This window comes from Panicum virgatum, chromosome 6K, assembly GCF_016808335.1.
Source record: "Panicum virgatum strain AP13 chromosome 6K, P.virgatum_v5, whole genome shotgun sequence".
NCBI classification, from domain to species: Eukaryota; Viridiplantae; Streptophyta; class Magnoliopsida; order Poales; family Poaceae; genus Panicum; species Panicum virgatum.
This window is the reverse complement of record NC_053141.1, coordinates 43,552,849-43,623,145: the sequence shown is the minus strand read 5'-3', so window position 1 is coordinate 43,623,145 and position 70,297 is coordinate 43,552,849. Positions and strand designations below refer to the sequence as shown.

The 70,297-nt window shown below is 49.7% G+C and overlaps 6 protein-coding genes and 3 long non-coding RNA genes across 9 annotated transcripts; 6 read left to right on the top strand and 3 right to left on the bottom strand.

Annotated features, from left to right (window-relative positions):
* Positions 1–7,472: 7,472 nt before the first annotated feature.
* LOC120712816 lies at positions 7,473–8,202 on the bottom strand. The gene is made up of 2 exons (XR_005691023.1): positions 7,891–8,202; positions 7,473–7,781 (listed from the first exon to the last, which is right to left on the bottom strand). It is a non-coding gene; the product is annotated as an uncharacterized LOC120712816 (long non-coding RNA).
* A 5,127-nt stretch (positions 8,203–13,329) lies between these two features.
* Positions 13,330–13,767, top strand: LOC120713525. Its single transcript, XM_039999464.1, has one exon. The coding sequence runs from the start codon at positions 13,330–13,332 to the stop codon at positions 13,765–13,767; it is 438 nt and encodes a 145-aa protein (XP_039855398.1).
* A 475-nt stretch (positions 13,768–14,242) lies between these two features.
* LOC120639253 lies at positions 14,243–15,249 on the top strand. Its single transcript, XM_039915232.1, has 2 exons — positions 14,243–14,451; positions 14,516–15,249. Exons 1-2 carry the CDS (start codon positions 14,400–14,402, stop codon positions 15,061–15,063), a joined length of 600 nt encoding a protein of 199 aa, XP_039771166.1. The 5' UTR covers positions 14,243–14,399; the 3' UTR covers positions 15,064–15,249.
* Positions 15,250–25,841: 10,592 nt separating this feature from the next.
* LOC120712815 lies at positions 25,842–26,569 on the bottom strand. Its single transcript, XR_005691022.1, has 2 exons — positions 26,258–26,569; positions 25,842–26,148 (listed from the first exon to the last, which is right to left on the bottom strand). It is a non-coding gene; the product is annotated as an uncharacterized LOC120712815 (long non-coding RNA).
* A 5,129-nt stretch (positions 26,570–31,698) lies between these two features.
* Positions 31,699–32,279, top strand: LOC120713524. The gene has a single exon (XM_039999463.1). The coding sequence runs from the start codon at positions 31,699–31,701 to the stop codon at positions 32,134–32,136; it is 438 nt and encodes a 145-aa protein (XP_039855397.1). The 3' UTR covers positions 32,137–32,279.
* Positions 32,280–32,634: 355 nt separating this feature from the next.
* On the top strand, positions 32,635–33,641 carry LOC120639252. The gene is made up of 2 exons (XM_039915231.1): positions 32,635–32,843; positions 32,908–33,641. The coding sequence occupies exons 1-2, from the start codon at positions 32,792–32,794 to the stop codon at positions 33,453–33,455; spliced, it is 600 nt and encodes a 199-aa protein (XP_039771165.1). The 5' UTR covers positions 32,635–32,791; the 3' UTR covers positions 33,456–33,641.
* A 10,544-nt stretch (positions 33,642–44,185) lies between these two features.
* Positions 44,186–46,323, bottom strand: LOC120712814. The gene is made up of 2 exons (XR_005691021.1): positions 46,026–46,323; positions 44,186–44,479 (listed from the first exon to the last, which is right to left on the bottom strand). It is a non-coding gene; the product is annotated as an uncharacterized LOC120712814 (long non-coding RNA).
* A 17,050-nt stretch (positions 46,324–63,373) lies between these two features.
* On the top strand, positions 63,374–64,045 carry LOC120639251. Its single transcript, XM_039915230.1, has one exon. The coding sequence runs from the start codon at positions 63,428–63,430 to the stop codon at positions 63,866–63,868; it is 441 nt and encodes a 146-aa protein (XP_039771164.1). The 5' UTR covers positions 63,374–63,427; the 3' UTR covers positions 63,869–64,045.
* A 2,048-nt stretch (positions 64,046–66,093) lies between these two features.
* Positions 66,094–67,031, top strand: LOC120712813. Its single transcript, XM_039998705.1, has one exon. It carries the CDS (start codon positions 66,284–66,286, stop codon positions 66,767–66,769), a length of 486 nt encoding a protein of 161 aa, XP_039854639.1. The 5' UTR covers positions 66,094–66,283; the 3' UTR covers positions 66,770–67,031.
* The last annotated feature ends 3,266 nt before the right edge of the window (positions 67,032–70,297 follow it).

Sequence of the window (70,297 nt, the reverse complement as noted above, 5' to 3'; positions counted from 1 at the left end):
TGGCGACCACGCTGCGCCGACCTCCACGGCTCCACCGCGGGCGTTCGCAGCTTCCGCGCAGGACATGGAGGTCCTAGGAGCCGCTGAGCTGATGCCTGCAGCTGGCCGTCCGGGCGTTGCCCACGCGCGCCGGCGAGGCCGCCGCGGCACGACCGTCGCCGTCCTCGTGCTCCTGGAGACCTGGACGCGCTCGCGGCTCGCCCGGCGTGGCTGCCGCTGACACACCCGAGATCCGCCTGCTTCCTTGGCTGCTCAGATGTGCACACACATCGGGCATGGAGCGGCGCGGCGCTCATCTGTTGCGCGAACGTCCACGGCTGGAGAGCCGCGCGTGCGCCTGGAGCGCAACGCCGTCGATCATCTTCGCAGGCAAGTTGGACACATACGGCAGTCACCGCGGCGCGCGCCGACGCGGGCGCCGGCCGCCGGCCCCGAGGCGTTTGCAGGCTCGGAAGTGCATCGCTTGCCAGTGGGGCTGCTGCTTGCCCAGATGGAAGGGTTGGACGGCAACGCGGGGACGAACCTGCGGCGCTGGACCGCATGGTCGAGCTCCCGCTACTGGGCGGTAAGCAGATGCAGTCATGCGGCCGGCGTCCAGGCGTCCGGAGGAGCGGCAAGCGGACGAACCCGAGAGGAAGGCGGAAGGGCCTCGCTAGCTTGCAGGCGACCTAGGCCATACGATTCTGATCCAACGGACACGAGAGGCCCAGAGGGTGGACGGTATTTCATTTACCGTCCACCCCGGACTGTAGACGAAATGCCGTCCACCCCCTCCGCAGTAAGGCTCGGGCGTTCTTCGCCACCGCCGACCTCAAACGCAAGCTCCTCGAGCCTTCTCCGAGCACGCGCTCGTCGGCATGCCGTGCGCCGTCGGGGACGCGGGCCGGCAGGCTGCGGGCCTTTTCATATGGAAGCAGACAAGTCGGAGGTGGACATCCGCCCGCTGGCACGCGCCGAGCGAGTCCCGTCTGCTTCGTTGGCTCTAAAATTCCATTGATGCCGAGGTGGGATCCTGAGCCAACGCGGCTAGGTATGGGGGCATGGGGCGCGGCTTGGTCGACGCCGCTGCCTCCGTCTCCTCCGGTCCTCCCTGAGACCGTGAGGCCTGACACGAGCACCGACACGACACTGGAGGGTGCGCCGCGCCGGGCCGGAGCAGGTGGCCGGAGAGGTGGCGCTACATGATTCAGCCCGCGATTTTGAAACATTGGTTGCAGATTGCAGTGTTGTTCCCTGGCGTGTTGCAGAGACCCTGCTCTCTGATGTTGTAGATTTATTTGCTCCTCATTGTTGTAGAAGGATATGATGAAGCATAATGTTTGTAGATAGCTCCCATGTTAATAGGTCTGACATTGTTCTTGATATTTCTTCTTCTTTTGATTTTCTCTCCTCCTCATTTCTTTCCTTCTTCCTCCCCTCTGCTGTGTATTTTTATTTACCTTGTTCAAGATTGGGTTTCGGGTGATCAGAAGGCGATAATAAGGCGTTTGTGCAAATTAAACTGACATAAACTGAATGAAAACCGCAGCCATGTTGCATTGTGCAGAAATCAGAATGCCAGTGCCTGACCTTACGGGGTTGAAGCTGGAAATCAAAATTCAAAAAAAATGAAAAAAAAATAAGGGGCACATCAATGAGCATAGTGCTTTCGAAGTTTGGGCAAATGCTCCTCCTAGTTTCCTTTTGCAAGTTTTGCAAGATGATTGTAATCATTTCGATGAATGAATGAAGAAGCTAATTCCCAAAAAAAAAAGTGCACACGGACCCACCCGATCAAGCAACCGGCAAACCAATCACCACACCTGATCATGTTCTCGCTTTCGTCCAGGAGGCAGCAGCCACTGCTCATGACTATACCCTGATGGCTACGTCCCCATGGCGAAGGGGACATCGGAATGAAGCTTGCAAGCCTTGCCTTTGCAAATCCAGCTACTGCCCACCGATGCATCCCATAATAACTCCGCCCCCTCCATGGCGAGGAGAGGATGAGGATGGGGAAGCCTCCTTCGCGCATGGCGACGCCGACGCTACAGCATCATGCGTTGCGTGATGGAGATTGGAGAGCATTAACGCATCGTCACCTTCGGAATAATTTTCAGATTCGATCGTGTTCCATGCTCCAACTGATCTGATCTCATCTTGCCACTGCATTGGAGAGTTGGATGGCAGACTGGCAGTGGGCCCCTCTTTATTCAGTGGCTAGCATCTGAAATCCTGACAGAGCTTGTGGTATAAGCAAGGTCTCATCCTGAAGAGTGACAATCATCCATCCTTGATTTCCTTTTTTTTTAAAAACAATCATCCTGGATATGTCAGTCACAAATTCATGCTTGAAAAGTAGTTAAACCATTCATCATCTGAGGGAATCCAAAGAAGCTCTAGTATATGTAGGCACCTGTCAGGAAGGGAATAACGTGTCGATCGTTGAGAGGCCGACTGGCTAAAATCGGACAATGTCTGTTGTTGTGGGCGCCAGCATGTCTGATATCTGTCTCAGAATTCGGCTCCAAAGTAACTGGGCTGGGCCATCGGAGTTTGGCTGCGCGCGAGAAAAGAACTGAAGCTCCTTTATTATTAAGCAGTATGTGATAGTGGTCTCTGCAGCGTCGTTGATGGATGACGCAGTAGGCGCATTTCAGATTAGTAGCATAAATAATAAGAAGTCACAGTTCTAAATCTTTTGGGAAGGCAACTATAGGTTGAGTAAGACTATCAGAAGGGACAAAGGCTGCATCTTTGAGCAGACAACATAAGAATACAACCCAACAGAAGCTCCCTAAATGCAAAAAGAATCTGGGCCAAATGGAGCCAACCTTTCTTCATCAGGAACCTGTTTCTATTCCTGGACATTCTCCTGACCCTATTGTCTCGAGCGGTGGTTGCAGGCACAAGAGGGCAGAAATAACCCCCTAAATATAAGGATTACAGGAATCACACATACGCGACGGGATGATAGGTAAGAAAAAATGCAGGCCCTAGATGTGAACTCACTGAGAACTCTGTAACGTGTTTGCGCAACAGGGACATGGGCAGAAGGGAAAGAAGGAGCCGCCATCCCAGGCAAATGAATTCAGGGCAGAAGCAATCGCGGCCGTGCATTCCTAACAGAAGTAGGGCCGACACGAACAGCGGAAGTAGCTACGGCAGCCTCCTCGCGGCGCCGGCACCGAGAGGCAACCAAACCCGGTATAGGACCCTTAGGGCGTATGTTTCTTGCATTGCAAGGGACAGCTTCCCTGCAACGGCGCCGAGAAGGACCAGGGACATCCATCTAAACTATGAAAGGAAAACGGCATGCCATGTAAAAGGCACATGAACAGGAATTGCAAAAGGAAAGACACAAGAACACCAATGAACACACAACAGTAAGCATAAATAGCACACCAAAAGTTCCCAGATTTGTATACTGGGAAAGTCAAGGACATGCTCAGCAAGCTCAAACACAGACAACACTATAGTGTCAACTACAGCTGTTGCATATGCACAGATATTAGCACACCAAAAGCTCCCAGATTTGTATACTGGGAACGTCAAGGACATGCTCATCAAGTTGAAACACAGACAACACTACAATATGCACAGATATTAGCAGCCACAACGCATCAAACATGAAAGAGCTACATAATGTAAAAGGGAGTACACACCTGACGAACTGCAGGAGGAGATGCCCAAGCACAATGCGTCCAACAGGCACAACACCTATCACAGATAGAATGCACAATATCAGCACCAAACAGAGATGTAGAGGTACAAACGAAGGATGGAACAGGCAAACCAACAGCACGAATCCGATGCAGGCAGCGCAGGCAAGCGACGAAGAAGAAACTAACCAACGGAGACAGTAGGACACACCGGCTTGACAGACCGCAGAGAACGGACCAGTGAACAGAGCAATCGACACAACGAGCACATGAACCAGGAATGCAAGCATCAGCAAGGAACGGAAGAACAAACTCCCAACCCGATGAATTGGGAACTCACAGGACAGTACAGATCTAGAGCTTACCTCAGGAGCGAAGAACACAGGGGCAATGGAGGAGGCACTCCATGCTTGTATGGGAGGGCGGCGGGAGGAGGGAAGCGCCGGTCCGGCCCGGCCGGCCGCCGGTCTGCCGGCGCGTTCGCCGGCGGCGAGGTCCCCCTCCGCTGACGGCGGCGCCGGCCCCTTTCGGAACCCTACACCGCCTCCGACAAATGGAGACGAAAATGAAAAGGAGCGCAGCAAGAGACCGCGTCGTCCTTGGAGACGGTTTCAGGGGGTCTCGCTTGGGCCCACAGGAGGGAGAGGTGGTGCGCTGTATTTTTTTTGGAGCATGGCGGGCCCGAGCCGCAGAGACCGAGGAAGGCGGTGCTGGAGAAACCAGGGCCCGCGTCGGGCGTCCCTCCCTACCGGCGGGCCGAGGATCTGGCGAGGCAAGCGATGTGTCGACCCGTGAGTGGAACGAAGCGCTCCCAGGAGCACTCCGAAGCCTCCGTTTTCAGGGTGTATAGAAGATAGAGTATTTCGCGAAGCTAGGCTGGTGTTCAGTGATCCGGAACAGCTTGTTCCTTGTTCATTGCACCTGTGTCGGTCTGATCAGATTCTGTTTGTAGCTGTTGCCGAATTGAATTCTGACATCTGAATATGACCTTGCTAAGGCCTACGAGTAAGAGGAATAGTTCATCCAATGTATGCCTGCCTTGTAGTGTTTGCTTTTCTGCATGATGACACCTGTTCCAGCTTTGGTTTCTCAATTGGAGGAAAGAAATGGGCCTTGGTTTTTTAAATCTCGTAGTGCTGCTCCATCACTTGAATCTGGACTGAGGCCATGGCCATGCCTCCGCAAGCCTGCAGCTTGTAATCAACGCTCATTCACTCCAAAAAAGGTAAAGGTGGTCCTTGCAAATTCTTCAGACACGGCTCGCAAGAAAGAAAAAAAAAGAAGAAGATACGAGTGCGTGTGTGACGCGTGTAGACAGACGACAACATGGGTCGCGAAACTGGCGGCTCACTAATTTTGCCCCAGTAAGGGAGATCATGGCAACTTTGTTGTTTCTGTCAGGCCAGATTTCTGTGTTGGGATTTCGGCCCACTACCTTATTCAGCCTGGCCCAAACGTCAAAGACGTACTCTGTTTCTGTTGGTTTTTTTTTCCTTTGCCCTTTCCTTCCTTTTCCCCTCGGTGGGCTAGTGATGTGCGACCATGACATGTCATCTGGTAAGTCGAACACTTTGCACAAACTTAAGCAGTTGTCTCCCCTCCTGCAAACGAACGTGGTGTGCCGTGTGTAGATCCCAAAGTCTTCGATTTTTTGTACTTAGTTTAACTCACCCCCAACCCAAAGCAAGGCTGAATCATGTGTGCCTTTTTTTTTTGGAAAAAAGAAATTTTAATAATTTCAAGCACAATACATCAAAGTGATACATCGTCTTGAAATTTTCCCGACCTCTGCCTAAAACGACACACAGCCTAAAAAAAAGTTTGATATAGATCCTTCCACACTAATGACTATCAATTCTAAGACTAGACCGCCACCCATGTACCCGAGCGAAAAAATCCTTGGCCACTTGTGCCAAGAAATGAGAAGCCGCTACAAGTTTGTCCTGCGAAGTAAGCTTCTGAAGAATAGTCCATGTACAGAGCCAGTGCGTAGTTGAGTAGATAACCTGAAAAAATGAAGATTTTTTGTTATCAAACACCACAATATTTCTGCATAGCCAAACAGACCAACACAAAGCTGCCGCGCCCAGAAGTACTAGTGGCTTATATTCTTTAGGAATTCCAATGAGCCAGCTCCCAAACATACTAGGCATATTATGAGGTTTTGGTATGTCCCAGGCCGCATAGACCGAAGCCAGTCAAAAAACAGATGTTGTATCATTTCATTTTCACGACAAAAACAACAATGTTGGTTCCTCTGCCAATTTTGTTTTGCAAAATTATCCTTTGTAAGAATAACACATCGTCTAAGATACCAGAGGAATATTTTTATTTTGAGTGGGGCTTTTAATTTCCACATTCTCTTTATTTAGGTTAGGAATGTTCTGATTGATTAATCCCAGATAATGTGTACCGAAAAAACACCTGTCTGGTCTAAGTTTCATTTGAAGTCATCCCTATCTTAGCTGAGAACGACAGTTGAATGATGTGAGACAAGATTGTTTCACATCACTAACTTATTACCAATTAGATCTCTATGCCAGGAGAGATTCGGGATCTGTGTACTTAGTACATCAGCCACCGTATCCTGCTTCTTCCTGACTATATTATAAAGTTGTGGGTATTGATCCCGTAAAGAATTATTTCCCAACCAAGTGTCTTTCCAAAATCTTACTTGAGACCATCTTTTATCATGAAAATTTCGAATTTTAAAAAATCTAGTTATACCTTCATCAGACTCGCCCAGAAATGTAAATCCTGTGTGCCTGTATTAATTTCACCTGGTTCCTTCAATTCTTCGTTTAAAAGACTAAAAGTGATAGATTTAGTATATAGCTTTTGTTTAAGAGGGGAGCACGATGATAGGTTTTAGCAGAAGACAATGAACTACTATGTTCTCATTCTGTCACTCCTGCCTCTTTTTGGGCGCTATTCCCGGTTACACCTAGACTGGGAGAAGAAACCTCATAAAAGCTCCACCACCATGAGCTGTCGTGGGCCGACGCCGCTCCTTCACCTCTCATCTTCTTTCTCTCTCGTCCACAACTCCGGCCGACAGCTACTGCCGCCGCGCCGCCCGCCCACCCACCTATCGTTGTGTCGTCAGCCCACCCACCGCCAAATTGTCGGCCTTCAAACCCATGCTTCTTCTTGCCCCCGTCGCTAGCCACCGGCCACGGGGGTTCCAGCTCCGGCCATCCAGCACCGGCGGACCGCAGCCGCCTCGACTTTCCACTCTAGGCTTAGTTTGGAAGTAAAGGGCTATTAACCCAGGGAATTTAACCCCCGAGGGGGATTTTTGTGGATTTTTAATTCCCTGTGGTTCCCTGGGTGCCGCTCCCCACCTCCCCCGTCACTGTTTGGCAGTGTGCTTCCTGCGTGCCGCTCCCCACCGAGGGGTGACCTCCCCCGTCACTGTTTGGCAGTGTGCTTCCTGCGTGCCGCTCCCCACCGAGGGGTGGTAACGGGCCATAGCTCTAGTAGTCTCTTCACAGCCCAACAAGATCCTTAAATTATTTAGTTTAAAATTATATAAAATTAAAGCCCGGCCCTTTTAGAACCCGGCCTTTAGATTTTCTAATTCAAAATCTTGGACCCTTTACCACCCCTATCCCCACCTCCCGTTCGGACGTGCCATCTCCCCCATTGTTTTGCATCATTCAAACACCATTTGCTATATAATATAATATATATTTGCTCTTAATTAGCACATTTTTTGCTATATAATTCCAGAACAAAAACCATTTGCTTGCAGCTCACCATTTTCTAAACAATTTCATGTGTAGGAACATAAGAAAGATTCATAAAATTAAAAAAATCAGGGGATAAACAGAGCAACAATATGATCATGTGGCCTTCACAATAGCAAGATATACTGCCAACTGAAATGAATGGCTTACATATGGTCATGTCCATGCAAATATCCAGATAGATAATACAAAATAAAATGAGACCAGAAATTTATTTGCCCATTTTCAATCTGGAACAAAAAAAAAAAAGACACTAGGAAGAACTCTAGCACCAATATCTGTGATCCCAAAGTCACCAGCAACACCATAATCTACTTTCGCCAATCTACATTTGTGCCACTCCTGTCACGAAATAACTTCTACCTTCTATGCACTGTTTGCAGCAAATGCTCTACAAAGTAACACAGAGAAAGTTCACATTAGTTAAATAATTACCAAAGCACCGCTGAAAGAAGTAATGACACAATGCTTCAAACCACCAGCATGCATTTCAATATTACTTTTCTAAACAATGAAGACAAGAACAGGTACAATCTGCTCCAAAGAACAGGGACAGCAGAAAAGCTAAACCTCAACATGGTCGTCTTTTCCTTTCTAAGCCAATCAACATGGTACAGCTCATGTGGTCAGTTTATCTGCTCAACAAGTCAACAACCAAGTAACATGCATGGACCTCAAGCTCATCAAAATTAAAGCTGCCTTACTCCTTGTATACTGTACGGGCCAATATAGAATAGTACCTCTCGCTCCCATGTTCCAAAAGCAACTTAACAAGCTAAAAATCCTTAATCTCTTAGAGCAAAAGGCATGGCTGCTTGCATACTCTTACCTTACTAACACAGAGACAACATAAAAAATAGCACAAACATAACTGAATTTGCCATTGACTATCCAAGATCAATAACTCAGGATCCTATGAAAGAGAAGACTTAAAGCAATACCAGCAAGTTCAACGGTGCCTAGATTTTTTTTCTCTGAACATCACCGTCGGCAGTCATGAACATGTTCAAAACTAACCGATGCAGCAATGTGTCCAAAATAAAAAGGGAGAGAGTTGAACCATGGTTTTTATAGATATTTAGGCTGTAATTGAACTTCACAATCGACAGGGATTAACTAGCCTAGCAGAAACACATTCCATGGAGCTTATTTTGGATTGTATTTATTTCCCAAGATGATGCATTGTTGCCTTCTCCTGTAATATCTATATATTACACAATCTGAAACCAGGAGAGACCTGGTCTCCACCAACCTGAGCCTTCTCCTATAATATCTATATTTATATATAAACCTTGACTGATCACTTGTTTGTATATATTTTAATTAATTACTTGATAAAGTTTTAAACTACACAGCCTGCAAAAAGCTAGTAAAGTTTGCTACAGAGAGAAGTGGCCCTATAAAAATCATGATCTGAATCAATACCGTGCTCCAGGGTACTAAATCAATACCATGCTCCAGGGTACTGATGAAACTCTGAATCAATTTCCATGGCAGTAGCTCTCAAAGTTTTTTTTTTTGAGCAAGTAGCTCTCAAATACTTGGGACCAAACGTTTGCCGAGTCTTCGCAACGACTTCCGCACACCGCACTGTACCCCATGACCCGCTTCTCCATCAATTTCCAAAAAAAAAAATCCATTTGGTCTGGTGGGAGAAGGGGCTAGCTCATCTGTCAAAGAAGGAAAGAAGGTTAAAGGCGGCTCTCATGATCTATGCTGCGTGGAATATATATATGGAAGACGAGAAACAGAAAGATCTTTGAACAAAGAGTGATGACGCCAGAGGAGGTCATGCATGCACGAGATAAAAGCTGGAATGAATTGCAGGTTCTTGGCCTGCGGAAGACCGGAGCTACCTTCTTTTTATGTTTAATTTACCTTTTCTAGAGTTCGAGTGTCTTTTTTTTTTGTAATATCTCCAGTGTAAGAACTTTGAACATCTTGCTTTTCCCCTATCTTAAATGATAAAGCGGCGCCCCCACAATTTATTCAAAAAAAATCCATTTTACTCTTCCTACTTAATTACTTTGTCTGTTTTCACCCTATAATATTTGTGTATTTTTATGAAATTGCTTTTTAAGACAAATCTAGTCATATGGCTTTCACCTTTTCAAACTTAATGACTTAAAAGTTATTCATAATTTATATTTCCAATGTTTGATCCAAATCTTGTCCAAAACAATATTCTTTTCCTATATGGAAGGAGTATATTTTTATAATAAATTTATATGAAGATATAAGCACTTAATATTAGTTAATATAAATTTGGTCGAACTTAAACTAGTTTGATGGGCACGAATCCCATAATTGTACTCTTTTATGGATGGAGGAAGTAACTCCCTGGTCAAAAGCTCTTTGGGCTCTTCCATACACCCTTTCTGAAACAAGCGTCCCTTTGTGGAGAATACTATATCCCATGACATGTTTAATCAGTTCATCAGAAATAAAGGGTTGTAGCCTTTTGGGATATACTATATCCCATGACACGTCCACGCCTACGGCATACGCGGCGTTCACCGGCGTCGTCGAACACCCCTATAGACTATAGTATCCAAGTGTGCCGGCCATGACAGAGGCCGGTAACCTTGCCATGGCGTTGGGTGGCACGGCCGCCGGAACAGAGTGATTTAGGTCTTCGTCGGAGGAGCCTCTTTCCCGCTGCCGGACTGCCCGTAGATTAGAAGCAACCAACGTTCGCAGCGAGGATGAGAGAGACGTAAGCCCGTCCTCGAGCATCTGGTGGTAGCGACTGCAAGACAGGCCGAGAGGTGAAGTGCGCCGCGAGCCCAGCGCCGCCGGCGATTCGAGTACCGCGCCGTGCAGAGGCAGGTGGCCGTCGAAGTGCCGCGCGCTGGCCAACCCCGCCGTGGTGACTCGCGCGCCTCGGCCGGCATGGACCAGAGCTCTTCCCTTTCCTCGTCCGCGGCTCAGCGCTAGGGGAGGACGGAAGGGCCGCGTCGCCTCGCGGTCGATCGAGACCGCACAAATCTAATCCGACGGTCAGGAGAGGGACAGGGGGTGGACGGTATTTCATTTACCGTCCACCCCCGGACGGCAAACGAGACGACGTCCACCTCCGAGCACGGGCTGGCCGGCGCCATCGATGGCGACCACGCCACGCTGACCTCCACCGCGGGCGTTCGCAGCTTCCGCGCAGGACATGGAGGTCCTAGGAGCCGTTGAGCTGATGCCTGATCCGCCGCAGCTGGCCGTCCGGGCGTTGCCCACGCGCGCCGGCGAGGCCGCCGCGGCACGACCGTCGCCGTCCTCGTGCTCCTGGAGACCTGGACGCGCTCGCGGCTCGCCCGGCGTGGCTGCCGCTGACACACCCGAGATCCGCCTGCTTCCTTGGCTGCTCAGATGTGCACACACATCGGGCATGGAGCGGCGCGGCGCTCATCTGTTGCGCGAACGTCCACGGCTGGAGAGCCGCGCGTGCGCCTGGTGCGCAACGCCGTCGATCATCTTCGCAGGCAAGTTGGACACATACGGCAGTCACCGCGGCGCACGCCGACGCGGGCGCCGGCCGCCGGCCGCGAGGCGTTTGCAGGCTCGGAAGTGCATCGCTTGCCAGTGGGGCTGCTGCTTGCCCAGATGGAAGGGTTGGACGGCAACGCGGGGACGAACCGGCGGCGCTGGACCGCATGGTCGAGCTCCCGCTACCGGGCGGTAAGCAGATGCAGTCATGCAGCCGGCGTCCAGGCGTCCGGAGGAGCGGCAAGCGAACGAACCCGAGAGGAAGGCGGAAGGGCCTCGCTAGCTTGCAGGCGTCCTAGGCTGTACGATTCTGATCCAACGGACACGAGAGGCCCAGAGGGTGGACGGTATTTCATTTACCGTCCACCCCGGACTGTAGACGAAATGCCGTCCACCCCCTCCGCAGTAAGGCTCGGGCGTTCCTCGCCACCGCCGACCTCAAACGCAAGCTCCCCGAGCCTTCCCCGAGCACGCGCTCGTCGGCATGCCGTGCGCCGTCGGGGACGCGGGCCGGCAGGCTGCGGGCCTTTTCATATGGAAGCAGACAAGTTGGAGGTGGACGTCCGCCCGCTGGCACGCGCCGAGCGAGTCCCGTCTGCTTCGTTGGCTCTAAAATTCCATTGATGCCGAGGTGGGATCCTGAGCCAACGCGGCTAGGTATGGGGGCATGGGGCGCGGCTTGGTCGACGCCGCTGCCTCCGTCTCCTCCCTGAGACCGTGAGGCCTGACACGAGCACCGACACGACACTGGAGGGTGCGCTGCGCCGCGCCGGGCCGGAGCAGGCGGCCGTCGAGGTGGCGCTACATGATTCAGCCCGCGATTTTGAAACATTGGTTGCAGATTGCAGTGTTGTTCCCTGGCGTGTTGCAGAGACCCTGCTCTCTGATGTTGTAGATTTATTTGCTCCTCATTGTTGTAGAAGGATATGATGAAGCATAATGTTTGTAGATAGCTCCCATGTTAATAGGTCTGACATTGTTCTTGATATTTCTTCTTCTTTTGATTTTCTCTCCTCCTCATTTCTTTCCTTCTTCCTCCCCTCTGCTGTGTATTTTTATTTACCTTGTTCAAGATTGGGTTTCGGGTGATCAGAAGGCGATAATAAGGCGTTTGTGCAAATTAAACTGACATAAACTGAATGAAAACCGCAGCCATGTTGCATTGTGCAGAAATCAGAATGCCAGTGCCTGACCTTACGGGGTTGAAGCTGGAAATCAAAATTCAAAAAAAATGAAAAAAAAATAAGGGGCACATCAATGAGCATAGTGCTTTCGAAGTTTGGGCAAATGCTCCTCCTAGTTTCCTTTTGCAAGTTTTGCAAGATGATTGTAATCATTTCGATGAATGAATGAAGAAGCTAATTCCCAAAAAAAAAAAGTGCACACGGACCCACCCGATCAAGCAACCGGCAAACCAATCACCACACCTGATCATGTTCTCGCTTTCGTCCAGGAGGCAGCAGCCACTGCTCATGACTATACCCTGATGGCTACGTCCCCATGGCGAAGGGGACATCGGAATGAAGCTTGCAAGCCTTGCCTTTGCAAATCCAGCTACTGCCCACCGATGCATCCCATAATAACTCCGCCCCCTCCATGGCGAGGAGAGGATGAGGATGGGGAAGCCTCCTTCGCGCATGGCGACGCCGACGCTACAGCATCATGCGTTGCGTGATGGAGATTGGAGAGCATTAACGCATCGTCACCTTCGGAATAATTTTCAGATTCGATCGTGTTCCATGCTCCAACTGATCTGATCTCATCATGCCACTGCATTGGAGAGTTGGATGGCAGACTGGCAGTGGGCCCCTCTTTATTCAGTGGCTAGCATCTGAAATCCTGACAGAGCTTGTGGCATAAGCAAGGTTTCATCCTGAAGAGTGACAATCATCCATCCTTGATTTCCTTTTTTTTTTAAAAAAACAATCATCCTGGATATGTCAGTCACAAATTCATGCTTGAAAAGTAGTTAAACCATTCATCATCTGAATTTCAGCCACTGCAAACTGGCCTCTCATGTTTGTACAAAAAAACAGAGAAAGGAATCGAAGAAGTTTTTCAGATGCAAAAAAAATGGGAGAAATGATTGCCGGAGACAGTTTGTGGTGGTGACGTGGGCCCTGCCGCGCAGAACGGGGGAGGAGGACGGACGGAGATCTGCAGCTGGGGGCCCATCCCGCACCCGCCCGGCCCAAACCATCGTGCGGTAGCGAGGTGCGCGGTCCACCACCCCACCCCAACCCAACCACGCGGAAACCCCAAACTGCCCGTGTGCCTGCACGCGCCCAAACAAAACAGCCCGCCCCCGCCGTTACGAACGCGCCCCGGCTCGGCGCTCACCCACCTGCCATCTCGCGCAGGCCGCGCGCAGGCAGAGCACCCCGCCAAAAACTAGCCGCGCGCAGGCAGAGCACCCCGCCAAAAACTAGCCGCGCGCTGCAGCGCAGGTCTCGTGAATCGTGATGGGAGGAGTAACGTACCAGCGGCTGCTCTCGTCGGGGAGCCAGCGACCGTCCCACGGCGGCGGCGGCGTGCGGGCGCGGGCGCGAGCGTGGGTGCTGCTGCGGTGGGCGGCGGTGCGGCTGGGCTGCGTGGCGCGGCGGCGGTACTGGTGCGGCGGCGCCCGCGCGCGGAGGCTGGCGTGGGCGGGGCTCTGCGGGAGGGCCTCGGCCGCCGCACCGGAGAGGAGGGGAAGGAGGAGCTCGGCGGCGGCGGCGGCCGGGGCCGGGGTGGTGGTGGGGTACGACTCCGCGAGCTACGCGCGCAACTTCGACGACGGGGCGTGGAAGGCCGAGGAGGGCGTGTCCTGGGCCGGCCCCGGCGGTGCGTTCCCGCCCCGCGCCAGCGACGGCGACGCTGCCGCCGCCGCCGGTGATTCACTTCCGAGCTCTACTTGCTAACCGATTCATTGTTAGCGTCTCAGAATTCTAGCCGTGTTCATCGGACTCCAAGTTTACATTCTTCAGCTATGCAAATATTCTGGGCTTACTTGCCCAGGCAAAAAATAAATAAATAAATAAATAAATAAATAAATCAATTCTTTTACCCCTTTCCAATTTCAATCTGTCGTTTAGTACTAGCAGTAAAACTTCTTCAGAAAATTGACGGCCGGTTACTAGTAACCGTGCACTAGCATTCGGACAAATGCCGATGCATGGAGAAGACTCAAGTCCAGGGAATCTAAATAGAACTAGGAAAATTGCGTGCTGCGCCGCGCGCGGATTGAACTGTGGATTACATGGGCTTCAGGTTTGGCCAGCGCTTGTGGGTCGTGGTTTGCTATTATGGGCTGCTGTATGCCATGTGGGTTTGATCAGCATTTGTGGGACGTTAGGAGGTCTGTTTCCTGCTCTGGATACAGCAGAGGTGGTTCAACGGAGGTCGTTTTTTTCCAGGCATTTTCGTTACAGCCAAGGCACGTGCTGTTATTTAGCAGAGGCAGTTGCTGTGTCGGTAGGACATAGGAGAAGCTGGCGTCCTTTCCAGCCTGGTAGCGGTGGAAGCTTGGGTTTGTGAAGAGCCTGCTTAGGTGATGGCCGCCATTCCTGCTGCAGAAAGCGTACTCATGGGTCTGAAATCTGAAGGTAAAATGATATTATGCTGTTGCTAGATTTGTTCAGCAATTGATCTCGTTTTGTATCTGTGTAGAAGGACTTGCTGTTGCTTTTGTTTCTGCTCGCACGATTTTGAACGATGTGGTTAAGGCTTTGGAGGGCTCCATGCCTTCCTATTCGTTTAGCAGCGTTGATGGCCTTTATGTGGCGATTGGTTTTTTGGTTGTCCTCTTAAGAGATGAGATATATGATTTTACTCTTCTTGAGGCAATCGGAGATGCAGCGCCGACGAAGGACAAAGCAGAGGAGGCCGCAGCGAAAGCACTCATTTCTGCAGCAAAGCGCGAGTTCGGTGTTGTGGTGAGTGATTTCAGCTTCAAAGAGGAAGAAGCTCTCCGGAAGGAGAACGAAATCCTTCGCAAGAACAACCTGATGCTTAGATCTGGTTGGGTTCAGTCAGTTGATCATCTGGAGATGCTTCAGAAAACCTTGGAATCCATCACGGTGGACGTTCTTGGCAGCTGCCCAAGGATTTCCATTGGTCAACTCACTCATAAGGCTGCTGTCTGGGCTGAGGAGAATGTTTCGGGTGCTACAACTGCGGTGCAAGAGATGGCCTGCGAGTCCATGGCTGAGAACTGATGAGCTTGCTGCAGTTTGGTTACATTGCCTGTAGTTTGTGTAGTTGTTTGCTTGTTAGAAACACAAGCTGCAACAATGTTTTTGTGCCTGAAAACGGCTTGTTGAATTGATCAGAATTTGTACAGAATGTTTCTGCTACTACTATGTAAGAGTATATGTATGTGTATGTATGTGTTTGCCTATAACAATCGTTGTTTAGGTCATCGTTTCCATTGTGGTCGATATGAGGATTGGAAAATCTATCTGATGATCTCACAGAGCACAACATGTACATTGGCATTTGAAAATGACAGCCCATGGTAAGTAGCACAGAATAGGAAACAACAAAGCTTATAAACAGCATAAATTAGTTTTTTTGATAGTTCATGTCCAATCCAAAAGATGACAAGCTGGATAGAATACAGAGTTTTTCCTGCGATACAGGTTCACTTGGAAATTCCTAGGTGCATCGAACACCAATAGTTGTGCTGATGAGGTAGCACAGACAATGTTGGCTCTAAATCGCAGTTGTAGCAGCATGTTCTGTAAACTAACGACACACAAAGGAGAAACCAGCTTTGAAAAGTGAGCGGTTTCATGACCACTGTCATTTTCAGCTGAGAAGGTGTTTGGGATGCTTGGGTGTAGTACTCTGTCATTACTCTGAAGCTGGTTTCCAAGACTTTGTGTGCAAAGTTGACACAAAAAGACCCTCTGAATCCTACTCTGGATCAGTGTTGTAATTGGTGTGTCATAATGGAACACCCAAAAGAATACGGGTTTAGTTGCTGTGCATCTTTTGTACCAACGACACTCATCTTCTTGGCCTGAAAAAGCAACGGGAATAGATTAGGGAAGATCTTTCCTCTGAAAAATGCCATTCATCTAGTGTGCTGAACAAAACAAAGGAAGGACCAAGAATCTGCATTCCATTTCCGGAATGAATAAAGCAGGTACCTAAGATTGTTGTTCAAAAAGAAAGAAAATCTTTACCTACTCCATGGCAACTGTTCCAGCCATGGTCCACTCCCTGAGCATCCTTTTCTTTGGGTTCACCAGCTGCTGGGGGTCCATGGTCGGTACGTTGGAATAGGGAATCCAAAGAAGCTCTAGTATATGTAGGCGCCTGTCAGGAAGGGAATAACGTGTCGATCGTTGAGAGGCCGACTGGCTAAAATCGGATAATCACCATGTTCGCTTGGCTGCTTCTCCAGTCAGCCAACAGTATTTTTCTCTCACACCACTCCAGCACCAGCATCCAGCCACCAGCCAGCCAACAGTATTTTCCTCTCACACCACTCCAACACCAGCCACCAGCACCAGCGCAGCGAACAGGGTGAATGTCTGTTGTTGTGGGCGCTAGCATGTCTGATATCTGTCTCAGAATTGGGCTCCAAAGTAACTGGGCTGGGCCATCGGAGTTTGGCTGCGCGCGAGAAAAGAACTGAAGCTCCTTTAATATTAAGCAGTATGTGATAGTGGTCTCTGCAGCATCGTTGATGTAGCATAAATAATAAGAAGTCACAGTTCTAAATCTTTTGGGAAGGCAACTATAGGTTGAGTAAGACTATCAGAAGAGACAAAGGCTGCATCTTTGAGCAGACAACATAAGAATACAACCCAACAGAAGCTCCCTAAATGCAAAAACAATCTGGGCCAAATGGAGCCAACCTTTCTTCATCAGGAACCTGTTTCTATTCCTGGACATTCTCTTGACCCTATTGTCTCGAGCGGTGGTTGCAGGCACAAGAGGGCAGAAATGATCCCCTAAATATAAGGATTACAGGAATCACACATACGCGACGGGATGATAGGTAAGAAAAACTGCAGGCCCTAGATGTGAACTCACTGAGAACTCTGTAACGTGTTTGCGCAACAGGGACATGGGCAGAAGGGAAAGAAGGAGCCGCCATCCCAGGCAAATGAATTCGGGGCAGAAGCAATCGCGGCCGTGCATTCCTAACAGAAGCAGGGCCGACACGAACAGCGGAAGTAGCTACGGCAGCCTCCTCGCGGCGCCGACACCGAGAGGCAACCAAACCCGGTATAGGACCCTTAGGGCGTATGTTTCTTGCATTGCAAGGGACAGCTTCCCTGTCACGGCGCCGAGAAGGACCAGGGACATCCATCTAAACTACGAAAGGAAAACGGCATGCCATGTAAAAGGCACATGAACAGGAATTGCAAAAGGAAAGACACAAGAACACCAATGAACACACAACAGTAAGCATAAATAGCACACCAAAAGTTCCCAGATTTGTATACTGGGAAAGTCAAGGACATGCTCAGCAAGCTCAAACACAGACAACACTATAGTGTCAACTACAGCTGTTGCATATGCACAGATATTAGCACACCAAAAGCTCCTAGATTTGTATACTGGAAAAGTCAAGGACATGCTCAGCAAGTTGAAACACAGACAACACTACAATATGCACAGATATTAGCAGCCACAACGCATCAAACATGAAAGAGAAGCATAATGTAAAAGGGAGTACACACCTGACGAACTGCAGGAGGAGATGCCCAAGCACAATGCGTCCAACAGGCACATCACCTATCAGAGATAGAATGCACAATATCAGCACCAAACAGAGATGTAGAGGTACAAACGAAGGATGGAACAGGAAAACCAACAGCACGAATCCGATGCAGGCAGCGCAGGCAAGCGACGAAGAAGAAACTAACCAACGGAGACAGTAGGACACACCGGCTTGACAGACCGCAGAGAACGGCACCAGCGAACAGAACAAGCGACACAACGGGCACATGAACTAGGAATGCAAGCATCAGCATGGAACGGAAGAACAAACTCCCAACGCGATGAATTGGGAACTCACAGGACAGTACAGATCTAGAGCTTACCTCAGGAGCGAAGAACACAGGGGCAATGGAGGAGGCACTCTGTGCTTGTATGTGATGAGGACATAACCAATACGCATATGACCAAGGCCCAAGCGAAGATAGAGTTCAAAGCCCAATCCACATTGAAGTCCGATTTATTCGCGAGTCCGGTTCGGACTGCAGGAGCAGGCCTCACGAAAACGGACGCCCAGGCCACATACGGGCTCTGTTTTGGGCGTTCTATATATCGTTGGAAAGCTAAGGAGATAAGCTTTCCAACCCAACTGATCCCATATCAAAATACGCTCGAAGTCGACGGGAATCGTCGAAACAACATGACGACCAGACTCTGCCTGGATGCAGCGATGCCAATTTTTGGGCCCGAAGGCCTTGTACTCCCTAGGGTTGCCCAGCCACCCCCTTGGCCACCCCCCTAGCCTCTCTCTTCTATATACTCAGCAGCCGCCATTAAGTTATTTGGGTTTTGCTTAGATTCATTCTGTCAAGAACAGTTGTCGCCGTTCATCGGTTTGTGAAACCCCAACTTGTGAGATTAATCATTCATCTGCAGAGTCACTCTATTTGAGCTGCGTTTCTTTCGAGTTCTTGCTTGTGTTCTTCGTTGCGCTTGCAGGGATTAGCCTTCTTGGCGAGGTCAACCGGGTTGTGACACGGTTGATAAACAGAGGAGTTGTGGTGCTAAGATTGCTGGATTCGGGTCTTAGGATCTGAAGCCGGATCGGTGTGTCTCGCTCCGCCTACAACGAGAGTTATCCAGAACCTGACGGAAGATCGGGAACCCACGTCCCCATTATTTGGTATTCAGAGACTCAGGTTTACTGTCAGGTTTCACATCTATCTTTAGTTTCATCAATTTCGCCATTGTCCCACAGTCCACCAAAAAGCCCTAGAAAATTTTGTGTTCGTGCTGTTTTCCCATCCCATTAGCCCTTTTAAGTCATTGCATATTTTGATATCGGAGTCCGCATCATTGAGTTTGTGTCCATAGTCGTGGTCTTGTTGCTGGTTTAGATCGAGTTCTTAGATTGGTTTGAGTTTTGCATCGTGTCACCGTGTCCTTTTCCATCCCGTCATCACGTCCGGTTCGGACTTGTCTCTGTCCAGTTCGGTATTTTGTTGATATCTCTCGCATACGAACTCGGATTTTTGTGTTCTACTACTTTCTGGAAAGCTTGTGAAATTATCTACAACTTTATCAACTGTGAGAATTCCAGAAAAAGTAGTTATCTGCGTCTAATCTGTATTGGAAGTCAATCTGTTGGTGACCCAGAAATTTCTGAGTAGTCTGTATTTCGGGGTCAATATCTTCTACTTCCTTTATCCAAAAGAGACTTTCCATATATTACAAAGAAAGAGAAAAGGGGGATCTACAATTTTCGTGTTGTAAGTTTTTGTGTTTGAGGTCTCCAAATTTGACAAACAGCCCGTATAAGTTTGTGTAGCAAATCTGTAATTTACAGACAATAATTTTGTGATAGTGTGGAGTTGTCTCTTGCTCTTGTGCCACTTTTGAATAGAAAAAGAAAGAAAGAAAAAGGCAAGTGCATAAAAAAGAGCCGCACAAAAAAAAAAGAAAAAAAAATCAGAAGTGCTTGCATCCTTTTGTGTCCTTTGTGCTTGGTATATGTCGCTTGCTTGCTTGAACTAGTTCTAGGAACACGTTTAGGCCAGCAACATTGATAAGTACTTTGGATATTTATTCAATTTTTGCTATCTGATTTTCAATTGTGCTAATCCTTGCTACTAAATAAAGCCTCCCAAAGCTCTACATATTATCTTCAGATCAGTACACCCAGAGGATCTTGCAATCTTGGTACCACTTCCTCACAGGTATCACGAACCAGCCACCGGTTGTACCATCCTCTGCTTTGCATTGGTAAGAACACTTGTAAGAGCTGGGTAAGACATGCGAGATTGTGTTTCCACCATCCACATCCACATATAGTAGTTGATAGGGATAACCTTTTGTGTTTTCTCTTGTCTACTTACTAACAATGTCAGAAAACACTGAGATTGCTCAACGAGTTTTGAGTTCTCAAATGGAGAAAGTGGAGCAAAATCAATTCAACAATTTGTTCCAGACTTTCTTTGCCGTGATGGAACGACGTTGCCGAGTCATCATTGATGGTGAGACTTGCACCAACCTTGCAAGTTTAGAGCTAGTCGAGAAGCTTGGTCTGACCACAAAGCCACATCCACATCCATACTACATGCGATGGGTAAATTCTTACGATAAGATTAAGGTAACTGAAATTGCACATATTGAGTTTAGCATTGGTTTTTACAAGAGTAGTGCTGATTTTGATATAGTACCCATGCAAGTATGTCATTTATTGCTAGGAACGTCATGGATTAATATAAATGATGTGGTACATAAAAGGGTTGCAAATAGATATTCTTTCAACTACAATGGAAGAAAAATTACACTTAAATCTATGACCGCAGCTGAAATTTTAGAAGCCGATCTTGAAAGAGCAGAGAGAAGAAAGAATGAGCCTTTTAGAAAAGAATGGATTATTTCAGATGTTACAGTGTCTTCCTCTAAATCTGATTTTGTACAAATTAAAGATATCGCTTTGTCTTCTGTTGGACCTAATATTTTGCAGCATGTATCTAAAACAGAAGACAAGGTGATAGAGAATGAACAGATAATTGTCTCAGGTAAGAGCTCTCTTGATGTGCTGAAATTGTCCACCACTCATGCTATAATAGAGCAACATTTAGTGGACACCAAATCTGAATTGACTTTGTCACATGATAAATATTCTACTGATTTTTGTGATAAAAAAGAGTTGTGTGATAGTTCTATATTTATCACTGTGCCACAACTTGTGAAGGAAACTGATTCTTTTGTTTTGGAACCAAAGACTTATGCTAAAAATAAACATTTGATTCCAATTGCTACAGAAAAGGATGAAAGGAAATTGTTGTCTTCTTTAAATACTTTGGGTTATATAGAGTTTGATACTTTGTGTGCACTTAGTAGTTTGGAGGAGAAATTTAAATGTGTTGGATTGCCATGGTTATCTCGATGTACATATCACTTTATTGGCAATTATAATTGTAAAGGTGAGTACATGGTGCATCGTGTTTATATGTGTTCAAATCTGAAATCTCCTTTTGCTATGCAACAATTTGATGAAAAAGAGGGCTATTTTAAGACTAATCCTATCACGCAGAGTTCCTCTTGTACTTCTTTGTTTGTTTTATCACAACAGGTTCAATTTCAAGAAGGGGAGCAACGCAGGATCATGTCAAGAATGGGAACAACTACTTCCGCAAGCATCAGCGACTTTGAGTCGAGGACGACTCAAAACCGACTCAAAACCAAGAAGGGGAGAATGATGAGGACATAACCAATACGCATATGACCAAAGTCCAAGCGAAGATAGAGTTCAAAGCCCAATCCACATTGAAGTCCGATTTATTCGCGAGTCCGGTTCGGACTGCAGGAGCAGGCCTCACGAAAACGGACGCCCAGGCCACATACGGGCTCTGTTTTGGGCGTTCTATATATCGTTGGAAAGCTAAGGAGATAAGCTTTCCAACCCAACTGATCCCATATCAAAATACGCTCGAAGTCGACGGGTATCGTCGAAACAACATGACGACCAGACTCTGCCTGGATGCAGCGACGCCAATTTTTGGGCCCGAAGGCCTTGTACTCCCTAGGGTTGCCCGGCCACCCCCTTGGCCACCCCCTAGCCTCTCTCTTCTATATACTCAGCAGCCGCCATTAAGTTACTTGGGTTTTGCTTAGATTCATTCTGTCAAGAACAGTTGTCGCCGTTCATCGGTTTGTGAAACCCCAACTTGTGAGATTAATCATTCATCTGCAGAGTCACTCTATTTGAGCTGCGTTTCTTTCGAGTTCTTGCTTGTGTTCTTCATTGCGCTTGCAGGGATTAGCCTTCTTGGCGAGGTCAACCGGGTTGTGACACGGTTGATAACCAGAGGAGTTGTGGTGCTAAGATTGCTGGATTCGGGTCTTAGGATCTGAAGCCGGATCGGTGTGTCTCGCTCCGCCTACAACGAGAGTTATCCAGAACCTGACGGAAGATCGGGAACCCACGTCCCCATTAGTATGGGAGGGCGGCGGGAGGAGGGAAGCATCGGTGCGGCCCGGTCGGCCGCCGGTCTGCCGGCGCGTTCGCCGGCAGCGAGGTCCCCCTCCGCTGACGGCGGCGCCGGCCCCTTTCGGAACCCTACACCGCCTCCGACAAATGGAGACGAAAACGAAAAGGAGCGCAGCAAGAGACCGCGTCGTCCTTGGAGACGGTTTCAGCAGGTCTCGCTTGGGCCCACAGGAGGGAGAGGCGGTGCGCTGTATTTTTTTCGGAGCATGGCGGGCCCGAGCCGCAGAGACCGAGGAAGGCGGTGCTGGAGAAACCAGGGCCCGCGCGGGCGTCCCTCCCCACCGGCGGGCCGAGGATCTGGCGAGGCAAGCGACGTGTCGACCTGTGAGTGGAACGAAGCGCTCCCAGGAGCACTCCGAAGCCTCCGTTTCCAGGGTGTATAGAAGATTGAGTATTTCGCGAAGCTAGGCTGGTGTTCAGGCTAGCTCCAACGGAGCCCTCTATCCCTCCCCCCACCCCATATCGGGGGAGCTATAGGGGAAATCGTTTCCAATGGTTTCCCTTATAGCTCCCTCTATATGTGGGGAGAGTTCCAACTCCCCCCACATATAGAGTGAGTTCCAACTCCCCATATATTCTAATTACACCATTTCATCGCGATATTAATCCCGTTTGAGCCCCGTAACATGATAATAATATGTATTGTGACAGTACAAATACTGTATGATTTTTTTAAATTCAAAAACGATAAAAAAGTAATTAGTTAATGAGTGATAGTATATAAGGGGAATAGACATGGGGGGAATGGTTGGAGAGAAAGAATTATAGGGGGGAACTTTTTGGAGGGAGGTAATAAAATATAGTAAATAATACGTTTGGGGGGAGTTGGATGGAGGAATGGTTGGAAGTAGCCTCAGTGATCCGGAACAGCTTGTTCCTTGTTCATTGCACCTGTGTCGGTCTGATCAGATTCTGTTTGTAGCTGTTGCTGAATTGAATTCTGACATCTGAATGTGCCCTTGCTAAGGCCTACGAGTAAGAGGAATAGTTCATCCAATGTATGCCTGCCTTGTAGTGTCTGCTTTTCTGCATGATGACACCTGTTCCAGCTTTGGTTTCTCAATTGGAGGACAGAAATGTGCCTTGGTTTTTTAAATCTCGTAGTGCTGCTCCATCACTTGAATCTGGACTGAGGCCATGGCCATGCCTCCGCAAGCCTGCAGCTTGTAATCAACGCTCATTCACTTCAAAAAGGTAAAGGTGGTCCTTGCAAATTCTTCAGACACGGCTCGCAAGAAGAAAAAAAGAAGAAGATACGAGTGCGTGTGTGACGCGTGTAGACAGACGACAACATGGGTCGAGAAACTGGCGGCTCACTAATTTTGCCCCAGTAAGGGAGATCATGGCCCGTGAACTTTGTTGTTTCTGTCAGGCCAGATTTCTGTGTAGGGATTTCGGCCCACTACCTTATTCAGCCTGGCCCAAACGTCAATGACGTACTCTGTTTCTGTTGGTTTTTTTCACCCTTTGCCCTTTCCTTCCTTTTCCCCTCGGTGGGCTAGTGATGTGCAACCATGACATGTCATCTGGTAAGTCGAACACTTTGCACAAACTTAAGCAGTTGTCTCCCCTCCTGCAAACGAACGTGGTGTGCCGTGTGTAGATCCCAAAGTCTTCGATTTTTTGTACTTAGTTTAACTCACCCCCAACCCAAAGCAAGGCTGAATCATGTGTGCCTTTTTTTTGGAAAAAAGAAATTTTAATAATTTCAAGCACAATACATCAAAGTGATACATCGTCTTGAAATTTTCCCGACCTCTGCCTAAAACGACACACAGCCTAAAAAAAAGTTTGATATAGATCCTTCCACACTAATGACTATCAATTCTAAGACTAGACCGCCACCCATGTGCCCGAGCGAAAAAATCCTTGGCCACTTGTGCCAAGAAATGAGAAGCCACAAGTTTGTCTTGCGAAGTAAGCTTCTGAAGAATAGTCCATGTACAGAGCCAGTGCGTAGTTGAGTAGATAACCTGAAAAAATGAAGATTTTTTGTTATCAAACACCACAATATTTCTGCATAGCCAAACAGACCAACACAAAGCTGCCGCGCCCAGAAGTACTAGTGGCTTATATTCTTTAGGAATTCCAATGAGCCAGCTCCCAAACATACTAGGCATATTATGAGGTTTTGGTATGTCCCAGGCCGCATAGACCGAAGCCAGTCAAAAAACAGATGTTGTATCATTTCATTTTCACGACAAAAACAACAATGTTGGTTCCTCTGCCAATTTTGTTTTGCAAAATTATCCTTTGTAAGAATAACACATCGTCTAAGATACCAGAGGAATATTTTTATTTTGAGTGGGGCTTTTAATTTCCACATTCTCTTTATTTAGGTTAGGAATGTTCTGATTGATTAATCCCAGATAATGTGTACCGAAAAAACACCTGTCTGGTCTAAGTTTCATTTGAAGTCATCCCTATCTTAGCTGAGAACGACAGTTGAATGATGTGAGACAAGATTGTTTCACATCACTAACTTATTACCAATTAGATCTCTATGCCAGGAGAGATTCGGGATCTGTGTACTTAGTACATCAGCCACCGTATCCTGCTTCTTCCTGACTATATTATAAAGTTGTGGGTATTGATCCCGTAAAGAATTATTTCCCAACCAAGTGTCTTTCCAAAATCTTACTTGAGACCATCTTTTATCATGAAAATTTCGAATTTTAAAAAATCTAGTTATACCTTCATCAGACTCGCCCAGAAATGTAAATCCTGTGTGCCTGTATTAATTTCACCTGGTTCCTTCAATTCTTCGTTTAAAAGACTAAAAGTGATAGATTTAGTATATAGCTTTTGTTTAAGAGGGGAGCACGATGATAGGTTTTAGCAGAAGACAATGAACTACTATGTTCTCATTCTGTCACTCCTGCCTCTTTTTGGGCGCTATTCCCGGTTACACCTAGACTGGGAGAAGAAACCTCATAAAAGCTCCACCACCATGAGCTGTCGTGGGCCGACGCCGCTCCTTCACCTCTCATCTTCTTTCTCTCTCGTCCACAACTCCGGCCGACAGCTACTGCCGCCGCGCCGCCCGCCCACCCACCTATCGTTGTGTCGTCAGCCCACCCACCGCCAAATTGTCGGCCTTCGAACCCATGCTTCTTCTTGCCCCCGTCGCTAGCCACCGGCCACGGGGGTTCCAGCTCCGGCCATCCAGCACCGGCGGACCGCAGCCGCCTCGACTTTCCACTCTAGGCTTAGTTTGGAAGTAAAGGGCTATTAACCCAGGGAATTTAACCCCCGAGGGGGATTTTTGTGGATTTTTAATTCCCTGTGGTTCCCTGGGTGCCGCTCCCCACCTCCCCCGTCACTGTTTGGCAGTGTGCTTCCTGCGTGCCGCTCCCCACCGAGGGGTGACCTCCCCCGTCACTGTTTGGCAGTGTGCTTCCTGCGTGCCGCTCCCCACCGAGGGGTGGTAACGGGCCATAGCTCTAGTAGTCTCTTCACAGCCCAACAAGATCCTTAAATTATTTAGTTTAAAATTATATAAAATTAAAGCCCGGCCCTTTTAGAACCCGGCCTTTAGATTTTCTAATTCAAAATCTTGGACCCTTTACCACCCCTATCCCCACCTCCCGTTCGGACGTGCCATCTCCCCCATTGTTTTGCATCATTCAAACACCATTTGCTATATAATATAATATATATTTGCTCTTAATTAGCACATTTTTTGCTATATAATTCCAGAACAAAAACCATTTGCTTGCAGCTCACCATTTTCTAAACAATTTCATGTGTAGGAACATAAGAAAGATTCATAAAATTAAAAAAATCAGGGGATAAACAGAGCAACAATATGATCATGTGGCCTTCACAATAGCAAGATATACTGCCAACTGAAATGAATGGCTTACATATGGTCATGTCCATGCAAATATCCAGATAGATAATACAAAATAAAATGAGACCAGAAATTTATTTGCCCATTTTCAATCTGGAACAAAAAAAAAAGACACTAGGAAGAACTCTAGCACCAATATCTGTGATCCCAAAGTCACCAGCAACACCATAATCTACTTTCGCCAATCTACATTTGTGCCACTCCTGTCACGAAATAACTTCTACCTTCTATGCACTGTTTGCAGCAAATGCTCTACAAAGTAACACAGAGAAAGTTCACATTAGTTAAATAATTACCAAAGCACCGCTGAAAGAAGTAATGACACAATGCTTCAAACCACCAGCATGCATTTCAATATTACTTTTCTAAACAATGAAGACAAGAACAGGTACAATCTGCTCCAAAGAACAGGGACAGCAGAAAAGCTAAACCTCAACATGGTCGTCTTTTCCTTTCTAAGCCAATCAACATGGTACAGCTCATGTGGTCAGTTTATCTGCTCAACAAGTCAACAACCAAGTAACATGCATGGACCTCAAGCTCATCAAAATTAAAGCTGCCTTACTCCTTGTATACTGTACGGGCCAATATAGAATAGTACCTCTCGCTCCCATGTTCCAAAAGCAACTTAACAAGCTAAAAATCCTTAATCTCTTAGAGCAAAAGGCATGGCTGCTTGCATACTCTTACCTTACTAACACAGAGACAACATAAAAAATAGCACAAACATAACTGAATTTGCCATTGACTATCCAAGATCAATAACTCAGGATCCTATGAAAGAGAAGACTTAAAGCAATACCAGCAAGTTCAACGGTGCCTAGATTTTTTTTCTCTGAACATCACCGTCGGCAGTCATGAACATGTTCAAAACTAACCGATGCAGCAATGTGTCCAAAATAAAAAGGGAGAGAGTTGAACCATGGTTTTTATAGATATTTAGGCTGTAATTGAACTTCACAATCGACAGGGATTAACTAGCCTAGCAGAAACACATTCCATGGAGCTTATTTTGGATTGTATTTATTTCCCAAGATGATGCATTGTTGCCTTCTCCTGTAATATCTATATATTACACAATCTGAAACCAGGAGAGACCTGGTCTCCACCAACCTGAGCCTTCTCCTATAATATCTATATTTATATATAAACCTTGACTGATCACTTGTTTGTATATATTTTAATTAATTACTTGATAAAGTTTTAAACTACACAGCCTGCAAAAAGCTAGTAAAGTTTGCTACAGAGAGAAGTGGCCCTATAAAAATCATGATCTGAATCAATACCGTGCTCCAGGGTACTAAATCAATACCATGCTCCAGGGTACTGATGAAACTCTGAATCAATTTCCATGGCAGTAGCTCTCAAAGTTTTTTTTTTTGAGCAAGTAGCTCTCAAATACTTGGGACCAAACGTTTGCCGAGTCTTCGCAACGACTTCCGCACACCGCACTGTACCCCATGACCCGCTTCTCCATCAATTTCCAAAAAAAAAAATCCATTTGGTCTGGTGGGAGAAGGGGCTAGCTCATCTGTCAAAGAAGGAAAGAAGGTTAAAGGCGGCTCTCATGATCTATGCTGCGTGGAATATATATATATGGAAGACGAGAAACAGAAAGATCTTTGAACAAAGAGTGATGACGCCAGAGGAGGTCATGCATGCACGAGATAAAAGCTGGAATGAATTGCAGGTTCTTGGCCTGCGGAAGACCGGAGCTACCTTCTTTTTATGTTTAATTTACCTTTTCTAGAGTTCGAGTGTCTTTTTTTTTGTAATATCTCCAGTGTAAGAACTTTGAACATCTTGCTTTTCCCCTATCTTAAATGATAAAGCGGCGCCCCCACAATTTATTCAAAAAAAATCCATTTTACTCTTCCTACTTAATTACTTTGTCTGTTTTCACCCTATAATATTTGTGTATTTTTATGAAATTGCTTTTTAAGACAAATCTAGTCATATGGCTTTCACCTTTTCAAACTTAATGACTTAAAAGTTATTCATAATTTATATTTCCAATGTTTGATCCAAATCTTGTCCAAAACAATATTCTTTTCCTATATGGAAGGAGTATATTTTTATAATAAATTTATATGAAGATATAAGCACTTAATATTAGTTAATATAAATTTGGTCGAACTTAAACTAGTTTGATGGGCACGAATCCCATAATTGTACTCTTTTATGGATGGAGGAAGTAACTCCCTGGTCAAAAGCTCTTTGGGCTCTTCCATACACCCTTTCTGAAACAAGCGTCCCTTTGTGGAGAATACTATATCCCATGACATGTTTAATCAGTTCATCAGAAATAAAGGGTTGTAGCCTTTTGGGATATACTATATCCCATGACACGTCCACGCCTACGGCATACGCGGCGTTCACCGGCGTCGTCGAACACCCCTATAGACTATAGTATCCAAGTGTGCCGGCCATGACAGAGGCCGGTAACCTTGCCATGGCGTTGGGTGGCACGGCCGCCGGAACAGAGTGATTTAGGTCTTCGTCGGAGGAGCCTCTTTCCCGCTGCCGGACTGCCCGTAGATTAGAAGCAACCAACGTTCGCAGCGAGGATGAGAGAGACGTAAGCCCGTCCTCGAGCATCTGGTGGTAGCGACTGCAAGACAGGCCGAGAGGTGAAGTGCGCCGCGAGCCCAGCGCCGCCGGCGATTCGAGTACCGCGCCGTGCAGAGGCAGGTGGCCGTCGAAGTGCCGCGCGCTGGCCAACCCCGCCGTGGTGACTCGCGCGCCTCGGCCGGCATGGACCAGAGCTCTTCCCTTTCCTCGTCCGCGGCTCAGCGCTAGGGGAGGACGGAAGGGCCGCGTCGCCTCGCGGTCGATCGAGACCGCACAAATCTAATCCGACGGTCAGGAGAGGGACAGGGGGTGGACGGTATTTCATTTACCGTCCACCCCCGGACGGCAAACGAGACGACGTCCACCTCCGAGCACGGGCTGGCCGGCGCCATCGATGGCGACCACGCCACGCTGACCTCCACCGCGGGCGTTCGCAGCTTCCGCGCAGGACATGGAGGTCCTAGGAGCCGTTGAGCTGATGCCTGATCCGCCGCAGCTGGCCGTCCGGGCGTTGCCCACGCGCGCCGGCGAGGCCGCCGCGGCACGACCGTCGCCGTCCTCGTGCTCCTGGAGACCTGGACGCGCTCGCGGCTCGCCCGGCGTGGCTGCCGCTGACACACCCGAGATCCGCCTGCTTCCTTGGCTGCTCAGATGTGCACACACATCGGGCATGGAGCGGCGCGGCGCTCATCTGTTGCGCGAACGTCCACGGCTGGAGAGCCGCGCGTGCGCCTGGTGCGCAACGCCGTCGATCATCTTCGCAGGCAAGTTGGACACATACGGCAGTCACCGCGGCGCACGCCGACGCGGGCGCCGGCCGCCGGCCGCGAGGCGTTTGCAGGCTCGGAAGTGCATCGCTTGCCAGTGGGGCTGCTGCTTGCCCAGATGGAAGGGTTGGACGGCAACGCGGGGACGAACCGGCGGCGCTGGACCGCATGGTCGAGCTCCCGCTACCGGGCGGTAAGCAGATGCAGTCATGCAGCCGGCGTCCAGGCGTCCGGAGGAGCGGCAAGCGAACGAACCCGAGAGGAAGGCGGAAGGGCCTCGCTAGCTTGCAGGCGTCCTAGGCTGTACGATTCTGATCCAACGGACACGAGAGGCCCAGAGGGTGGACGGTATTTCATTTACCGTCCACCCCGGACTGTAGACGAAATGCCGTCCACCCCCTCCGCAGTAAGGCTCGGGCGTTCCTCGCCACCGCCGACCTCAAACGCAAGCTCCCCGAGCCTTCCCCGAGCACGCGCTCGTCGGCATGCCGTGCGCCGTCGGGGACGCGGGCCGGCAGGCTGCGGGCCTTTTCATATGGAAGCAGACAAGTTGGAGGTGGACGTCCGCCCGCTGGCACGCGCCGAGCGAGTCCCGTCTGCTTCGTTGGCTCTAAAATTCCATTGATGCCGAGGTGGGATCCTGAGCCAACGCGGCTAGGTATGGGGGCATGGGGCGCGGCTTGGTCGACGCCGCTGCCTCCGTCTCCTCCGGTCCTCCCTGAGACCGTGAGGCCTGACACGAGCACCGACACGACACTGGAGGGTGCGCCGCGCCGGGCCGGAGCAGGTGGCCGGAGAGGTGGCGCTACATGATTCAGCCCGCGATTTTGAAACATTGGTTGCAGATTGCAGTGTTGTTCCCTGGCGTGTTGCAGAGACCCTGCTCTCTGATGTTGTAGATTTATTTGCTCCTCATTGTTGTAGAAGGATATGATGAAGCATAATGTTTGTAGATAGCTCCCATGTTAATAGGTCTGACATTGTTCTTGATATTTCTTCTTCTTTTGATTTTCTCTCCTCCTCATTTCTTTCCTTCTTCCTCCCCTCTGCTGTGTATTTTTATTTACCTTGTTCAAGATTGGGTTTCGGGTGATCAGAAGGCGATAATAAGGCGTTTGTGCAAATTAAACTGACATAAACTGAATGAAAACCGCAGCCATGTTGCATTGTGCAGAAATCAGAATGCCAGTGCCTGACCTTACGGGGTTGAAGCTGGAAATCAAAATTCAAAAAAAATGAAAAAAAAATAAGGGGCACATCAATGAGCATAGTGCTTTCGAAGTTTGGGCAAATGCTCCTCCTAGTTTCCTTTTGCAAGTTTTGCAAGATGATTGTAATCATTTCGATGAATGAATGAAGAAGCTAATTCCCAAAAAAAAAAGTGCACACGGACCCACCCGATCAAGCAACCGGCAAACCAATCACCACACCTGATCATGTTCTCGCTTTCGTCCAGGAGGCAGCAGCCACTGCTCATGACTATACCCTGATGGCTACGTCCCCATGGCGAAGGGGACATCGGAATGAAGCTTGCAAGCCTTGCCTTTGCAAATCCAGCTACTGCCCACCGATGCATCCCATAATAACTCCGCCCCCTCCATGGCGAGGAGAGGATGAGGATGGGGAAGCCTCCTTCGCGCATGGCGACGCCGACGCTACAGCATCATGCGTTGCGTGATGGAGATTGGAGAGCATTAACGCATCGTCACCTTCGGAATAATTTTCAGATTCGATCGTGTTCCATGCTCCAACTGATCTGATCTCATCATGCCACTGCATTGGAGAGTTGGATGGCAGACTGGCAGTGGGCCCCTCTTTATCCAGTGGCTAGCATCTGAAATCCTGACAGAGCTTGTGGCATAAGCAAGGTTTCATCCTGAAGAGTGACAATCATCCATCCTTGATTTCCTTTTTTTTAAAAAAAACAATCATCCTGGATATGTCAGTCACAAATTCATGCTTGAAAAGTAGTTAAACCATTCATCATCTGAATTTCAGCCACTGCAAACTGGCCTCTCATGTTTGTACAAAAAAACAGAGAAAGGAATCGAAGAAGTTTTTCAGATGCAAAAAAAATGGGAGAAATGATTGCCGGAGACAGTTTGTGGTGGTGACGTGGGCCCTGCCGCGCAGAACGGGGGAGGAGGACGGACGGAGATCTGCAGCTGGGGGCCCATCCCGCACCCGCCCGGCCCAAACCATCGTGCGGTAGCGAGGTGCGCGGTCCACCACCCCACCCCAACCCAACCACGCGGAAACCCCAAACTGCCCCTGTGCCTGCACGCGCCCAAACAAAACAGCCCGCCCCCGCCGTTACGAACGCGCCCCGGCTCGGCGCTCACCCACCTGCCATCTCGCGCAGGCCGCGCGCAGGCAGAGCACCCCGCCAAAAACTAGCCGCGCGCAGGCAGAGCACCCCGCCAAAAACTAGCCGCGCGCTGCAGCGCAGGTCTCGTGAATCGTGATGGGAGGAGTAACGTACCAGCGGCTGCTCTCGTCGGGGAGCCAGCGACCGTCCCACGGCGGCGGCGGCGTGCGGGCGCGGGCGCGAGCGTGGGTGCTGCTGCGGTGGGCGGCGGTGCGGCTGGGCTGCGTGGCGCGGCGGCGGTACTGGTGCGGCGGCGCCCGCGCGCGGAGGCTGGCGTGGGCGGGGCTCTGCGGGAGGGCCTCGGCCGCCGCACCGGAGAGGAGGGGAAGGAGGAGCTCGGCGGCGGCGGCGGCCGGGGCCGGGGTGGTGGTGGGGTACGACTCCGCGAGCTACGCGCGCAACTTCGACGACGGGGCGTGGAAGGCCGAGGAGGGCGTGTCCTGGGCCGGCCCCGGCGGTGCGTTCCCGCCCCGCGCCAGCGACGGCGACGCTGCCGCCGCCGCCGGTGATTCACTTCCGAGCTCTACTTGCTAACCGATTCATTGTTAGCGTAAAGGGATGGGATGCATGCATTTCTCAGAATTCTAGCCGTGTTCATCGGACTCCAAGTTTACATTCTTCAGCTATGCAAATATTCTGGGCTTACTTGCCCAGGCAAAAAATAAATAAATAAATAAATAAATAAATAAATCAATTCTTTTACCCCTTTCCAATTTCAATCTGTCGTTTAGTACTAGCAGTAAAACTTCTTCAGAAAATTGACGGCCGGTTACTAGTAACCGTGCACTAGCATTCGGACAAATGCCGATGCATGGAGAAGACTCAAGTCCAGGGAATCTAAATAGAACTAGGAAAATTGCGTGCTGCGCCGCGCGCGGATTGAACTGTGGATTACATGGGCTTCAGGTTTGGCCAGCGCTTGTGGGTCGTGGTTTGCTATTATGGGCTGCTGTATGCCATGTGGGTTTGATCAGCATTTGTGGGACGTTAGGAGGTCTGTTTCCTGCTCTGGATACAGCAGAGGTGGTTCAACGGAGGTCGTTTTTTTCCAGGCATTTTCGTTACAGCCAAGGCACGTGCTGTTATTTAGCAGAGGCAGTTGCTGTGTCGGTAGGACATAGGAGAAGCTGGCGTCCTTTCCAGCCTGGTAGCGGTGGAAGCTTGGGTTTGTGAAGAGCCTGCTTAGGTGATGGCCGCCATTCCTGCTGCAGAAAGCGTACTCATGGGTCTGAAATCTGAAGGTAAAATGATATTATGCTGTTGCTAGATTTGTTCAGCAATTGATCTCGTTTTGTATCTGTGTAGAAGGACTTGCTGTTGCTTTTGTTTCTGCTCGCACGATTTTGAACGATGTGGTTAAGGCTTTGGAGGGCTCCATGCCTTCCTATTCGTTTAGCAGCGTTGATGGCCTTTATGTGGCGATTGGTTTTTTGGTTGTCCTCTTAAGAGATGAGATATATGATTTTACTCTTCTTGAGGCAATCGGAGATGCAGCGCCGACGAAGGACAAAGCAGAGGAGGCCGCAGCGAAAGCACTCATTTCTGCAGCAAAGCGCGAGTTCGGTGTTGTGGTGAGTGATTTCAGCTTCAAAGAGGAAGAAGCTCTCCGGAAGGAGAACGAAATCCTTCGCAAGAACAACCTGATGCTTAGATCTGGTTGGGTTCAGTCAGTTGATCATCTGGAGATGCTTCAGAAAACCTTGGAATCCATCACGGTGGACGTTCTTGGCAGCTGCCCAAGGATTTCCATTGGTCAACTCACTCATAAGGCTGCTGTCTGGGCTGAGGAGAATGTTTCGGGTGCTACAACTGCGGTGCAAGAGATGGCCTGCGAGTCCATGGCTGAGAACTGATGAGCTTGCTGCAGTTTGGTTACATTGCCTGTAGTTTGTGTAGTTGTTTGCTTGTTAGAAACACAAGCTGCAACAATGTTTTTGTGCCTGAAAACGGCTTGTTGAATTGATCAGAATTTGTACAGAATGTTTCTGCTACTACTATGTAAGAGTATATGTATGTGTATGTATGTGTTTGCCTATAACAATCGTTGTTTAGGTCATCGTTTCCATTGTGGTCGATATGAGGATTGGAAAATCTATCTGATGATCTCACAGAGCACAACATGTACATTGGCATTTGAAAATGACAGCCCATGGTAAGTAGCACAGAATAGGAAACAACAAAGCTTATAAACAGCATAAATTAGTTTTTTTGATAGTTCATGTCCAATCCAAAAGATGACAAGCTGGATAGAATACAGAGTTTTTCCTGCGATACAGGTTCACTTGGAAATTCCTAGGTGCATCGAACACCAATAGTTGTGCTGATGAGGTAGCACAGACAATGTTGGCTCTAAATCGCAGTTGTAGCAGCATGTTCTGTAAACTAACGACACACAAAGGAGAAACCAGCTTTGAAAAGTGAGCGGTTTCATGACCACTGTCATTTTCAGCTGAGAAGGTGTTTGGGATGCTTGGGTGTAGTACTCTGTCATTACTCTGAAGCTGGTTTCCAAGACTTTGTGTGCAAAGTTGACACAAAAAGACCCTCTGAATCCTACTCTGGATCAGTGTTGTAATTGGTGTGTCATAATGGAACACCCAAAAGAATACGGGTTTAGTTGCTGTGCATCTTTTGTACCAACGACACTCATCTTCTTGGCCTGAAAAAGCAACGGGAATAGATTAGGGAAGATCTTTCCTCTGAAAAATGCCATTCATCTAGTGTGCTGAACAAAACAAAGGAAGGACCAAGAATCTGCATTCCATTTCCGGAATGAATAAAGCAGGTACCTAAGATTGTTGTTCAAAAAGAAAGAAAATCTTTACCTACTCCATGGCAACTGTTCCAGCCATGGTCCACTCCCTGAGCATCCTTTTCTTTGGGTTCACCAGCTGCTGGGGGTCCATGGTCGGTACGTTGGAATAGGGAATCCAAAGAAGCTCTAGTATATGTAGGCGCCTGTCAGGAAGGGAATAACGTGTCGATCGTTGAGAGGCCGACTGGCTAAAATCGGATAATCACCATGTTCGCTTGGCTGCTTCTCCAGTCAGCCAACAGTATTTTTCTCTCACACCACTCCAGCACCAGCATCCAGCCACCAGCCAGCCAACAGTATTTTCCTCTCACACCACTCCAACACCAGCCACCAGCACCAGCGCAGCGAACAGGGTGAATGTCTGTTGTTGTGGGCGCCAGCATGTCTGATATCTGTCTCAGAATTGGGCTCCAAAGTAACTGGGCTGGGCCATCGGAGTTTGGCTGCGCGCGAGAAAAGAACTGAAGCTCCTTTAATATTAAGCAGTATGTGATAGTGGTCTCTGCAGCATCGTTGATGTAGCATAAATAATAAGAAGTCACAGTTCTAAATCTTTTGGGAAGGCAACTATAGGTTGAGTAAGACTATCAGAAGAGACAAAGGCTGCATCTTTGAGCAGACAACATAAGAATACAACCCAACAGAAGCTCCCTAAATGCAAAAACAATCTGGGCCAAATGGAGCCAACCTTTCTTCATCAGGAACCTGTTTCTATTCCTGGACATTCTCTTGACCCTATTGTCTCGAGCGGTGGTTGCAGGCACAAGAGGGCAGAAATGATCCCCTAAATATAAGGATTACAGGAATCACACATACGCGACGGGATGATAGGTAAGAAAAACTGCAGGCCCTAGATGTGAACTCACTGAGAACTCTGTAACGTGTTTGCGCAACAGGGACATGGGCAGAAGGGAAAGAAGGAGCCGCCATCCCAGGCAAATGAATTCGGGGCAGAAGCAATCGCGGCCGTGCATTCCTAACAGAAGCAGGGCCGACACGAACAGCGGAAGTAGCTACGGCAGCCTCCTCGCGGCGCCGACACCGAGAGGCAACCAAACCCGGTATAGGACCCTTAGGGCGTATGTTTCTTGCATTGCAAGGGACAGCTTCCCTGTCACGGCGCCGAGAAGGACCAGGGACATCCATCTAAACTACGAAAGGAAAACGGCATGCCATGTAAAAGGCACATGAACAGGAATTGCAAAAGGAAAGACACAAGAACACCAATGAACACACAACAGTAAGCATAAATAGCACACCAAAAGTTCCCAGATTTGTATACTGGGAAAGTCAAGGACATGCTCAGCAAGCTCAAACACAGACAACACTATAGTGTCAACTACAGCTGTTGCATATGCACAGATATTAGCACACCAAAAGCTCCTAGATTTGTATACTGGAAAAGTCAAGGACATGCTCAGCAAGTTGAAACACAGACAACACTACAATATGCACAGATATTAGCAGCCACAACGCATCAAACATGAAAGAGAAGCATAATGTAAAAGGGAGTACACACCTGACGAACTGCAGGAGGAGATGCCCAAGCACAATGCGTCCAACAGGCACATCACCTATCAGAGATAGAATGCACAATATCAGCACCAAACAGAGATGTAGAGGTACAAACGAAGGATGGAACAGGAAAACCAACAGCACGAATCCGATGCAGGCAGCGCAGGCAAGCGACGAAGAAGAAACTAACCAACGGAGACAGTAGGACACACCGGCTTGACAGACCGCAGAGAACGGCACCAGCGAACAGAACAAGCGACACAACGGGCACATGAACTAGGAATGCAAGCATCAGCATGGAACGGAAGAACAAACTCCCAACGCGATGAATTGGGAACTCACAGGACAGTACAGATCTAGAGCTTACCTCAGGAGCGAAGAACACAGGGGCAATGGAGGAGGCACTCTGTGCTTGTATGTGATGAGGACATAACCAATACGCATATGACCAAGGCCCAAGCGAAGATAGAGTTCAAAGCCCAATCCACATTGAAGTCCGATTTATTCGCGAGTCCGGTTCGGACTGCAGGAGCAGGCCTCACGAAAACGGACGCCCAGGCCACATACGGGCTCTGTTTTGGGCGTTCTATATATCGTTGGAAAGCTAAGGAGATAAGCTTTCCAACCCAACTGATCCCATATCAAAATACGCTCGAAGTCGACGGGAATCGTCGAAACAACATGACGACCAGACTCTGCCTGGATGCAGCGATGCCAATTTTTGGGCCCGAAGGCCTTGTACTCCCTAGGGTTGCCCAGCCACCCCCTTGGCCACCCCCCTAGCCTCTCTCTTCTATATACTCAGCAGCCGCCATTAAGTTATTTGGGTTTTGCTTAGATTCATTCTGTCAAGAACAGTTGTCGCCGTTCATCGGTTTGTGAAACCCCAACTTGTGAGATTAATCATTCATCTGCAGAGTCACTCTATTTGAGCTGCGTTTCTTTCGAGTTCTTGCTTGTGTTCTTCGTTGCGCTTGCAGGGATTAGCCTTCTTGGCGAGGTCAACCGGGTTGTGACACGGTTGATAACCAGAGGAGTTGTGGTGCTAAGATTGCTGGATTCGGGTCTTAGGATCTGAAGCCGGATCGGTGTGTCTCGCTCCGCCTACAACGAGAGTTATCCAGAACCTGACGGAAGATCGGGAACCCACGTCCCCATTATTTGGTATTCAGAGACTCAGGTTTACTGTCAGGTTTCACATCTATCTTTAGTTTCATCAATTTCGCCATTGTCCCACAGTCCACCAAAAAGCCCTAGAAAATTTTGTGTTCGTGCTGTTTTCCCATCCCATTAGCCCTTTTAAGTCATTGCATATTTTGATATCGGAGTCCGCATCATTGAGTTTGTGTCCATAGTCGTGGTCTTGTTGCTGGTTTAGATCGAGTTCTTAGATTGGTTTGAGTTTTGCATCGTGTCACCGTGTCCTTTTCCATCCCGTCATCACGTCCGGTTCGGACTTGTCTCTGTCCAGTTCGGTATTTTGTTGATATCTCTCGCATACGAACTCGGATTTTTGTGTTCTACTACTTTCTGGAAAGCTTGTGAAATTATCTACAACTTTATCAACTGTGAGAATTCCAGAAAAAGTAGTTATCTGCGTCTAATCTGTATTGGAAGTCAATCTGTTGGTGACCCAGAAATTTCTGAGTAGTCTGTATTTCGGGGTCAATATCTTCTACTTCCTTTATCCAAAAGAGACTTTCCATATATTACAAAGAAAGAGAAAAGGGGGATCTACAATTTTCGTGTTGTAAGTTTTTGTGTTTGAGGTCTCCAAATTTGACAAACAGCCCGTATAAGTTTGTGTAGCAAATCTGTAATTTACAGACAATAATTTTGTGATAGTGTGGAGTTGTCTCTTGCTCTTGTGCCACTTTTGAATAGAAAAAGAAAGAAAGAAAAAGGCAAGTGCATAAAAAAGAGCCGCACAAAAAAAAAGAAAAAAAATCAGAAGTGCTTGCATCCTTTTGTGTCCTTTGTGCTTGGTATATGTCGCTTGCTTGCTTGAACTAGTTCTAGGAACACGTTTAGGCCAGCAACATTGATAAGTACTTTGGATATTTATTCAATTTTTGCTATCTGATTTTCAATTGTGCTAATCCTTGCTACTAAATAAAGCCTCCCAAAGCTCTACATATTATCTTCAGATCAGTACACCCAGAGGATCTTGCAATCTTGGTACCACTTCCTCACAGGTATCACGAACCAGCCACCGGTTGTACCATCCTCTGCTTTGCATTGGTAAGAACACTTGTAAGAGCTGGGTAAGACATGCGAGATTGTGTTTCCACCATCCACATCCACATATAGTAGTTGATAGGGATAACCTTTTGTGTTTTCTCTTGTCTACTTACTAACAATGTCAGGAAACACTGAGATTGCTCAACGAGTTTTGAGTTCTCAAATGGAGAAAGTGGAGCAAAATCAATTCAACAATTTGTTCCAGACTTTCTTTGCCGTGATGGAACGACGTTGCCGAGTCATCATTGATGGTGAGACTTGCACCAACCTTGCAAGTTTAGAGCTAGTCGAGAAGCTTGGTCTGACCACAAAGCCACATCCACATCCATACTACATGCGATGGGTAAATTCTTACGATAAAATTAAGGTAACTGAAATTGCACATATTGAGTTTAGCATTGGTTTTTACAAGAGTAGTGCTGATTTTGATATAGTACCCATGCAAGTATGTCATTTATTGCTAGGAACGTCATGGATTAATATAAATGATGTGGTACATAAAAGGGTTGCAAATAGATATTCTTTCAACTACAATGGAAGAAAAATTACACTTAAATCTATGACCGCAGCTGAAATTTTAGAAGCCGATCTTGAAAGAGCAGAGAGAAGAAAGAATGAGCCTTTTAGAAAAGAATGGATTATTTCAGATGTTACAGTGTCTTCCTCTAAATCTGATTTTGTACAAATTAAAGATATCGCTTTGTCTTCTGTTGGACCTAATATTTTGCAGCATGTATCTAAAACAGAAGACAAGGTGATAGAGAATGAACAGGTAATTGTCTCAGGTAAGAGCTCTCTTGATGTGCTGAAATTGTCCACCACTCATGCTATAATAGAGCAACATTTAGTGGACACCAAATCTGAATTGACTTTGTCACATGATAAATATTCTACTGATTTTTGTGATAAAAAAGAGTTGTGTGATAGTTCTATATTTATCACTGTGCCACAACTTGTGAAGGAAACTGATTCTTTTGTTTTGGAACCAAAGACTTATGCTAAAAATAAACATTTGATTCCAATTGCTACAGAAAAGGATGAAAGGAAATTGTTGTCTTCTTTAAATACTTTGGGTTATATAGAGTTTGATACTTTGTGTGCACTTAGTAGTTTGGAGGAGAAATTTAAATGTGTTGGATTGCCATGGTTATCTCGATGTACATATCACTTTATTGGCAATTATAATTGTAAAGGTGAGTACATGGTGCATCGTGTTTATATGTGTTCAAATCTGAAATCTCCTTTTGCTATGCAACAATTTGATGAAAAAGAGGGCTATTTTAAGACTAATCCTATCACGCAGAGTTCCTCTTGTACTTCTTTGTTTGTTTTATCACAACAGGTTCAATTTCAAGAAGGGGAGCAACGCAGGATCATGTCAAGAATGGGAACAACTACTTCCGCAAGCATCAGCGACTTTGAGTCGAGGACGACTCAAAACCGACTCAAAACCAAGAAGGGGAGAATGATGAGGACATAACCAATACGCATATGACCAAAGCCCAAGCGAAGATAGAGTTCAAAGCCCAATCCACATTGAAGTCCGATTTATTCGCGAGTCCGGTTCGGACTGCAGGAGCAGGCCTCACGAAAACGGACGCCCAGGCCACATACGGGCTCTGTTTTGGGCGTTCTATATATCGTTGGAAAGCTAAGGAGATAAGCTTTCCAACCCAACTGATCCCATATCAAAATACGCTCGAAGTCGACGGGAATCGTCGAAACAACATGACGACCAGACTCTGCCTGGATGCAGCGACGCCAATTTTTGGGCCCGAAGGCCTTGTACTCCCTAGGGTTGCCCGGCCACCCCCTTGGCCACCCCCCTAGCCTCTCTCTTCTATATACTCAGCAGCCGCCATTAAGTTACTTGGGTTTTGCTTAGATTCATTCTGTCAAGAACAGTTGTCGCCGTTCATCGGTTTGTGAAACCCCAACTTGTGAGATTAATCATTCATCTGCAGAGTCACTCTATTTGAGCTGCGTTTCTTTCGAGTTCTTGCTTGTGTTCTTCATTGCGCTTGCAGGGATTAGCCTTCTTGGCGAGGTCAACCGGGTTGTGGCACGGTTGATAACCAGAGGAGTTGTGGTGCTAAGATTGCTGGATTCGGGTCTTAGGATCTGAAGCCGGATCGGTGTGTCTCGCTCCGCCTACAACGAGAGTTATCCAGAACCTGACGGAAGATCGGGAACCCACGTCCCCATTAGTATGGGAGGGCGGCGGGAGGAGGGAAGCATCGGTGCGGCCCGGCCGGCCGCCGGTCTGCCGGCGCGTTCGCCGGCAGCGAGGTCCCCCTCCGCTGACGGCGGCGCCGGCCCCTTTCGGAACCCTACACCGCCTCCGACAAATGGAGACGAAAACGAAAAGGAGCGCAGCAAGAGACCGCGTCGTCCTTGGAGACGGTTTCAGCAGGTCTCGCTTGGGCCCACAGGAGGGAGAGGCGGTGCGCTGTATTTTTTTCGGAGCATGGCGGGCCCGAGCCGCAGAGACCGAGGAAGGCGGTGCTGGAGAAACCAGGGCCCGCGCGGGCGTCCCTCCCCACCGGCGGGCCGAGGATCTGGCGAGGCAAGCGACGTGTCGACCTGTGAGTGGAACGAAGCGCTCCCAGGAGCACTCCGAAGCCTCCGTTTCCAGGGTGTATAGAAGATTGAGTATTTCGCGAAGCTAGGCTGGTGTTCAGGCTAGCTCCAACGGAGCCCTCTATCCCTCCCCCCACCCCATATCGGGGGAGCTATAGGGGAAATCGTTTCCAATGGTTTCCCTTATAGCTCCCTCTATATGTGGGGGGAGTTCCAACTCCCCCCACATATAGAGTGAGTTCCAACTCCCCATATATTCTAATTACACCATTTCATCGCGATATTAATCCCGTTTGAGCCCCGTAACATGATAATAATATGTATTGTGACAGTACAAATACTGTATGATTTTTTTAAATTCAAAAACGATAAAAAAGTAATTAGTTAATGAGTGATAGTATATAAGGGGAATAGACATGGGGGGAATGGTTGGAGAGAAAGAATTATAGGGGGGAACCTTTTGGAGGGAGGTAATAAAATATAATAAATAATACGTTTGGGGGGAGTTGGATGGGGGAATGGTTGGAAGTAGCCTCAGTGATCCGGAACAGCTTGTTCCTTGTTCATTGCACCTGTGTCGGTCTGATCAGATTCTGTTTGTAGCTGTTGCTGAATTGAATTCTGACATCTGAATGTGCCCTTGCTAAGGCCTACGAGTAAGAGGAATAGTTCATCCAATGTATGCCTGCCTTGTAGTGTCTGCTTTTCTGCATGATGACACCTGTTCCAGCTTTGGTTTCTCAATTGGAGGACAGAAATGTGCCTTGGTTTTTTAAATCTCGTAGTGCTGCTCCATCACTTGAATCTGGACTGAGGCCATGGCCATGCCTCCGCAAGCCTGCAGCTTGTAATCAACGCTCATTCACTTCAAAAAGGTAAAGGTGGTCCTTGCAAATTCTTCAGACACGGCTCGCAAGAAGAAAAAAAGAAGAAGATACGAGTGCGTGTGTGACGCGTGTAGACAGACGACAACATGGGTCGAGAAACTGGCGGCTCACTAATTTTGCCCCAGTAAGGGAGATCATGGCCCGTGAACTTTGTTGTTTCTGTCAGGCCAGATTTCTGTGTAGGGATTTCGGCCCACTACCTTATTCAGCCTGGCCCAAACGTCAATGACGTACTCTGTTTCTGTTGGTTTTTTTCACCCTTTGCCCTTTCCTTCCTTTTCCCCTCGGTGGGCTAGTGATGTGCAACCATGACATGTCATCTGGTAAGTCGAACACTTTGCACAAACTTAAGCAGTTGTCTCCCCTCCTGCAAACGAACGTGGTGTGCCGTGTGTAGATCCCAAAGTCTTCGAATTTTGTACTTAGTTTAACTCACCCCCAACCCAAAGCAAGGCTGAATCCTGTGTGCCTTTTTTATGGAAAAAAGAAATTTTAATAATTTCAAGCACAATACATCTAAATGATACATCGTCTTGAAATTTTCCCGACCTCTGCCTAAAACGACACACAGCCTAAAAAAAAGTTTGATATAGATCCTTCCACACTAATGACTGTCAATTCTAAGACTAGACCGCCACCCATGTGCCCGGGCGAAAAAATCATTGGCCACTTGTGCCAAGAAATGAGAAGCCGCTACAAGCTTGTCCTGCAAAGTAAGCTTCTGAAGAATAGTCCATGTATAGAGCCAGTGCGTAGTTGAGTAGATAACCTGCAAAAAGGAAGATTTTTTGTTATCAAACACCACAATATTTCTGCATAGCCAAACAGACCAACACAAGGCTGCCACGCCCAAAATACTAGTGGCTTATATTCTTTAGGAATTCCAATGAGCCAGCTCCCAAACATACTAGGCATATTATGAGGTTTTGGTATGTCCCAGGCCGCATAGACCGAAGCCAGTCAAAAAACAGATGTTGTATCGTTTCATTTTCACGACAAAAACAACACTGTTGGTTCCCCTGCCAATTTTGTTTTGCAAAATTATCCTTTGTAAGAGTAACACATCGTCTAAGATACTAGAGGAATATTTTTATTTTGAGTGGGGCTTTTAATTTCCACATTCTCTTTATTTAGGTTAGGAATGTTCTGATTGATTAATCCCAGATAATGTGTACCGAAAAAACACCTGTCTGGTCTAAGTTTCATTTGAAGTCATCCCTATCTTAGCTGAGAACGATAGTTGAATGATGTGAGACAAGATTGTTTCACATCACTAACTTATTACCAATTAGATCTCTATGCCAGGAGAGATTCGGGATCTGTGTACTTAGTACATCAGCCACCGTATCCTGCTTCTTCCTGACTATATTATAAAGTTGTGGGTATTGATCCCGTAAAGAATTATTTCCCAACCAAGTGTCTTTCCAAAATCTTACTTGAGACCATCTTTTATCATGAAAATTTCGAATATTAAAAAATCTAGTTATACCTTCAACAGACTCGCCCAGAAATGTAAATCCTGTGTGCCTGTATTAATTTCACCTGGTTCCTTCAATTCTTCGTTTAAAAGACTAAAAGTGATGGATTTAGTATATAGCTTTTGTTTAAGAGGGGAGCACGATGATAGGTTTTAGCAGAAGACAATGAACTACTATGTTCTCATTCTGTCACTCCTGCCTCTTTTTGGGCACTATTCCCGGTTACACCTAGACTGGGAGAAGAAACCTCATAAAAGCTCCACCACCATGAGCTGTCGTGGGCCGACGCCGCTCCTTCACCTCTCATCTTCTTTCTCTCTCGTCCACAACTCCGGCCAACAGCTACTGCCGCCGCGCCGCCCGCCCACCCACCTATCATTGTGTCGTCAGCCCACCCACCGCCACATTGTCGGCCTTCGAATCCATGCTTCTTCTTGCCCCCGTCGCTAGCCACCGGCCACGGGGGTTCCAGCTCCGGCCATCCAGCACCGGCGGACCGCAGCCACCTCGACTTTCCACTCTAGGCTTAGTTTGGAAGTAAAGGGCTATTAACCCAGGGAATTTAACCCCCGAGGGGGATTTTTGTGGATTTTTAATTCCCTGTGGTTCCCTGGGTGCCGCTCCCCACCTCCCCCGTCACTGTTTGGCAGTGTGCTTCCTGCGTGCCGCTCCCCACCGAGGGGTGGTAATGGGCCATAGCTCTAGTAGTCTCTTCACAGCCCAACAAGATCCTTAAATTATTTAGTTTAAAATTATATAAAATTAAAGCACGGCCCTTTTAGAACCCGGCCTTTAGATTTTCTAGTTCAAAATCTTGGACCCTTTACCACCCCTATCCCCACCTCCCGTTCGGACGTGCCATCTCCCCCATTGTTTTGCATCATTCAAACACCATTTGCTATATAATATAATATATATTTGCTCTTAATTAGCACATTTTTTGCTATATAATTCCAGAACAAAAACCATTTGCTTGCAGCTCACCATTTTCTAAACAATTTCATGTGTAGGAACGTAAGAAAGATTCAGAAAATTAAAAAAATCAGGGGATAAACAGAGCAACAATATGATCATGTGGCCTTCACAATAGCAAGATATACTGCCAACTGAAATGAATGGCTTACATATGGTCATGTTCATGCAAATATCGAGATAGATAATACAAAATAAAATGAGACCAGAAATTTATTTGCCCATTTTCAATCTGGAACAAAAAAAAGACACTAGGAAGAACTCTAGCACCAATATCTGTGATCCCAAAGTCACCAGCAACACCATAATCTACTTTCGCCAATCTGCATTTGTGCCACTCCTGTCACGAAATAACTTCTACCTTCTATGCACTGTTTGCAGCAAATGCTCTACAAAGTAACACAAAGAAAGTTCACATTAGTTAAATAATTACCAAAGCACCGCTGAAAGAAGTAATGACACAATGCTTCAAACCACCAGCATGCATTTCAATATTACTTTTCTAAACAATGAAGACAAGAACAGGTACAATCTGCTCCAAAGAACAGGGACAGCAGAAAAGCTAAACCTCAACATGGTCGTCTTTTCCTTTCTAAGCCAATCAACATGCTACAGCTCATGTGGTCAGTTTATCTGCTCAACAAGTCAACAACCAAGTAATATGCATGGACCTCAAGCTCATCAAAATTAAAGCTGCCTTACTCCTTGTATACTGTATGGGCCAATATAGAATAGTACCTCTCGCTCCCATGTTCCAAAAGCAACTTAACAAACTAAAAATCCTTAATCTCTTAGAGCAAAAGGCATGGCTGCTTGTCATACTCTTACCTTGCTAACACAGAGACAACATAAAAAATAGCACAAACATAACTGAATTTGCCATTGACTATCCAAGATCAATAACTCATTATCCTATGAAAGAGAAGACTTAAAGCAATACCAACAAGTTCAACGGTGCCTAGATTTTTTTTCTCTGAACATCACCGTCGCCAGTCATGAACATGTTCAAAACTAACCGATGCAGCAATGTGTCCAAAATAAAAATGGAGAGAGTTGAACCATGGTTTTTATAGATATTTAGGCTGTAATTGAACTTCACAATCGACAGGGATTAACTAGCCTAGCAGGAACACATTCCATGGAGCTTATTTTGGATTGTATTTCTTTCCCAAGATGATGCATTGCTGCCTTCTCCTATAATATCTATATATTACACAATCTGAAACCAGGAGAGACCTGGTCTCCACCAACCTGAGCCTTCTCCTATAATATCTATATTTTTTTGCGAGGACCTATAATATCTATATTTATATATATAAACCTTGACTGATCACTTGTTTGTATATATTTCAATTAATTACTTGATAAAGTTTTTAACTACACAGCCTGCAAAAAGCTAGTAAAGTTTGCTAAAGAGAGAAGTGGCCCTATAAAAATCATGATCTGAATCAATACCATGCTCCAGGGTACTAAATCAATACCATGCTCCAGGGTACTGATGAAACTCTGAATCAATTTCCCAGGTCGACCTGCTCAAAGACAAGCTGGGATTCGATGATGCGTTCAACTACAAAGAGGAGCCCGACCTGAAGTCAGCTCTCAAGAGGTCAGTGCCACTGCTGCTCGTCATGCTTGCTCTCCACCTGAACCTGAACGATGAGCTCAGCCCGACGGGACATCTTGGCAGGTACTTCTCCGACGGCATCGACATCTACTTCGAGAATGTCGGCGGCGAGATGCTGGAGGCGGCACTGGCCAACATGAACACGTACGGCCGGGTCGCCCTCTCCGGCGTCATCTCCGAGTAAACGGGGGCCGGGCGGCGCGTGGTGCTTCGTGCTATTGCAAGCGGCGCCGACTCGCCCTAGCGGGTGAAAGAAACCCTAGCGGGGGCACAGGGAGATGCGTGGTGAGGGGAAGGGGAGGGGGAACTACCTGATGCGAAGGATGTGGTTGCCGTAGAGACTCCGGTGAAGGAGGCGCTGCCGTCACGAGGTCCCCGGAGGAGATCGGCAGCCGGCGGCGGCGCTCTCCCGCTCGACTCCGTGAGTTGTGAGAGACGGGGAGGGCTCCCCGATGTCCACAGGCCGGGAACTATTCCTCGGGGGAATTGGGCTAACCCGGGCCGGAAAACCCCAAGCAACGGGCTTCCAAAGGCACCTTGTGGACTCCGCGTGGGAGAATCCCGCGGGGCTGCGGGCGCGGGGAAATTGCCGGGATCCCGGAGGGGAATTGTGCTTCCAAAGTAGGCCCTATAGCAGCCCCTAACTCCGGCAACCCGAAATTCCGGCCGACGAAGACCTCGCCAGCGACCGTTTCCCCACCTATCACCCTTGCCGACGGCCGCTCCCGCCGGAAACTAACCCCGGCTCGGCCCGAACCTGATTGGTTGTCACGAGGAGGAAAGATAAAACAGTGGAGTGGAGCTCACTGCAGCGACGGACGGAGCCTTCTTCGACAATTTGGCTGTCACCCGCGCGCATAACTCCTAGTATTTGCGGTCTTTTTCCCATAGGGACAGCAGCGTCGGTGCGGCTGGATCGCTGGGATCAGGCCGGCGTCCTCAGCGGATGGCCCGCGTGGGCGCGTCTGGCTGTGCGCGCACGCACGGGCGCGGCGCGGCGCGGCGCCCGACGAGGCAGCAACGACCAACCAACGACCCGGCCGCCGTCCTCCTCGGTATCTCCGCGTCGGGCGCCGACACGACCTGCCCCATGCGAGACCGAGCTCGGTCGCTTCGCCTTGATTCTTCTTCTTCTCCGGGAAGTTGACACGAGGACCAAACGCCATTGTTTTGCTGTTCAGAAACTCAAGCGCAGTGGGTAGCGTAGCCTGCTCTCGGCTCCTTTTCTCCCCGTCACGCCAGAACACAAGCTCACGCGTGCATGCGGTTTGCCATTCGGAGACCATGCTGATTTCCACTCTAATTTTTCAAGCCCATTTTTTTCAAAAAAAATGAAAGAGAAAAGAACACAAGAATTCTGAGCCCAAATTCCTGTGTTTCATCAGGCTTAAAGTTCACTGCTCAAAGAAATATCTGCCCTCCGAAAAAGGACACGTCACACTGTTTGATGAGATTTTGTACAATATTTTGATACAAATCTTTTAAATATGATCAAATAAGCTGCGGAGATTGATCTGGATCATTTATGTTACATCTCTTAAGCAACAAGAGAAAAGAAGCAAGGAAAGGAGAAGAAGCTAACAATCTCATGGGCTTCACGTACACGCACGCATGGCATGACAAGCTAATTGCACAGGAGCACATGCATGCTTGAGTGTGGCGTCCTGCACGTGTACAAAATCAAGATGCAGTACGTTTCCTAGTGTACGAACGGGGGATGGGTTGTTTTGGCCCACCAGACAGCCATACATTGTGCATGGCGTCCTGCGCACATGGTCAAATTCCAGACACTGGAGTTAAACATGGGAGATGCTGGTGCATCTGTTGCTAGCTTTCTTATCTTGTGTACGTGTCAACAAAGAGGTGGGCCGGCGCATGATTAGCCCCACGGCTTAGAGAGCGCACGTGCGGCCAGGTGATCAACACGTTCATATTTATCTACTCAGCTCGTTGCCGACGCACTCTCCAACAGAACAAGATTATCCTCCCGTGAAGCTCGTACCGTTCAGTTCAACAAGATGGCGGCTCTTCCGTAGATCGTGGACTCCTGCCGCTTACCCTAGTCCTCGCCTATATAAGGCCACGAGGTCTTCACGTACAAGGGTCTTCTTCCTATCCAAGGGGAGCGCAGCCAGGCCAAGGAGCCAGAGGGAAGGTGCGCCCCGGCCCCAGGCGATCTCCATCTATCGGAGATGCCGACGTCTTGCTCGCCTCGACGAGCGGAAGAGAGAGGAAGCCACGAGAGGTGTGCTCATCCTCTCCGCAACCATCGTCATCAAGCTGCCGCCGGTGCCCGAAACGAGGTTATTTTCGCGAAGGAGGAGCGGGAGTCCAGCCATTAGGACCCCATCGACCTGCTCATCGTTGACGACTCTGCAGCACGCCGGCGATAGCTTCGCCTACATCGTCGTCAAGTGAGCCGCCCTGTCTGTACCACGCCGGCGAAAACTACGCCGCCCTCTTCGTCTTCTCATCGTCTGCACCACGCCGGCGACGACCTCGCCGCCGTCTTCGTCTTCTCATCGGCCGCACCACGCCGGCGTCGAGTGGAAACCGAGGAACTGGAGGACCAACACTGGAGGACCAAGCCATGGCGCCCTTGTTCGTCTTCGGGGGTGCACCAGCACGTTGATGGTGGATGGAGGCATCGGCTACGACGACACCCCGCCGCACCATCGAGCCTGGCTGCCGGCCGACAACGACGGCGCCGCGACGACACCCCGCCGCACCATCGAGCCCGGCCGCCGGCCGACGATGACGGCGCCGCGAAGACACTGAGGCAGCCGGCGGCAAGACCCACGCTGCGCGTCGAGGTCCGACTACGGAGTCGCCGACGACGACGGCGCCGCAAAGCTACTGAAGTCCGGCACCGCACCGATGCCGACATTGAGGCACGACGTGATGAGGCCGGCGCTGCACGCCAAGCGGTCGGCGTCAACGAGGACGATGACACCGCCGCTGCGCCGACTGTCACGAAGATGCCGGGACAAGACGGCGACGACTCCATGACGAAGGGCTGTTGCAAGATGCCAACACACCGACGGCAGAGACACACGCATAAGAGCATTCATGTACAGGAGCATGCACGTAGGTGTGCCCACCAGAGAAGCAAATTGCATGTGTGTGTTGACGTCTTGCCTCCACGGATCCTCCACTTCGCCCACGATATGCGGCCATGACATTTCATCAACTCCGTCCAACTCGCCGCCATGCATCGTCGACGACCCCACCTCGTCTCGGCCGTCGGCAGAGCAGCGGCAACCCCTCAGCATTGACGACCACCTCGGCTCGGCCGCCAGCAGAGCGGCGGCACCCCTCGTTGTCGACGCCATCTCGGCTCGGCCGCCGGCAGACCAGCGACACCCCTAAGCGTTGACGACCACCTCAGCTCGGCCGCCGGCAGAGCAGCGGCACCCCTCGTCGTCGACTACCATCTCAGCTCGGCCGCCAGTGGAGCGACAACACCCCTCGTGCCCATCATCCTCACGTCCATCTGGCTGCAGGCATGGATAGCTGGATGTCCGCTCACGGAGCCGGGTTGGAAGAGCGGCGGCCGGTACATTGCGCGGCGCTGAAGCAGATGTTATCCTCGCCCACGAGGAGCCACAGAACGACAACACCAACATGGCCTTCTATGAGCGGCCGATGATGACGATGACGGGGCTGCTGTGAGGACGCCGAGGCGCGGCATGGCGAGGCTGGCACTTCACCTTCAAGCCTGGCATCGACTGACGACAACTGCGTCATTGTGGGGACGCTGAGGTGCGACGGCGGCACGACCGGCGCTTCATGTTCAAGCCCGGCATCAACCGACGACTACGCCGCCACGAAGACACCGAGGTGCGACGGCGGCACGACTGGCGCTTCATGTTCAAGCCCGGCATCGACCCGACCACTACGCCGCCATGAAGACGCTGAGGCCGGCGGCATGACTGACGCCGCCCGTTCAAGCCGGCATCTACCCGATGACGCCGTCGCCGCAAAGATGCCAGGATGAGAAGCGACGCCGTGATGAAGAGCCGCCGCAGGACGCCATCACGCCGATGACCCAAGAAACCGCATGGAGCAGCCGGATGGATCTGCACCTCGGCGCCTAGACGTTCGCTCGCATGCAAGATCCTGTACACGTTGTCGCACTCACAAGTGCACATGTACGAGAAGCTAATAAGTGCACATGCATGTACGAGAAGCTAATAAGCTACCGCATTTACTTGTACGTGCGCCACAGAGCAAGCTGGATCCATGTGTAGATGCTTTGCCATCACTCCATCAAGCTACTCAGAGGCCGCACGTCTCGACGACCAAGCCGCCACGACATCGACTCGGTCCAGCTTCAAGTCTTCTCCACGCATCGGTAATCTGCGACTACTACGACTACTCCACCGTTCGAGACCGACGAGGCCGAACGACACGGGCGGGCGCTGCTGGTGCTCTAGCTGCGCTACACCGGCTCATGGACACCGACGAGACCATGGATGACGCCGACGCCCACATCTACACCACCACCATCATCATGCATGGAGAACGTGAAGCGAAGACCGAAGACGACGACCACAGCAGCTTAATCGGAGGTACTCCGGCAAGCTAGTCTTGCGGAGGTAATTAACCGGGAGCTTTCCGAGGCCCTGGGAACCAGAAGACCACTTTCGCCCAAGTTAGATTCGCCCAACGGCAGGCTATGGAGCGCGCACATATGTATGGGAACCTGTATTTGTATTTTATAAAAAATATGAATAAAGCTTGTGTTCCCGTCTCTTGTTTCTTTTGTGTATTTTCTATATACACTGGCACGCCCGCAATTTATTTTCCACCGCGTGTAGAGAAAACCCCTTGGGTATTTTTCTCCCCAAACAAATTGGCACGCCCGGTGGGAGATGGTTCTCCTCCCATCTTTGCTGCGCAAATATTCGTCGTCATCATCTTGCTCGGTCTTATGTTGGTGCTATTTTGGATGCCTCACTTTGTTTGAGGCTCCTCATAGGATAGCCCAAAGCTCCGCTGGGTGGTTATTATTCCTTCCCAGTTTGGTCTTCTTTTGCGTTCTTCGTGCAGGAAACAAGGTGGACGGTTGTGCTTTGGGCAAAGCTGGGAGCGTGTTGCTGACAAGACCAAGGCTTCTCTCCATGCTGAAGGCCGACTATGCTTGCCACGATGGGGCAACCGTGACAAGGAACATCCCCGCACTCCTTCGGCGTGGCGCAAGCAGGAGGGTCCGCTGAAGCCACTACGTCAGCTTCGCGTTATGGGATTCACTGCACCGAGCCCCTAACTAGTCGCTGGGGGCAGGTCCATCAAGTCGGCAAAAGGACGTGGTCATCGACCTCTGCGAACGAGCATCCTTGTCGGCGAGCGCTACCTACAGTCATTCATCATGACATGTACTAGCACATAAGGCAAATGGAGGTTGCACGAGAGTGCACCACACTCTAGTGGCCGGCTCGGAGGCCCGTCAATAGCTGCAAGCTCTCGTCTGCCGACAGCGCCATCCACGACAGCGATACCCTCCAACGCGCCAACGTCCCTTTGGACACCATGCATGGCGGTGTCCAGTGCGCATCTGCGATGGCCGGACGTCATCACCGCCATCAAGGCCGCCCAACGTGTCGTCGCGCTCATTGTGCAAGTGAGATGCAGGCCCTGGGGCGTCGACTTCATCAACCTTGATGCCGATCCAACGACACCGAGCTGAAGAATGGGAAGGGAGAATGATGGTGGAATGGAGATGTACGCGCTCCGACCAGATGGCACGGACGCACAACACCACTGCTGCGTCAGGAGGAGCTCTCCATCTCCTTTAAGACTGCCGATTTCATTGTCAAGCCACGGAAGTCTCGTGTGCATCAATCCGAGCTTCTATCGACTTCATCCGCGCTCCATCGTCATGAGCTTCTATCGACTTCATCCGTGCTCCATCGTCGTGAGTTTCTGTCGACTTTATTCGCGCCCCATCGACGTGGCTGCAACTCCACATGGCCCTACATCTCCCATCGACCGCACGTCGATCTACAACAGCATGATGGGTGGCGCATGGAGCACACAGCCGCTAGCCAGAGCTTGAAAGCAAGCCTGCCGATGCAAACATTCTGCTACAGGAAGCCATATGCCAGTGGCTCCAGTCGACAGTAACAGAGCAAGCTGCCTCCTTCTATCGACGGGTGGCACTAATGATGGCGTCAAGATGGCGTGGCGCGACACAACGACGACATGATGCACTGAACTAGTCGTTCGGCTCAGGGACGACATCAAGATGGCATGCTGCCCCGGGAGCTGCGATGTTGCCATGGAGTCAGGCTGCTATCCGACTCCACTACACCGGTAGTCAAGGCCAAATTTGAAGATCATCAAATGTTTGTGCAGGTGCTGTAATGCCAACACAAAGTTGTAAGGTGTGCATCAGCTAAACATGCACATGCAAGCTGGTTTGTGCATGCGCAAAGGCGTGCGTGGCAATAATACCACAAGCTAATTAAGCTAGCACAAGCCAAGAAGCAAGAAGGCCGGAGCTCAGCAATGGAGCCCGATGAAGACACACTGATGATGGACATGCAGCTCAGGGCAGTGGCTACAGCCAGCCCGATGGAGATGCAAGCCAGCCTCGCAAGCGCCTTCAGCGTCTTGGGGAACAGTGTCATCCACACCGAGGACACGACGCATCAGTCCGCCACCCCGACCTGCATCTACATGATGCCAGAGGCGCACGAAGACAGTCGCCACCGCATGGCGCAGTGTGAAATTAGCAAGCAAGGGATGGAGGAGAAGGACGGACGGACACCTGCCTCGACCCCTTCATCCTCATCTACATCATGCATCAAGCTGCTGCTGCCATATCTATTGGCGGCAACATCACTGGCTGAAGAGCGAGTGCTGCAAGGAGCAGCCGGCCAGAGATGTCCACGTGAAGATAGGGGGATGCTCAGATGATCGGATCCATGGAGGCAGGTAGCCGTGCGACGCCCTGGACTAAGCCGCGCACAGCGGTGATGCCCTGACGTCGAATGAGCGCCGCCAAACTGGAGATGAGCACTGCGCCAAACATTGCCAAATCGGCCTTCCACCTTCATCTACGCTACCTCAAGCTGCCCGACACCACCCACCCCAAGGTATGCACTCCATGACTGCTCCGATGGCGTCCCAACCAGGCTGCCAGGTCCAGACTTCGCCAAGCTGCCGTAGTCACAAGAGACGGCGCTGAGGTCCACATCAAGCCGACGACTTGGCTAGCATGACCATCACCGGGGGCAGGACCCCACTGCCCCGGTCCCAAGGCATTGCAAGTTTTCCAGCATCGTCTTCCACATCGACGTCACCAGGGAGCAAGACGACATTTTCCCCTGCCTCCGACTGATGTCGTTGGTCTTTCGGCGGCACATTCTACATCAACACCCGGGGCTGCACCATTGCGCCTTGGTCGCCTACGACGCTGATGTTCTTCCGACGCTGCCTTCAACATCAATCACAACCGGGGCGACAACACAGTTCCCCAATGTCCTATGGCGCCGACATTCTTCCGTCATTGTCATCTACACTGACAACAAAGGGGCAAGCACCTCACCTCCCCAGTCATCTACACAGCCGATGGCTTCCAGGCACCTTCACCGACATCGACGCCACAAGGAGTGGCAGCTCACCTCATTGGTCATCTACATCGCTGACCGCTTCTGGCGTCTTCTCCGCATCAACAACACAAGAGAAGAGCACCATGCCTCTTCGATCATCTACACAGCTGATGGCATCTTGGCGTCTTCATCGACATCAACACATCAAGAGCGGAGTCTCACCTCCTCGATCATCATCACCGCCGATGGCATTCCGGCGTGACATTCTACATCAACAATGGGGGCAGCAGTGTACCCCTTTGCTCATCACCGCCGATGGCGTTCCGGCGTGATCTTCTTCGTCATCAACACAATGGGCTGCAGTGAAACCCCTTTGCTCATCACCGCGATGGCGTTCTGGCGCGGTTCTCTTCATCGACATCACTGGGGGCAGCAGCAAACCCCCCTCGCTCATCTCCACCGCCAGCGGCGTTTCGGCGTGGTCTTCTACATCAACACAATAGCACTGGGGGAAGCAGTGAACCCCCTCGCTCATCTCCACCGTTGGCGGCGTTCCGGTGCGGTTCTCTTCATCGACATCACTGGGGGCAGCAGCAAACCCCCTCGCTCATCTCTACCGCCGGCGGCGTTTTGGCGTGGTCTTCTACATCAACACAACAGCACTGGGGGCAGCAGCGAACCCCCTCACTCATCTCCATCGTCGGCGGTGTTCTGGTGCGGTTCTCTTCGTCGACATCACTGGGGACAGTAGCGAACCCCCTCGCTCATCTCCACCGCCGACGGCATTCCGGCATGGTCTTTTACATCAACAGCACTGGGGGCAGTGGCAAACTGCCTCCCTTGTCTCCACCGCCGACCGCGGTCCGGCGTGGACTTCTACATCAACGACACTGGGGGCAGCAGCGAACCCCCTCGCTTATCTCCACCACCGATGGCGTTCCGATGTGGTCCTCTTCATCGACAACACTGGAGGCAACAGCGAATTGCCTCCTTGTCTCCACCGCCGACGGTGTTCCGGCATGGTTCTCTACATCGACAACAAAGGAGCGACACCTCACCTCCTCGCCCGTCTCCACTGCCGATGGCTTCTCGGCGTTTTCATCAACATCGACGTCACAAGGAGCGGTACCTCACCTCCTTGCCGATCTCCACCGCCGACGGCTTCCCGACGCTTTCATCAACATTGACGCCACGGGGAGTGGCACCTCACCTCCTTACCTGTCTCCACCGCCGATGGCTTCCCGATGCTTTCATCAACATTGACGTCACGAGGAGCGGCGCCTCACCTCCTCGCCCATCTCCACCGCCGACGGCTTCCCGGCGCTTGCGTCAACATTATTGACGCCACGAGGAGCGGCACCTCACCTCTTCGCCCGTCGCCACCGCCGGCGGCTTCCCGGCACTCTCATCGACGTCGACGCCACAGGGAGAAGCACCTCACCTCCACGGTCGTCTACACCGCCGACATTTTCTCGGCACCTTCATTGACACCATAAGGAGAAGCACCTCACCTCCTTGGTCGTCTATACCGCCAACGACATTCTGGCGTGAACTTCTACATCGACAACACTAGGGGCAACAGTGTGCCTCCTCGGCCATTTTCACCGCCAATGACATTCTGGCGTGACCTTCTGCATCGACACTGGGGGCAACATCATGCCTCCTCGGTCATCTACACCGCCAATGATGTTCTGGCATGGCCCTCTACGGTAGCATCACTGGGGGCAACATCTTGCATTCTCATCCATATGTGGCGCCGATGATGTTCTGGCGTAACTTCCAACACTGGGGGCAGCAGTACGTCTCCTCAGTCATCCACATTGTCGATGGTATTCCGACTACTACTCCTACGTGCATCCAAGTTTTGCGAGTTTTTTTTTGCATAAATCATTTTGCCTCTTAGATGATCAGTGTGCATTCACTATTGCACTACTTGGTCACCTTTTTTCTTTCTAAAAATGGACCTCACGTGTCCTAAAAAAACAAATGGCTCTCTCTATGCAATGTTCAGCTGCAGCGCAGGATTGGAACTGCCTCAGGACTTTGTCTGGATGTATTCAAGGTGGAGCTTACGGCCGACGCCCCTCCACACACTGTGCACGACTCATGCCAAGCATGCTCCACTGGAGCTGGTGGGGAGACAACTTGGGTTACTCCTGAGCAGCGAGGCGACCATGCTCCTCGCGCTTCTCGGTCTGGGGGCATCACTCTCCAGGGAAGACTATAGGAGAAGAGCAAGAAAAGGGCTACCTGGTGCAACACAAGTTTCATTCAGTGTGCAGCCACTTGCCATCCCTGGAAGGTGTCAACAAGGGACCAAAAGAAAATAATGCCTGCGAGGATTCACTTAGATACACATAGGTGAATGGCAGCCCTCCAAATTCCTTGAGATCGTGACAAGCTTCAAGATTCAAGCTCAAATTCAAAGGTCTCCAAAGAAGATGACCAAACACAAAATATATATAAAAAAGTGATCCTCAAGTCCAAACATTGAGAAGCCTCCAAAGAAGACGGCCCGACTCAAGCATCAGGCATGTCCGATCTCGGTGGAAGGCGGAAGGTTGTTGTTCACCATCCTCGGCAAAAGTAATGGCAAATTCCCTCAGCCTTTATCCTATAGCCTCCAATATCAATGCAGCCATACCTATGTCTATGTGCCAAGGGCATGAGCAGGTTGTGGTATTACTCAATGTGAAGGAGACTCAAGCCATAGTTCCCATCACCTCCAGCAGAGTCGTGGAAGCATGATGTCCACAGTCACATATACTCAGGTGGCAAGGTTGATCCCATCATCGCTATGATCATACGGCAGCAGATGACTCAGTCCTTTGGCAGTCCGATCCTAAGCTGCTCTTATAGCTAACACTCGGCGGGAGAGCCAACATTTTTTCCAAAATCCAACAAAAATGTGTTCATTTCAATCCAGCTCTTGCATTATGTTTTTTTTCCTCCATGGCTAACCAGCGTGCACAAGCGACGTGTATGCTATTTTCTTAAGCATTGCAGGACTTTCGCTTTGCTTTTATGGGAGCAGTGCGGCGCGCCAATGCGGGACAGCGCCAAACTGTGAAACCCTTCAATTCAGTCGGCTGGCACCACAGCAGCAAAGTGGTCGCGACTGAGTTGATAAAATTCTTCGCCAAGCGGTATGATTTTTCACTGCAAGTTGAAGACGATCCTGGGCACCTTGTTGGCACATGTCGTAGCAGCTACACGGCTCCAACGGAAATCCCAATGTATCCTTTGAAGCTGGCATGAACATTCGCTAAGCAACCTCGAGATAGAATCTGTTATTCCAGGTTTTATCTTATTTTGTTTTGTCCTCCTCCTACATGCTGACATGTGCAGGGGCATCTCAACGTGGCATGCATGCTGGAAATTTTGTAGCACCACCAGAAATCTTCCTCACAGGCCACCATGCTCACCATCATCTCTGCAGCTAGCGAGCGTGCAGACGACGGCTCTACTTTGATGTGTCGTGCCCTGGCTTGTGCAGCAGCGATGACCGGTCGACCTCTGTGCTCGTCGCGAGAGCGCCAGAGGCGAACCCCAACTCGTTCTGCAACTATGACCGCCAGGGCGGTGCAGCAACACTTCTGCTGCCTGGCAAACCCGGCGCCAGCACTGATGATCTCACTACCATCATGCAAGCACGGTGCAACTCTGCTGGAAACCGTCTGTGTTGTGGCGACGACGGGCCGCGCAAGCGGCGGGGTCCTAGCTGATTCCAACATTTTGGCAACCCCAGCTACTCCAGGACCTCGCGGGTGCTGTGGCAATAGCTCGTGCTACGACGACGATGATTCCATGTCAACAAATCTGCGGCAACCACTGCGGCGGTACGAGCGCACCAGCAACTCAGCTTCGGTGGCAATCCGGTGACCAGGATGTGTGTACACGTAGCTGTGGTGAGAAGCCACGCTGTAGCGTTGTATATACCAGCATGATGGTATACGAGAGTATCTAATTAAAATATATAATAGAGTGACTAATGAAGTTCACTGGAATGGGAGCAAATGTATACTTGCCCATGAAATCCTAATCTAATGAAAAAGAGCACTAGTAGTGCCTTATGTTAAGTGAATTTCCTGGGATCCGATCACCCGGACAAGTGAGTTTCCACATGATCCTTAGAAAAATCATGGATGCATGGCAGGGCGTGAAGTACTCGAGCTGCAAGTGCATGTACGCATTGGGCAGTGCCCTAGAGGGGCAGCATCAATGCAGCCTCCGCCGGGCAACCTTGCAATCCCTGGCAAACATAACATGACAGTATCCTAGCCGCTGCTCCGGCAGTCGGGGCGTCGTGGCAATGGGCGACCAGCGCTCGCCACCTCAATGGTAATTTAATTGACCCCTGCAACGATGGCATGGCAGCTGTGCAGGTCCATCTGCAGCGATAAGCGCCTGACATCGAGATCAACACTCACTATGGCGGCGCAAGCGTGCGGGCATGGCGACTGGCTTCCTTGTGCGTACACAGGTTGCCGCGGCAACACCGGGACATAGAACCCGCGCCACGACATCTCAATAGCCTTTGCATGCGTGTGCTAACTGCTAAGTGGCCCACACGATGGCATCGCGACCACGAGGAACGCTGCTTTCCTGCCGTGTCGTGCCCAGCGACGCCGGCAACCAAACGACTTCGATGCCCAGCTGAGAAGCATACCAGTGGCGGTCGAAGGACGATCGATATCTGGGATCATGTGACGATACAGCACCCTCTATGGTGCCACCGGCAATGATAAGCTCGTAAGCTAGCAGAGCGTGCGGTAGCTGTCTGCGCATCAAACAACCATCCAGGCTTACGAGGAGGCCAAGGTTATTCCCACAAAACACAGGCTGCATATTTTGCTAATGCGCCATACTGATCAAAACAGTTTTTCACCAAGTTGAGTTTGAATTTGCTTCGCATTCAAAACTCGACTTGGTGGGGGGCATTTGTTTGATGAGATTTTGTACAATATTTTGATACAAATCTTTTAAATATGATCAAATAAGCTGCGGAGATTGATCTGGATCATTTATGTTACATCTCTTAAGCAACAAGAGAAAAGAAGCAAGGAAAGGAGAAGAAGCTAACAATCTCATGGGCTTCACGTACACGCACGCATGGCATGACAAGCTAATTGCACAGGAGCACATGCATGCTTGAGTGTGGCGTCCTGCACGTGTACAAAATCAAGATGCAGTACGTTTCCTAGTGTACGAACGGGGGATGGGTTGTTTTGGCCCACCAGACAGCCATACATTGTGCATGGCGTCCTGCGCACATGGTCAAATTCCAGACACTGGAGTTAAACATGGGAGATGCTGGTGCATCTGTTGCTAGCTTTCTTATCTTGTGTACGTGTCAACAAAGAGGTGGGCCGGCGCATGATTAGCCCCACGGCTTAGAGAGCGCACGTGCGGCCAGGTGATCAACACGTTCATATTTATCTACTCAGCTCGTTGCCGACGCACTCTCCAACAGAACAAGATTATCCTCCCGTGAAGCTCGTACCGTTCAGTTCAACAAGATGGCGGCTCTTCCGTAGATCGTGGACTCCTGCCGCTTACCCTAGTCCTCGCCTATATAAGGCCACGAGGTCTTCACGTACAAGGGTCTTCTTCCTATCCAAGGGGAGCGCAGCCAGGCCAAGGAGCCAGAGGGAAGGTGCGCCCCGGCCCCAGGCGATCTCCATCTATCGGAGATGCCGACGTCTTGCTCGCCTCGACGAGCGGAAGAGAGAGGAAGCCACGAGAGGTGTGCTCATCCTCTCCGCAACCATCGTCATCAAGCTGCCGCCGGTGCCCGAAACGAGGTTATTTTCGCGAAGGAGGAGCGGGAGTCCAGCCATTAGGACCCCATCGACCTGCTCATCGTTGACGACTCTGCAGCACGCCGGCGATAGCTTCGCCTACATCGTCGTCAAGTGAGCCGCCCTGTCTGTACCACGCCGGCGAAAACTACGCCGCCCTCTTCGTCTTCTCATCGTCTGCACCACGCCGGCGACGACCTCGCCGCCGTCTTCGTCTTCTCATCGGCCGCACCACGCCGGCGTCGAGTGGAAACCGAGGAACTGGAGGACCAACACTGGAGGACCAAGCCATGGCGCCCTTGTTCGTCTTCGGGGGTGCACCAGCACGTTGATGGTGGATGGAGGCATCGGCTACGACGACACCCCGCCGCACCATCGAGCCTGGCTGCCGGCCGACAACGACGGCGCCGCGACGACACCCCGCCGCACCATCGAGCCCGGCCGCCGGCCGACGATGACGGCGCCGCGAAGACACTGAGGCAGCCGGCGGCAAGACCCACGCTGCGCGTCGAGGTCCGACTACGGAGTCGCCGACGACGACGGCGCCGCAAAGCTACTGAAGTCCGGCACCGCACCGATGCCGACATTGAGGCACGACGTGATGAGGCCGGCGCTGCACGCCAAGCGGTCGGCGTCAACGAGGACGATGACACCGCCGCTGCGCCGACTGTCACGAAGATGCCGGGACAAGACGGCGACGACTCCATGACGAAGGGCTGTTGCAAGATGCCAACACACCGACGGCAGAGACACACGCATAAGAGCATTCATGTACAGGAGCATGCACGTAGGTGTGCCCACCAGAGAAGCAAATTGCATGTGTGTGTTGACGTCTTGCCTCCACGGATCCTCCACTTCGCCCACGATATGCGGCCATGACATTTCATCAACTCCGTCCAACTCGCCGCCATGCATCGTCGACGACCCCACCTCGTCTCGGCCGTCGGCAGAGCAGCGGCAACCCCTCAGCATTGACGACCACCTCGGCTCGGCCGCCAGCAGAGCGGCGGCACCCCTCGTTGTCGACGCCATCTCGGCTCGGCCGCCGGCAGACCAGCGACACCCCTAAGCGTTGACGACCACCTCAGCTCGGCCGCCGGCAGAGCAGCGGCACCCCTCGTCGTCGACTACCATCTCAGCTCGGCCGCCAGTGGAGCGACAACACCCCTCGTGCCCATCATCCTCACGTCCATCTGGCTGCAGGCATGGATAGCTGGATGTCCGCTCACGGAGCCGGGTTGGAAGAGCGGCGGCCGGTACATTGCGCGGCGCTGAAGCAGATGTTATCCTCGCCCACGAGGAGCCACAGAACGACAACACCAACATGGCCTTCTATGAGCGGCCGATGATGACGATGACGGGGCTGCTGTGAGGACGCCGAGGCGCGGCATGGCGAGGCTGGCACTTCACCTTCAAGCCTGGCATCGACTGACGACAACTGCGTCATTGTGGGGACGCTGAGGTGCGACGGCGGCACGACCGGCGCTTCATGTTCAAGCCCGGCATCAACCGACGACTACGCCGCCACGAAGACACCGAGGTGCGACGGCGGCACGACTGGCGCTTCATGTTCAAGCCCGGCATCGACCCGACCACTACGCCGCCATGAAGACGCTGAGGCCGGCGGCATGACTGACGCCGCCCGTTCAAGCCGGCATCTACCCGATGACGCCGTCGCCGCAAAGATGCCAGGATGAGAAGCGACGCCGTGATGAAGAGCCGCCGCAGGACGCCATCACGCCGATGACCCAAGAAACCGCATGGAGCAGCCGGATGGATCTGCACCTCGGCGCCTAGACGTTCGCTCGCATGCAAGATCCTGTACACGTTGTCGCACTCACAAGTGCACATGTACGAGAAGCTAATAAGTGCACATGCATGTACGAGAAGCTAATAAGCTACCGCATTTACTTGTACGTGCGCCACAGAGCAAGCTGGATCCATGTGTAGATGCTTTGCCATCACTCCATCAAGCTACTCAGAGGCCGCACGTCTCGACGACCAAGCCGCCACGACATCGACTCGGTCCAGCTTCAAGTCTTCTCCACGCATCGGTAATCTGCGACTACTACGACTACTCCACCGTTCGAGACCGACGAGGCCGAACGACACGGGCGGGCGCTGCTGGTGCTCTAGCTGCGCTACACCGGCTCATGGACACCGACGAGGCCATGGATGACGCCGACGCCCACATCTACACCACCACCATCATCATGCATGGAGAACGTGAAGCGAAGACCGAAGACGACGACCACAGCAGCTTAATCGAAGGTACTCCGGCAAGCTAGTCTTGCGGAGGTAATTAACCGGGAGCTTTCCGAGGCCCTGGGAACCAGAAGACCACTTTCGCCCAAGTTAGATTCGCCCAACGGCAGGCTATGGAGCGCGCACATATGTATGGGAACCTGTATTTGTATTTTATAAAAAATATGAATAAAGCTTGTGTTCCCGTCTCTTGTTTCTTTTGTGTATTTTCTATATACACTGGCACGCCCGCAATTTATTTTCCACCGCGTGTAGAGAAAACCCCTTGGGATCCTGAGCCAACGCGGCTAGGTATGGGGGCATGGGGCGCGGCTTGGTCGACGCCGCTGCCTCCGTCTCCTCCCTGAGACCGTGAGGCCTGACACGAGCACCGACACGACACTGGAGGGTGCGCTGCGCCGCGCCGGGCCGGAGCAGGCGGCCGTCGAGGTGGCGCTACATGATTCAGCCCGCGATTTTGAAACATTGGTTGCAGATTGCAGTGTTGTTCCCTGGCGTGTTGCAGAGACCCTGCTCTCTGATGTTGTAGATTTATTTGCTCCTCATTGTTGTAGAAGGATATGATGAAGCATAATGTTTGTAGATAGCTCCCATGTTAATAGGTCTGACATTGTTCTTGATATTTCTTCTTCTTTTGATTTTTTCTCATCCTCATTTCTTTCCTTCTTCCTCCCCTCTGCTGTGTATTTTTATTTACCTTGTTCAAGATTGGGTTTCGGGTGATCAGAAGGCGATAATAAGGCGTTTGTGCAAATTAAACTGACATAAACTGAATGAAAACCGCAGCCATGTTGCATTGTGCAGAAATCAGAATGCCAGTGCCTGACCTTACGGGGTTGAAGCTGGAAATCAAAATTCAAAAAAATGAAAAAAAATAAGGGGCACATCAATGAGCATAGTGCTTTCGAAGTTTGGGCAAATGCTCCTCCTAGTTTCCTTTTGCAAGTTTTGCAAGATGATTGTAATCATTTCGATGAATGAATGAAGAAGCTAATTCCAAAAAAAAAAGTGCACACGGACCCACCCGATCAAGCAACCGGCAAACAAATCACCACACCTGATCATGTTCTCGCTTTCGTCCAGGAGGCAGCAGCCACTGCTCATGACTATACCCTGATGGCTACGTCCCCATGGCGAAGGGGACATCGGAATGAAGCTTGCAAGCCTTGCCTTTGCAAATCCAGCTACTGCCCACCGATGCATCCCATAATAACTCCGCCCCCTCCATGGCGAGGAGAGGATGAGGATGGGGAAGCCTCCTTCGCGCATGGCGACGCCGACGCTACAGCATCATGCGTTGCGTGATGGAGATTGGAGAGCATTAACGCATCGTCACCTTCGGAATAATTTTCAGATTCGATCGTGTTCCATGCTCCAACTGATCTGATCTCATCATGCCACTGCATTGGAGAGTTGGATGGCAGACTGGCAGTGGGCCCCTCTTTATTCAGTGGCTAGCATCTGAAATCCTGACAGAGCTTGTGGTATAAGCAAGGTTTCATCCTGAAGAGTGACAATCATCCATCCTTGATTTCCTTTTTTTTTAAAAAAAACAATCATCCTGGATATGTCAGTCACAAATTCATGCTTGAAAAGTAGTTAAACCATTCATCATCTGAATTTCAGCCACTGCAAACTGGCCTCTCATGTTTGTACAAAAAAACAGAGAAAGGAATCGAAGAAGTTTTTCAGATGCAAAAAAAATGGGAGAAATGATTGCCGGAGACAGTTTGTGGTGGTGACGTGGGCCCTGCCGCGCAGAACGGGGGAGGAGGACGGACGGAGATCTGCAGCTGGGGGCCCATCCCGCACCCGCCCGGCCCAAACCATCGTGCGGTAGCGAGGTGCGCGGTCCACCACCCCACCCCAACCCAACCACGCGGAAACCCCAAACTGCCCTGTGCCTGCACGCGCCCAAACAAAACAGCCCGCCCCCGCCGTTACGAACGCGCCCCGGCTCGGCGCTCACCCACCTGCCATCTCGCGCAGGCCGCGCGCAGGCAGAGCACCCCGCCAAAAACTAGCCGCGCGCAGGCAGAGCACCCCGCCAAAAACTAGCCGCGCGCTGCAGCGCAGGTCTCGTGAATCGTGATGGGAGGAGTAACGTACCAGCGGCTGCTCTCGTCGGGGAGCCAGCGACCGTCCCGCGGCGGCGGCGGCGTGCGGGCGCGGGCGCGAGCGTGGGTGCTGCTGCGGTGGGCGGCGGTGCGGCTGGGCTGCGTGGCGCGGCGGCGGTACTGGTGCGGCGGCGCCCGCGCGCGGAGGCTGGCGTGGGCGGGGCTCTGCGGGAGGGCCTCGGCCGCCGCACCGGAGAGGAGGGGAAGGAGGAGCTCGGCGGCGGCGGCGGCGGCCGGGGCCGGGGTGGTGGTGGGGTACGACTCCGCGAGCTACGCGCGCAACTTCGACGACGGGGCGTGGAAGGCCGAGGAGGGCGTGTCCTGGGCCGGCCCCGGCGGTGCGTTCCCGCCCCGCGCCAGCGACGGCGACGCTGCCGCCGCCGCCGGTGATTCACTTCCGAGCTCTACTTGCTAACCGATTCATTGTTAGCGTAAAGGGATGGGATGCATGCATTTCTCAGAATTCTAGCCGTGTTCATCGGACTCCAAGTTTACATTCTTCAGCTATGCAAATATTCTGGGCTTACTTGCCCAGGCAAAAAATAAATAAATAAATAAATCAATCAATTCTTTTACCCCTTTCCAATTTCAATCTGTCGTTTAGTACTAGCAGTAAAACTTCTTCAGAAAATTGACGGCCGGTTACTAGTAACCGTGCACTAGCATTCGGACAAATGCCGATGCATGGAGAAGACTCAAGTCCAGGGAATCTAAATAGAACTAGGAAAATTGCGTGCTGCGCCGCGCGCGGATTGAACTGTGGATTACATGGGCTTCAGGTTTGGCCAGCGCTTGTGGGTCGTGGTTTGCTATTATGGGCTGCTGTATGCCATGTGGGTTTGATCAGCATTTGTGGGACGTTAGGAGGTCTGTTTCCTGCTCTGGATACAGCAGAGGTGGTTCAACGGAGGTCGTTTTTTCCAGGCATTTTCGTTACAGCCAAGGCACGTGCTGTTATTTAGCAGAGGCAGTTGCTGTGTCGGTAGGACATAGGAGAAGCTGGCGTCCTTTCCAGCCTGGTAGCGGTGGAAGCTTGGGTTTGTGAAGAGCCTGCTTAGGTGATGGCCGCCATTCCTGCTGCAGAAAGCGTACTCATGGGTCTGAAATCTGAAGGTAAAATGATATTATGCTGTTGCTAGATTTGTTCAGCAATTGATCTCGTTTTGTATCTGTGTAGAAGGACTTGCTGTTGCTTTTGTTTCTGCTCGCACGATTTTGAACGATGTGGTTAAGGCTTTGGAGGGCTCCATGCCTTCCTATTCGTTTAGCAGCGTTGATGGTCTTTATGTGGCGATTGGTTTTTTGGTTGTCCTCTTAAGAGATGAGATATATGATTTTACTCTTCTTGAGGCAATCGGAGATGCAGCGCCGACGAAGGACAAAGCAGAGGAGGCCGCAGCGAAAGCACTCATTTCTGCAGCAAAGCGCGAGTTCGGTGTTGTGGTGAGTGATTTCAGCTTCAAAGAGGAAGAAGCTCTCCGGAAGGAGAACGAAATCCTTCGCAAGAACAAGCTGGATCCATGTGTAGATGCTTTGCCATCACTCCATCAAGCTACTCAGAGGCCGCACGTCTCGACGACCAAGCCGCCACGACATCGACTCGGTCCAGCTTCAAGTCTTCTCCACGCATCGGTAATCTGCGACTACTACGACTACTCCACCGTTCGAGACCGACGAGGCCGAACGACACGGGCGGGCGCTGCTGGTGCTCTAGCTGCGCTACACCGGCTCATGGACACCGACGAGGCCATGGATGACGCCGACGCCCACATCTACACCACCACCATCATCATGCATGGAGAACGTGAAGCGAAGACCGAAGACGACGACCACAGCAGCTTAATCGGAGGTACTCCGGCAAGCTAGTCTTGCGGAGGTAATTAACCGGGAGCTTTCCGAGGCCCTGGGAACCAGAAGACCACTTTCGCCCAAGTTAGATTCGCCCAACGGCAGGCTATGGAGCGCGCACATATGTATGGGAACCTGTATTTGTATTTTATAAAAAATATGAATAAAGCTTGTGTTCCCGTCTCTTGTTTCTTTTGTGTATTTTCTATATACACTGGCACGCCCGCAATTTATTTTCCACCGCGTGTAGAGAAAACCCCTTGGGTATTTTTCTCCCCAAACACACACATGCACCACACATTGTGCACACGTGCAGTAGCATTAGCTTACTGCTGGAGTTTGTTTTTTTTTTGAAAGAAACTTGGGCCCCGTTTAGTTGCAGACTGTAAAAATTTTGAAAAGGCATCTTTTTATATTTGATGTACTAAATATAGACTAATCACAAAAATAATTACAGAACTCGTCTGTAAATCGCGAGACGAATCTAATGTGCCTAATTAATCTGTCATTAGAGATTATTTACTGTAGCATTACTGTAGCAATTTAGCATCTAATTACAGCCTAATTAGGTTCATTAGATTCGTCTCGCCATTTACAGACAGCAGTCGCAATGCGTTTTTTATTTCGTCTAGATTTAAGTCTCCATGCGGGTGCTGGAAAAAAAATTTGAATTTGGAAGTTTGCAACTGAACACGGGCTTGGTAGTTTGGTGTAACTAATATCCAGTAGGCACGAACAGGAACAGAGCTGGTCCCACATGTCCATGCACCCAAAGTACCCAGCCTGTGTGCAGCAGCAGCGGCAGCGGCTCCGGAGTTCACCCCCTTCGCCTACCAACCAAGCTCCAACAAGAAGTCGCACACCACCAAACGAAACCCCCCAAGACAAGCAGGAGCTCGAGCCGCGAGCGCTCAACCAGTCAACCTCTTAATCCAGAGATCTCGCGCCCTCTCCCGGTCTACCGCCCCACGGTCGCCGGGCAATGGCGACCGACGCGATCCTGGAGACGATCAAGCCGCGGCGGAGCGAGGACGAGCAGCTCCCGGTGACCGCCGCGGGCGGTGCCGGCGCCGGCGGCGGGACCGGGCTGCGCCGGCGCATGTCGTCCCTGTCGGCGCGCTTCGGACCGTCGCTGTCGTCGGCGCCGTTCCGGCGCGCGCAGTCGATGCCGTCCGTGAAGGCGCTGGCGGCGGCGGGCGCGCTGCGGCGGTGGTGGGAGTGGGGGCTCGGGTGGGTGATGGCGCGGCGCCCGGCGTTCGCGCGCGGGCTGGACATGACCGACGACGAGGCCGCGGCGCTGGGCGGGTGCCAGTGCCGCGGCACGTGGCGGCACGTCCTGTACAGGGTGCGCGCCGGGGCGCGGCGCCTGCTGGGGCGCGACGGCCGGCCGCTCAAGGCCGCCGCGCAGCAGGGCTTCCGGTACGACTCCGTCAGCTACGCGCAGAACTTCGACGACGGCGAGGCGTGACCTGACCGCCGAGAGGAGCAGGAGGAGGAGGGGATCGAGCCGAGCCGGGGAGGGTTCTGCTGCTTCACCCGCGGCCGTCGTCGTTGCGAGCCTGCTCGAGTCCTTCGGCGCGGCATTGCTTGTTGTAAGCTGCAATAAAGCAACTGATTTTGTGGTATATACAAACGGAATCTGTCTATGATATATGGCTTGTATGAAGGCATGGGTCGATCTGGAAGAAAGATGATCGATCGATCGTTCGTTGCTGCAAGCTTTCCGTTCTCGTCGCTGCCATTTTGCTTCAGTAATTTGGATAGATGTTGGTCCATCTTGGGCGAACGCGGCCATTGATACAACCTTCAATCCAGGACTGGCAAATTTAGATGATCCGCGACAATACCACTGCGATTCAATGCAATGGCACCGCAGCATTTGCGATTCGTGAAGCGGTCAACGAGAGAGAAGGTTTCTTCTTCTTCCTCCTCCGATTCCCCTCGTCGTCAGGTCCACCAGGTTCAAATTCAGATCTGCTTCGGCTCCAGCGTCCCTGTCGCTGCGGCTGGAGCGCGACGACATGGCTGGCAGCTACAGCTGCCGCACGGCCTCGGCCTGATCGGTTCGTACGGGTCGCCGAGACAGCAACCGGGCGCCCGCCCGACCGCGAGGAGGGAGGTGGTAGGTTCGTGCCTGCCTGCCCCTACCCGTGCTTCCTTGCCATTGCCAGCGGGGTGGCTGGCGCGGCCTCCGCCACCGGCAGGCGGCAGCGGGAGGGAAAGGAGAGGTGGCGGCACGCGACCTCGCCGACCAGCCCGGGCATGTGACGGGTGCCGAGGGCACGGGCCGTTCCAGGCTTCCAGCCGGCGATGCGCACGTGCTTGGCGGCGCTCCATCCAGTGGGCGAGGTGTTTCTGTAGCCTCGGCACGTCGCGACCCCGTCGGCAAGGTCTTTCTTTTTTTTTGCCCCCTCGGTCAGGTTGACCGACCAAAATTCAGAAAGGCCGGCCCAACTGTCCAAACCGCCGTCGTCGGTTGAGGCCATTACACAAACCGGGCAGGCCGTTTTTGTCCCGTGTTGGCGGCCCAGTGTTGTTATTCAGAAGGAAAGGCCGGCCTCAAGAGACTAGCCCAGATTTGTAACAAAAGTCATCCCAGAGGTCAAATTTGTCCGATTTTGACAGTTGGATGACCTATCTATTATATTATTAAAGGAGTGTTAAAAGAAGCCACCACGTTCGCCGAGAGGGTCTAGAAATTCCCACATTAATCTAAAAAAGAGAAGAATTTGCACCGTTGGATTTTATGAAGATCTAACGGTTCAAAATAACTCAAGAGTTCATATCAAATACGATTAATAAATAGCTAATTTCGGATTTAAAAATTTAAGGAAAATTAAGACATGGCAAAGAGTCCATGCTGAATACTATGAGGCTATTAGTTTAATTCGGAATTAAAAAAATAAGGAAATTAGGGCTTAATCAAAGAGTCCATGTTGAATACAATTACTAAATAGGAAAATTCTGAATTATCAAATTAAAAAAATAGCATTACCACTAGATAAAAATTAAAAAATTAAAAAAAGACATGACAAAGAGTCCATACAAAATACGATTAGTAAATATAGCTTAATTTGGAATTTAAAAAAATAAGGAAATTAGGACTTAACCAAAGAGTCCATGTTGAATACAATTACTAAATAAGCAAATTCGGAATTATAAAATTAAAAAAATTAGCATTGGCACACGACAAAAAAATTATTATTAGCCAAATAGCTAAATTAAAAATTAAAAGTATAAAACAATTGGCATCAAATATGATTGATAAATAGATAAATGCAAGAACTAGAATAAAAAAAATTGTTGATATGTGATGACTGTCCAATTATTGTCAGTTGACTAATCTTTTAGTATGTCATATTGTTAGTACCTGTAAAAAGTTTTGCAAACGGATTATGTGTTACTGCCCCGACGTGAAGGGATGTCGAAGATGGATGGACGGATGATTTCGTGATGATGATGGAGTAAAGAAACGCGATGAGATGTCAAATATGATTAATAAATAGCTAATTTCGAATTTAAAAAATTAAAAAAAAAGACATGACAAAGAGTCCATACCAAATACGATTAGTAAATATAGCTTAATTTGGAATTAAAAAAATAAGGAAATTAGGACTTAACCAAAGAGTCCATGTTGAATACAATTATTAAATAAGCAAATTCGGAATTATAAAATTAAAAAAATTAGCATTGGCACACGACAAAAAATTATTATTAGCCAAATAACTAAATTAAAAATTAAAAGTATAAAAAAATTGGCATCAAATATGATTAATAAATAGATAAATGCAAGAACTAGAATAAAAAAATTATTGTTGATATGTGTAGTGATTATGAATCATATTAAGAAGAAAAATAGCTAAATAAATAGTATCAAATGCAATAATAAAAATCCAAGTTTGAGTTTCATGGCAAATAAAGTTAATAAATAGATGTATGGGAAAAATCAAGGAGTTAGTCATGTGAGGAATCAAATAGCATAGATAATTATTAACATTATTATCCCCATCTAATCTTCTATAAGTACACACTAGGCATGGAACACAAATCTGATCGATACCTCTAAAGAAGTATAGAGAAAGAGAAGATAAAAAGATAAAGAAGCACCAAGATTGAACGGGTAAGGAAAGTAGAAAAAGGAGAATAGAAAAAGAAGGCGGGAAAAATGAGAAAATGAGGGCAAAAGAAAAGGACAAAAGTGAATTTATTGGTTTAGTCTATAAATAATATCATTAGAATGAGAAAAATATTAAATTATAGCCATGTCCTGTTGGACATTTGACATCTTTCATATATTCATGAAAAAATAGAAGAAGCGGTTCTACCGAACGGTTTTCAAAACAGCTCTATATCCATAAAAAAGTTGCTGCATCAAAGAAGTCACAACTGAAATTATTTTAGCCACAGATACAGGCCTGAAGCCCTGCTAATCTATCTCAAAGTCGATTGCCTACAATACAAAATCAAATGATTCAAACAAATGTACGTTGTCGATGCTCCTCTTCGCTCAGAAAAAAAACTCTGAGGCACAACAGGAAACTTCTCCATTAGATGCATCGGATGCGATACACACTAATCGATTTCAAATATACCAAGGAACAAAATAGAAGACAGAAAAATCAATAAAAATTGCTAGAGAAAATGAAAAATAAAGAAAAGAGTTAGAAACAACAACAAAGATATATATGGAACTATCTATCACCGAGATGACAAAACTCTAAAGTAGACCAATATATGCAGTCATATGGGCTAAAAACAAATAAATTGTGCAGTAACCAAAGTGGGAAAAATAATAATAGGTTCGGTTAAATAAAAAATTTAAAACATATATGCATTAACATAGCACGCATATATATAAGTTTTGTATAATATTTATTTACCAAAGCTAGCAGGAGGCCTCAACTTTTTTTTAACATGACTTTTTTTGTCTAATCCATGATAATTTTTATTTCGCTCCGATGATGAGTCAGGTCTAGATCTGCTAGATGCTACTTAA

Excerpts from the sequence above, each read along its gene's own strand:
- LOC120713525 (XM_039999464.1), top strand. The coding sequence starts at position 13,330 with ATGGGAGGAGTAACGTACCAGCGGCTGCTCTCGTCGGGGAGCCAGCGA.
- LOC120639253 (XM_039915232.1), top strand. The coding sequence starts at position 14,400 with ATGGCCGCCATTCCTGCTGCAGAAAGCGTACTCATGGGTCTGAAATCT. Across the intron at positions 14,452-14,515 it reads CATGGGTCTGAAATCTGAAG|AAGGACTTGCTGTTGCTTTT; the intron begins GTAAAATGATAT and ends GTATCTGTGTAG.
- LOC120713524 (XM_039999463.1), top strand. The coding sequence starts at position 31,699 with ATGGGAGGAGTAACGTACCAGCGGCTGCTCTCGTCGGGGAGCCAGCGA.
- LOC120639252 (XM_039915231.1), top strand. The coding sequence starts at position 32,792 with ATGGCCGCCATTCCTGCTGCAGAAAGCGTACTCATGGGTCTGAAATCT. Across the intron at positions 32,844-32,907 it reads CATGGGTCTGAAATCTGAAG|AAGGACTTGCTGTTGCTTTT; the intron begins GTAAAATGATAT and ends GTATCTGTGTAG.
- LOC120639251 (XM_039915230.1), top strand. The coding sequence starts at position 63,428 with ATGGGAGGAGTAACGTACCAGCGGCTGCTCTCGTCGGGGAGCCAGCGA.
- LOC120712813 (XM_039998705.1), top strand. The coding sequence starts at position 66,284 with ATGGCGACCGACGCGATCCTGGAGACGATCAAGCCGCGGCGGAGCGAG.